General features: G+C 52.6%; 4 protein-coding genes and 1 pseudogene across 5 annotated transcripts in view; all 5 read left to right on the forward strand.

The window, feature by feature from the left end:
- Window positions 1–6,660: 6,660 nt before the first annotated feature.
- On the forward strand, window positions 6,661–20,491 carry THEM4 (thioesterase superfamily member 4). Its single transcript, XM_079761906.1, has 6 exons — window positions 6,661–6,802; window positions 12,361–12,547; window positions 13,718–13,892; window positions 14,889–14,999; window positions 17,314–17,438; window positions 19,839–20,491. Exons 1-6 carry the CDS (start codon window positions 6,713–6,715, stop codon window positions 19,910–19,912), a joined length of 762 nt encoding a protein of 253 aa, XP_079618032.1. The 5' UTR covers window positions 6,661–6,712; the 3' UTR covers window positions 19,913–20,491.
- Window positions 20,492–25,316: 4,825 nt separating this feature from the next.
- Window positions 25,317–25,918, forward strand: LOC307093478 (male-enhanced antigen 1-like; annotated as a pseudogene). Its single transcript has one exon. The product of its transcript is annotated as a male-enhanced antigen 1-like (transcript).
- A 2,205-nt stretch (window positions 25,919–28,123) lies between these two features.
- Window positions 28,124–36,252, forward strand: THEM5 (thioesterase superfamily member 5). The gene is made up of 6 exons (XM_079761879.1): window positions 28,124–28,406; window positions 29,805–30,006; window positions 31,448–31,586; window positions 34,596–34,706; window positions 34,994–35,118; window positions 35,676–36,252. The coding sequence occupies exons 1-6, from the start codon at window positions 28,263–28,265 to the stop codon at window positions 35,708–35,710; spliced, it is 756 nt and encodes a 251-aa protein (XP_079618005.1). The 5' UTR covers window positions 28,124–28,262; the 3' UTR covers window positions 35,711–36,252.
- A 5,013-nt stretch (window positions 36,253–41,265) lies between these two features.
- On the forward strand, window positions 41,266–42,324 carry C2CD4D (C2 calcium dependent domain containing 4D; the record flags this gene model as incomplete). The annotated part of the gene is made up of 1 exon (XM_079762118.1): window positions 41,266–42,324. One exon carries the CDS (start codon window positions 41,266–41,268, stop codon window positions 42,322–42,324), a length of 1,059 nt encoding a protein of 352 aa, XP_079618244.1.
- A 5,270-nt stretch (window positions 42,325–47,594) lies between these two features.
- Window positions 47,595–68,750, forward strand: part of RORC (RAR related orphan receptor C) — a 23,530-nt gene continuing 2,374 nt past the window's right edge. Inside the window, exons 1-10 of the mRNA XM_079760617.1 lie at window positions 47,595–47,695; window positions 49,913–49,942; window positions 60,494–60,579; window positions 60,883–61,024; window positions 62,169–62,693; window positions 62,924–63,045; window positions 64,169–64,301; window positions 64,464–64,571; window positions 64,746–64,856; window positions 66,735–66,844. Coding sequence (XP_079616743.1) covers window positions 47,656–47,695; window positions 49,913–49,942; window positions 60,494–60,579; window positions 60,883–61,024; window positions 62,169–62,693; window positions 62,924–63,045; window positions 64,169–64,301; window positions 64,464–64,571; window positions 64,746–64,856; window positions 66,735–66,844 — 1,407 coding nt within the window. The 5' untranslated portion in view covers window positions 47,595–47,655. The remainder of the gene's footprint in view (window positions 47,696–49,912; window positions 49,943–60,493; window positions 60,580–60,882; window positions 61,025–62,168; window positions 62,694–62,923; window positions 63,046–64,168; window positions 64,302–64,463; window positions 64,572–64,745; window positions 64,857–66,734; window positions 66,845–68,750) is intronic.

Genomic DNA, 68,750 nt, shown 5'->3' on the forward strand with positions numbered 1-68,750 from the left:
GGAATTATCCAGGCATGCTAATGTAGACAGCAGAGTCCTTAGAAGTCAAAGCCAGGCAGAAGAGTGAGAGTTAGAGGAAAACGTGATTGTGAAAGAAAGGTACAGAGAGGTTCAGCATTGTTGGCTTTAAGGGGGCCATCCCTAGGAGCTAGAAAGGGCAAAGAAACAGATTCTCCCCTCAAGCCTCCAGGAAGGAAAACAATCCCGCTGACATGGAGATTCTAACCCAGCGGGACCTGGGTTAGACTTCTAATCTACAGATCTGTAAGATAACAATACATTCCTGTTATTTAAACTGCTACGTTTGTGGTGATTTATTAAAGCAGCAATAGAGAACCAATATAACTGAAAATACAAAATATTATTAAGTGATAAAATTCAGAATACAAGTACACACACACACACACACACACACACACACACACACACACACACTGCCCGCAGCTGGGTTTAAATTTCAATGGGAAATGAAGAGTGTGGTGCTGGTGCTTCAGTGATTCAACAGGAACCAGCCAGACCAGGGAACACAGGTCAGGGGCCTGGGCCCAGCCCGGCTCCACAACAGACTTGCTGAATGAAGTTCTTAAGATTCTTATGAATCAGTCCTTTCTCTGGGCCTCAGCTTTTCTCACTCAGATAAGAAATATTTACAGAACACCTGCCACTGGGCTGGGCTGGGCTTTAATGGAGTCAGAAAATGAGTCATTGTCCTTGGCCTCAAGGAGATTCTCGGTCACTCGGGAAGAGAAAGGCGGTGACCAGAGGCTGTCTGAGGTCTCCTCCTGCTTTGACAGTCTATGAATCCACGAGTCGAAAGATAATTCCATGCTTACTACCTTTTATGAATGTGTGTGAGGTTGCCTGAGTTCACAAATATTTTAGGTTGCAGGAAACAGTCACGTGAAATTGGAGCACTGAAAATGTTTCTCTAAAACAGCAAAGGAAATCACAATCTCTGTTTTCCTCAATTCAAAACATCAGTTACACATTCCTTTTTTTCCAGACTAAAGTGTAAGTATTTCTATTATGTTCAATTACATTTAATTCAGTGTCTCCCCCAACCCTAACCCCACCCCCCTCCAAAAAACCAGTGGGTACTTACTATTACTTTCTTCTCTTGATAGTAATTATTAGTTTATAATATCAGTACTGCGATGTTAGCTTTCATTTACATGTATAGAGGCAACTTTAAATGAGTACATTTAAAGACAAATTTTAAGTTCTTAAAAATAGGAGAAATAATCTAAAGGGAGAGAGAGAGAGATTAGGAAGGAGAGTGAATTATAAGGAATAAAGAAGCAAAAACTGAAAATGGAACTCCCATTTGACCCAGTAATCCCACTCCTAGGAATATATCCTAAGAAACTGGAAACACCAATAAGAAAGGATATATGCACCCCTATGTTCACAGCAGCACAATTTACAATAGCTAAGATCTGGAAACAGCCTAGGTGCCCATCAGCAGATGACTGGATCAGAAAACTATGGTACATCTACACAATGGAATACTATGCTGCCATAAAAAAGAAGGAATTCTTACCATTTGCAGCAACCTGGATGGAATTGGAGAACATTATGCTGAGTGAAATAAGCCAGTCAATGAAAGAAAAATACAACATGATCTCACTCATTTATGGATAATAAAGAACATTATAAACTGTTGAACAAAAAGATAGATACAGAGGCAGTAACGCATCAAACAGTCTGTCAAATTACAGCAGGAAGGTTAGGGAGAGGTGGGGGAGATAAGAGATCAACCGAAGGACTTGTATGCATGCATATAAGCATAACCAATGGACACAAAACTCTGGGGGGTGAGGGCATATATGGGAGTGGGATGGGGGTGGGGCAATGGTAAGATATGTACACATATAATACCTTAATAAAAAAAGATTATAAAAAAAAGAAGCTACGTTAATGTAGGAAGCAAAATGTAATCGTGGTAGACAGGATTAGGAAGGAAGTTTAACGACGACACTAAAACAAAAACAAAAAAAATTTAAAGAAAGAGAAATGTGGTAGGAAAACAGCCAGGAGGAAAGTGAGACGGCTCTTCTTCCTGTCAGTAAGCCTCGCTCTGTTTTATTCCTGTCCCACATCCCCCATACAGAGAGACACCCTGTCCCAGTGCCCTTTGGCTTCTTTCTGAATTGTGCTCAAGACCCTTGAGAACCTGGTTCAATGGTTCTCTGATGCCCCCTGCAGGGTTCTCAAGGCAATTTGCTCTTTTTTTTTTTTTTTTTAATGTGCTTTACCAGACCATACTTAACCTTTGTATAGAAACCTGGGTCCAATAATGACTTAGAGCAACTACAGATTTCAACAAGTATGGTTCTGGGAATTACTTTCATATTAGGCTTTGGCATTCCCCATATTAATGAAATGAGAGATTTCATCATGATTTATAAAAGACTGGCAGTGTAGTTTGCTGTGACTTAGTCAAAATGCATGAACCTTGTCAGAAAGACCTGGCTTTGAATTCCTGCCCTATCACTTACTAGCTGTGTGGTCCTGGGAAAGTTCATTAATCTCTTGTTAATCCTTGCCTGAGGATATAGTTCCACTGATTTTTAGAGAGAGTGGAAGGGAGGGGGAGAGACAGAGAAACATCAAAGTGAGAGAGACACATGGATTGGTTGCCTCCTGCACATCACCCTGCAGGGGCCGGCGATCGTGCCTGCAACGGAGGTACATGCCCTTGACCGGAATTAAACTCAGGACCCTTCAGTCAGTGGGCCAACGCTCTATCCCCTGAGCCAAAACGGCTAGGGCTGTTTCCTTGTATTTAAAAGGGAGCTATCAAGATAGATCTTCCAGGCCTGCTGTGAGAGTTAAATGAGATATTGTGGGTATATAAAGTGCTTCATTCAGTATCTAGTACCTGGTAGCTCCTCAGTAAGTAGTAGCTTTTATTACTTTAGTCCAAAGAGAAAAGTATATTGTTAAGAGCTCTATGTCCCTTGTGAGACCAGAAGCCAACTCATAATAATAATTAGGTGTTACTCCTCTGCTAACAGTCCTTCAGTGCCTCCTCGTTGCCTAGAATAGATAGTAAACCCTAAGCTCATTAGTACAGATGGTAATAGTCTTTCAGGATACTGAAGGCCCTGCCTGTTTCCCCAGCCTCATTTCTCCCTACACCCCCGCTCCTAACAAATGCCCAAACCCCACACAAACTATTGGTAGTTCCATGAACTTTTCCACACTCTCCTTTGGCATGAAAATCACTCTTGGATACCCTGCCCCCCCCCCCTTTTTTTACTCCCACCTCATTTGCTCCTGCTGGCCCTCAAGGCTTAACTCAAACTTCATTTGCTCAGGGATTTAGCAACTTATACAAGAACAATTTCACTAGGAATCTATTGTAGCTTTCTTTTTCAAGTCTGTGAAGGCATTTGGATTAGTGTCTAATCCTAAACGGTTTTATACAACAGTAAAGGCAGTGTGTCTGACGGTAATGCCACAACTACAGAAGTGGATGTGTCTCTTGAGTCACATGCTGGTGCCTTAAAATCTGTATTGAACGTTTGTAAGTATTTGTAAATGGTGCTGTTATTACTCATGGCATACCAAAAGCAAAAAGAAGCTTTCTTAAATTAGAATTCTGTAAAGAATGCTGCTTATCCGGTTCAGCTGACCCCACTCACTACCAGAATCTTCACCTAACAGCTTGGTCGGGTCCATCAATCCAGCTGCCTTTACATAACAAACATGGGGATCCTTAACTCTGAGTTCAACAAACGCCATATTGAAAAAGGACAACCCAGCATTCTGTAATAAAACCAAGATAGCAGAATCTTCTTAGGAATGCATCATAACATCCATAAAACTCTACATTTGATGGTGTAGGCACCACAGCATATAATTTTCTCCATGCATTTCATGTGTATATAGAAATGATAATGGCTATTTCACACAATTAGCCTAGGGATGAAGTGCAGATAAGAAGTTGGGACTTACCAGCATCTAGATGGTGTTTGAATCCATTGAATTGATGAGATAACCTAGGGGTTTTGTTGAGGGGGGGGGGGGGGAAGGGCCCAACCTCCTTCCAAGTGTTTCCCATTCATTTGTTCATTCACCAAGCATTTTCTGAGTGTCTATGGTCTGTCTGCCAGTTACCATGCTAGACACTAGGGATGCAGAGACACGGAGAAAGCTTATCGTCTCCGGAGGAAAACAACACAAAAATATGTGCTTAATTACAAACAATGATAAGTGCTTTAAAGGAAAAGTTCCAGCTACTATGAGAGAATTTACTGAGGACCAAATTCAGATGAAATAAAATATTGTATGTAAAGCAATTTAGCACAGAGGCGGACACATAGTAAACACTTTGGTCAAGGACGGTCCCACTAAGAAAGTGACAATTATGCTGAGACCAAAGGATTAGCAGGAGTTAGCCAGGTTGGGGGGTGGGGGGTGGGGGATGGGGAGTGCACTGCCAGCTGAGGAACAACACACAAGAAGGCCCTGGGGCTGCTAAGAGCCTAGGGTATTCCAGGACCTGAAAAGGGACGTGTGTGGCTAGAGCATGACAGTTAAGAAATCCCAACAGCCTCTACCTGGCTCCCCAACGTAGAAATCTCCCTACCACATGTGATTAAAATGACTTGAAGAACCATACAACAATGCTACATACTAAACCAAGATGGAAACGATACAAATGAATTGTACCTGCCTGAAAATGAGACTGAAGTCTACAGGTTCTCTTTCCAACCTCCGTTTTCCATCATCCTTCTCCTGCTACACAGAGGAAAGGCAAACTCTTCATCCAGAATCTCACTTGGGGTTGCCAGTACATTCTTCCTGAGGAAAAGTCCAATGACAACAAACCTGAGAGAGATTCACCAAGAAAGATTAAGTGGGGCAGCAACTTATTATCATCCAGGCTATGTATAAATGCAACTTAAAATGTATAAATTTAACTTAAAATTCAGAGGTAAAATGGTTACCAGAGAGATACCTATTGACATCATTATTTGAGTCGAAAAAAAGACAGACTTTTTCTAATAGAAACTCCAATCTGGCTGTTTTTCCAGTGAGGATTAATTTTGCCAAAGAATTCATATGGTGAGCATTTTCCAAAACTTGAATGAGCTAAATCTGCAGCCCCAACATTTTTATGAAAATAAATTGCAAATGTGTATTCATTATACAAGTCACAAAAGATGATGAACCTTACAACTACTTAAGTTTATGAAGAAAATCTTAGATATCAACTTTAATATGTATAAGGATATAAAATTTTTCAAAATTATTTTGAGGGTATGCTAGCAAAAACAAAATGTGGAGACCACTGGCTTACATGAAAAACTTAAGAGTATCTGCTACCTAGATGGGGTGGGTGGGGTGTGGAACAAGGAGACATCCAAGAGGAATCCCTAGATTTCTAACCAGGAAATATAAGTTTGAAAGCCACTCAAAATTATTGTATGTTCATGGTTCATTGAGGCACATTAAAACCAAATAGGGGAAAAAATGATAAAAATAAAATTGTAAAAGCATCCAGAGAAAGAAGGTAGATCATGTATAGATAAAGATAAGAGTGACATCAGATTTATTATCAGAAATAATGCAAGAGATAATATAGTAGAGGAATATCTTTAAAATACTGAAAGAAATACTGTCAACACAGAATCCTACACTTAGCAATAATCTTTCAAAAGTGACAGCAAAATAATGACATATTCAAACACATGAAAGCTGAGAAGAATACATTACCACACTACAGACTACAAGAACCCACAGAAAACTACACTGTAAGAAACATAAAGGAAGGCTCAGGCAGAAAAAAATGAGACCAGAAGAACCCTGGCTGGGTGGTTCAGCTGGTTGGAGCGTCATCCCATACGCCCTAAGGTTGTCAGTTCAATTCTGAGTCAGGGCACAAGCCAGCTTCTGGGGGACACCTTCTTTGTAAAGGACATAGTGTAAGGCCAGGTCACTTCTAACTTCGTGATTCCCACTGAAAGAGAAGGTCCTGGCAATAGTAAAAGCGGATATACATGCTTTTTCGTTCTCACAACCAACAAAAGAGTAAACAGAGGCCAGGTGCAGCTGAGGTATCTGTACAAGGTGTTAAGGGGTGGAGGGGAAGTTTGAACTCAGGTTTGTCTCCAAAGCCAGAGGCCACACATCCTTCAGATGTTCCTACGATTTCTATTTCTATTTGGAACAGCCTGACTTAAGGACTTTTGGCTCTGCGGATAGGTTTAAGGATGTGTGTATGGGAGGGCTGGGGTAGACAAGGGCATTTTAAGCAAATACTCTTTGCACCCAAGAAAGCTCTCGGTAAGCCAATACCAGCCCGACCCCAGGGTCTTGCCCACGGCCGCCTGCAAGGAAACACTTTATTCCCGCCATGCACTGGGTGTGCGCCTACCCGTCCAAGGGCCTTAAGTCTTCTGCCGGAGGGACCATCGCTTGGGAACAAAACTGCGCGGAGTTCGGCGGCGCGGGAGCGGGCGGAAAGTCGGCGACTCCTGCACTCGCAGCGCGCAGGCGCCAGGGGTCGCTGTGCTGCAGCGGCGGGGCGGGCCAATCCCGCCCCTCCCGCCGCTCCCTCCCCAGCGTCCCTCGCGAGCACGTGATCTCCGCGCCAGGCTCCGCCCCCCCCTCTCTCAAGGCTTTAAGAGGAAGAGCGGGCGTACAGCCGGGAGAGTCGGCGGTCGCCGCGGGCCGGGCCGAGTCCTCGCGCGCCCTCGGAGCCATGCTGGGGCGCGGCGCCGCGCGCGCGCTCGGGGCCCTGCGCGGCCTGCGGGGAGGCGCGCCGCCGGCGAGGAGCCTAGGACTCTCGCGGGTGAGTTCCCGGGGCGGAGAAGTGGGCGCTGCTGCGAGACTTTCTGCCAAGAACGCGCCCTGAGCTGTGTACGTGTTATCCCGGCCACTTGACCTCAGAATCAAGGCGCGCACACCAGCTGCGAAAGGCGTCCGCGTTCGCGGCCACGGGACCTTGCAGCCCCGGGAGAGGCTGCGTAGGAAGGTGACTCCGTTTTGAGAGCGTGCGGGGCGCTTGACTCTGGTGTGTAAGTGAAGGAGTTCCCCGACCACTAATCTGAATAAAGGAAGGTTAAGTTATTCACACAAGGTCACACCGGGAACACGTGGCAGGCTGGCTCCTAACCACTCTCTCTTCCCCAGGTTTAATCCTAATTTTCTCTGCTGGTCAGATAATCAGACCCTCGCTAAGCCAGCTTCCTCAGAGGAGTTAAAGGAGATTATACAAGCAAAGTGCTTCACACAGTGCCTGGCATTAATAATAAATAAATATTGCCTTATATCACTGTTCCTTATACCACCAAGTTTTATTTCATTTGGTGTATTCAGTGTTCACTTAACTTGGAAGAAATGTGACATTTCAAAAAATTAAAAAATATGTGTACTGCCTGGCCTGTGTGGCTCAATGGTTGAATATCGACCTTTGAGCCAGGAGGTCACAGTTCGATTCCTGGTCAGAGCGCGTGCCTGGGTTGCGGGCTCGATACCCAGTGTGGGGCGTGCAGGAGGCAGCCGCTCAATGATTTTCTCTCATTGATGTTTCTCTCTCTCTCTTCTTCCTCTCTGAAATCAATAAAATATAGATATAGATATTGTTTAAAATGTACTATGTGCTATAATGAAGTACTAGATCGAGGAGAGAACAGCTCTGTATTGAGCAAGAACTGGAAGCTACTGTAGCTTTCTTTTAAAGAATAATAAAATGCAGATTGTTAATCCTGTATCATCTTGCACTTAGAAAAGAAAATGTCCTGGGCTGATTTCACAACAAAGATAAATTCTTTTCCTTAATTATATATTGGTGCCTTGTAATCTGTGTTGAAAATATTTAACAGTATTTACAGGCTTTTTTCTTTTTTAATCCTCACCTGAGGATATTTTTCTATTGATTTTTAGAGAGAATGGGAGAGACAGAGAGAAATACCGATGTCAGAAAAACACATGGATTGGTTGCCTCCTGCACTCGCCCTGACCAGGGACCGGGCCGGACAGAAGCCCGCAACCAATATACATACCTTTGGCCAGAATCGAACCCAGGACCCTTCGGGTCTGCAAGCCGATGCTCTATCCACTGAGCCAAACCGGCTAGGGCTACACGCTTTATAAGTCATCCTTCTTCCTGGTCAGTAACTTAATCTTAAAAGAAGATGCATTTTTTAAAGTCATAATTTTACTCAGCAAGTTGCACTTGAAAATATATAACCAAAAGTCAAAAAAAACTTTTCCTCTACTCCAGACAACAAAAGGTAGTGATTATCCCTAACATTTATCCCTCATCTGCAGTCTATGCTCTGAATTTACAAGTGCCTTTACTTCAAGTACTGTATGTCTTAGTTCTCACCTCCTTGAACTGAAACTTCTATTATTTTTACTTCTCACAACATCTGGGATCCTAAACTCAACATGCCCCAAACTAAAATTAATAGTTTCATTCCCACTCGTTGACTCCTGACACACACAGGATCACTAACAAAACCTCCTCTTTCTTTTCTCTCTACCCACTGCAATCTCCACAGGGAGTTTTCTAAAACCTAAATTTGTTACAGAACCCAAGTTCACGTGCACGCTTCAAAAGGCCAAAACTAAAAATGTCGGAGTTTGGAGTAAGGAAAGGTTAATTGATCAAGAAAGCACCAACTGAGAAGATAAGAGACTTAATGGTGCCTCAAATCCATCTTGCTCATTGAATTAGGGTAAGGGTCTTGTCAACCAATGGTGGTTTGGCCTGGCACCAATTCAAAGCCAACAGGAATTCCTGAACTGGGAAACTGTTGTGTGAGACAGCTCAATTGTGATAGAGCGCAGCTAGCTGTGAGGCCGCCCTGGGGCCAGGCCCCCCTCCTCCCCAGCCCCTCTGGCTGCATAGCTCTACTCTGCTCCTGTCTGGTCTGCTCCACTCTGTTCCAGGGAGACATCTTTGCTGTTTCAGCTCAAACAGCAGTCTTCGGTGGAAAGGGAAAGTGGGCTCCCAGAGCCAGAGTAGGATCTAACGTATATAGACAGAAATCCCTGCAGGATGGTTCTCAGGCAAATGAGGACTCCAAATCCTTGAAGTTTGATTGATCCAAAAGGCACTGTCCTGACTGGTCAGAATGGAGCTACTTTGGTCAGTGAAGTTGATGGGAATTAGCTATATGGCTCCTACTGGATGAGGAAAGCCTCAGTCCTATGGGTTGAAATAGGATTCCAGGAACTCCTCTTTCAGATGGCAGAAGACAGTGCAGGCAGGCAGTTCAATGCAAGCAGGCTCTCCCCTCCACCTGCACCACCCCACACTTTAGGAGGAAAGAGGGGGCGCTAATGGGCTGCTACTCAGAAAAAAAGTTGAGGACTCAGAAATCTTCTGGACTTGATTGGGCTCTGACATAAGGGCATGACTGTGCACTTGCCTAGATAGAGTCAGTGATCTCAAAACCATCTTGCATATGAATGAACAGGAACCAGTAAAGTACTTCTTAAGACCACTTTGAAATCTTACTAAAAGCAATTTTTTTTCCTGTGTCATTTCCACCTTTCTCTCCCATACTATGTGGCTAGGAAGCCCAACCTTTGACCTCTGTTCCTCAAAATACATGTGATTGATTCTACCTGCTTCATTTTGCAAGTCCAATAAAGCTGACTCAAACTACATTTTTTTTTCAAACTACATTTTTAAATCATAGCAGACTTTCTTCTCTTTTTCTGGCACCAATCCAATCAGGTAATCTATTTTTTTTCCCCCAATACTCCTAGGATATTTGGTCTGTGTTACCAAACCTTTGGTAAAATTTCTAAAATCAAAGCTGCTAATAGAATATTTCTTTATATCAATGAGACTCTTTGAAGAGATGTGTCATATAATTTTTTTTTCTTAGCCTTCAGAGAAGGAAAGAAGTGGGAGTCTTATTCAAACTGCTCATAGATAAAACCAGTAATTCTTTCCATATAACCTCAAGCATATATCTTTATACCATTGGCCATAGACTGACCCCGAGTCCCATAGCCAAACCTTTGCCCCTCAGTCTTGCTTGTCTTCTAGAAAAGAGATCCCTCTCTTCTATCCCACATCACCTCCACTGGAAACCATGAGCCCACTTGCTTGTCTTCCTTAGTGACAGTGGTACCACCTGTCTGATGGGAATCTTGCTGTTCAGGGAACTGCTGGGGTGCCATTCCCATTTCCCATCATGAGTTCCCTCTGGCTGGGAGTGCTCCAGAAAGGGTACTCCTTGGGTGGAAGCTGGGCGGTTGCCTGGGAGAAGCTTATATGTGGTTACTAGATGCTGAAACCCAATGGAGCAACGAAGCTGTACTTAGAAAACAGTGCCACCCAAACCCACGGTAGACTCCCAGCCTGGAGCAAGGCTACTTGGACCGGACAGGCAATTTTCTACCACTAACCCATTTGTTATATTTCTTACTTTATATAAGCCCTTAATTTCTTTAAGTCAAATAAGCTGAGCTCTTTTTATCCAGTTCTGAAGAATGCACTCCAGGAGGCTGCGTGTGGGTAATCGAGTTTGAGTTCTTTCCCATAGCTGACACACACATTTACATATAAGACAAAAGGCAAAGGAAAATGTACCCACAAAGAACAAAATTCAACTCCTGCAGGACAACCAGACCAGAGAGTCTCACCAGAGGATGTGTTGGATTGCCCAGCAGACATTCCTCAACCCCAGTTAGACAACCCAACCAGAGACTGTCACCTAAGAACGTCTTGGATTGCTAGCAGGCTAGCAGGCGTTTCTCAACCCTCTAGACCAGCAGTCGCCAACCAGTGGTCCGTGAGGTCCGAAAGGTTGGCGACCGCTGCTCTAGACTCTAGAGTTAGACAACCAGACCAGGGATCATCACCTGAGGACGGTTTAGATTGTCCCATAGGCATTTCTCAGCCCTCGAGAATGAAACATACGTTGTGCCCTGAATCTAACGTCCTGGACACTGTTCCTGTTTAACCAACCAGAAGCTCAGTGCACACCAGGACTGAAACAACCTTTCCTACAACACTATGCCCAAAATGAGAATAGAAACACTAATTAAAGCAGCCACAGGGGCTGACCTACCCACCTCCCTTTCGAAGCACTGAATGAAACAAGTTCAGGAGGCCACTCCACTGTTGAGGCAGGCTAGGCAGCCATTCCAGTGATCAGCACCCAGTGGGAATCTCCTATGAAATAGATCATCCAGTTGAGACACAGGTGAATAAGCCCCAGACAAGCTACCACTGCTGACTGCTTCACCAGTGTCTATACCAGGCCAAGAGAGTCCTTTTAACCTTTTGCACTTGGATGTCGAGTGTGACTCGACACGGCTAGCATCGGTAGCAGGAATCGAGAAAAAAGCAAGCGAGTGCAAAGGGTTAAGAGAGTTCCATCTGGCTTGGCTGGTGTGGCTCAGTGGTTGCGCATCGACCTGTGAACCAGGAGGTCATGGTTCAATTCTTGGTCACATGACTGGGTTTCTTAGGGCTTGATCCCCAGTAGGGGGTGTGCAGGAGGCAGCTGATCAATGATTCTCTCATCATTGATGTTTCTTTTTTTTTTTTTAATATATTTTATTGATTTTTCACAGAGAGGAAGGGAGAGGGATAGAGAGTTAGAAACATCGATGAGAGAGAGACATCGACCAGCTGCCTCCTGCACACCCCCCACCAGGGGATGCGCCCGCAACCAATGTACATGCCTTTGACCGGAATCGAACCTGGGACCTTCCAGTCCGCAGACCGACGCTCTATCCACTGAGCCAAACCGGTTTCGGCTCATCATTGATGTTTCTATCTCTCCCTCTCCCTTCTCTGAAATCAATAAAAATATATTTGCAAAAGTATCAGTAAAATGATGACTGTAAGTGACAAAAAGAACTGCAAAAGGCAAGGTTATAGATCTGATTATAATGCAATTGGTAAAGAAATTTGCTCTTCTCTGTAACATATTTCAATATACCAAATAGAACCCCTCCTTGAAGCCCCAATCTGAGATGAACACCTCTTCCCTGTGCTCTGGCTTCCTGTGCACATACCCCACTGGTAGCACTTTTTACATGGAAGAAACTGTCTATCCTTCATTTATCTTTATTTCCAGTGCCTGCCTCACCTGTGCTTGATTAAAGTTTGGGGCGGGGGGGAGGGGAAGGATCCACAGACCTGGGCTTGATGCTGACTCTTCCAGTAGCTAGTTGGGTGTCATTGAGCAAATCATTTACCCTCTCACAATCCCCATTTTTCCCAGGGAGGTTGGACCAGATAATCCTTGAAATTTGCTTCCACTCTGAAGTAAAGCTTCTGCAAAGAGGAAAAGCAGCAAAATAGTCTTAAAGAGAAGCGAATGTGTTATGACATAGAATGCACCTCCCATTACTCTTCTTTTTCTTCTCTTTTAGAGGTTGCTTTCTTTTGAGAAGGTCTTTGATAAGGACCATTCTCTCCCCAAACCCTGCTGGAGCAAGGACATGAGACTCCTCTTTGACCAGTTCATGAAGAAATGTGAAGATGGCTCCTGGATACTTTTGCCTTCATATGAGTATATATCAACTCAAAGGAGTCAAGACTTCTCACCCTTTATTCGTGGTAGGAACAGCAATTCTCCCATAAAGAATATTTAAATATTGTCCTGTCTGGTGTTGCTCAGTTGCTTAAGCATCCTCCCATGCACCAAAAGGTCATTGGTTTGATTCCTGGTCAGGGCACATGCCTAGGTTGCAGGCATGATCCCCAGTACAGGCTGTGCAGGGGGCAGCTGATGGCTGTTTTCCTCTCACATAAATATTTCTCGATATGTATCTCCCCCCCCCTCTCTTTTCCTCCCTCTCTAAAATCAATCCTACATAATAAAAAGGTAATATGTAAATTACCATCACTCCACTACGCCCATAATTGGGCCAGAGGGAGGCGCTGGGGGCGGGACTCGGGGTGGCCGGGGTGGTGATTGGGCCGGCAGGACGCTGAGCTTGTGTCGCCAGCGGCAGCGTGAGCTCAGTGTCTGCGCCATGGCTGTGCTGCAGCACAGAAGGGGCCTCTGGGGCAGCAAGCCGGGCGTTTGGAGGTCCCGGCTGATGAGGTGGCACGGGCGGGCGGGCGGCACGGCTCCCGGGGGAGGAGTCTGGCGGCAGTTGGGCCGCAGGAGCGCGGCGGTGTCCGCAGGGGACTCGGGTTTCCGCACAGCCCTGGCCGGCCGAGGGAGGGCTCATGAGGGAGACGGAAGACAGAGGAGGCGGCGGCGGTGGCGGCCCAAGCCTTCCTGGGCGGGAGGCAAAGGCAAGACCCAGGCCTGGGCTCCAGCCACCAGAGGACCACGCCCCTGCCCCACCTCGCCCTAGGGGCCCAGGGACTTCGGAGCTGCCGGCCACACTGGGTCCCGACCAGTGGACAGACAGCCTACACGTGCATGATTAAATCATGCACTGGGCCTCTAGTAAAAACATATTTTTAAAAAGAATATTTAAATATCAAATATAAAACTAAGAACAGATTGAAGCACTAGTTACCACTTGAAAAGGGGAAGAGTGTAATGCAGGGGTTTCTATATTCTCCAGTTTTCTAGACCAGAAACCTCAATGAATTTTGCAGTTTGTGGGAAGAAATAAGGCTTTGCCAAGAATAAGACTGCCTCCCACTGGCATCTTTATCACCATTAGCAGGAGTGAACAAAAGACCCCAGAGAGCCTCCACCCTCCCACAGCCTCAGCACTTCTCTGTGATGGCATCTTTCTCATACATGTTTCTCATGTGCCCATCCAGCTTATTTTCCTACAGCCTCCGAGCTTATAAACAAAGAAAAACTGTCGCAGGCCCAGCTCTTCACCAGAAGCTTTGAGGATGGCCTGGGCTTTGAATATGTGATGTTCTATAATGAGGCTGAGAAAAGGATAGTTTGTGTGTTTCAAGGAGGTCCTCACCTGCAAGGAATGCCTGGGTAAGAATGACAGCCTAAAAATGTGGGTCTAAAAGAGTGTTATTTTACACTATCCCTATGTATTCATGGACTAGAATGAAGGCATTAAAATGGTGATGTGGAGACATTTATTAACATGGAAAGATGTTTATAGTAAATCACAAAAGCATAGGAGACATAAAGCAATCTACACTAGTACAAGAGAAATATGCAAATTGACCATACCTTCACAATACCCACCAGCCAATCAGGATTGAGTATGCAAATTAACCCAACAAATATGGTGGGTTTATTTGCATAGGCAGATGCAGAGCAAAGACTGAAGGCTCTGGCCCAAGTGATGACGACAGAAGACTGAAGACTGAAGAGGCGTGGCTTCTCCGCAGCAGCCGGAGCAGAGAAGCCTCGAGGCTTGGCTTCTCCACTGCGGCAGGAGCGTAGAAGCCAAGCCTCACTGCTGCCGGAGCGGAGAAGCCTAGCCTTGAGGCTTGGCTTCTCCACTGCAGCCGCAGCGAAGGCCTGGGTCCCGGGTGCCAGAAGAAAACCGGTGCCAGCAGCCAGGAGAAGGAAGGTCTATTGCACGAATCTTCATGCAACGGGCCTCTAGTAGAGTATAATTTGAGAGAGTATCATTGGCATGTTAACAGGTGGCTTGTCAATAGAGGGCCTCATAACTTTTTATTTTTTTTTCATTTTCTTTTGTTTACCTACATCTCCTAAATTTTTACACAATGATGTGTATAGTTTAATGCAAATATGAATTTACTAAATGATATTTTAACTTTTTGCTTGCTTGTGATCTGATTACCTGGTTTATTATAAGTACTACACTCTTGTGGTATGAACACAGTAAAGTTGGGGACACGGATAGTTGACGTTCAATACACTGAACATGGACAAAGTGGACCTTTCTTAAGCAAATGATATGGAGATGCTTGGATAATCTTCCTCTCCCTTAAGAGGCTCTCTCTTTTCAGACTTTTTCGAACACTTCTCTTTCCCTCTTATTATAACTAGGTTTTTTCACGGAGGGGCCACTGCAACCATGATTGACTCTACTGTTGGTATGAATGCAATTGTATCTGGGGGAATTGTCATGACTGCCAATCTCAACATCAATTTTAAAAGGTAAATTCACAGGTATTCTCTACTTCTTAGGAGTCATAGGTCAGGTTTACTAGCAACCGACCCCGAGACGAAGATGTACGTGCAGATAAGTATTGAGGCGGTGCTCCCAGAAGAAAGCTAGCAAGGCAGTGGGAGAAGCAGGGCAGGGAAGGGGAAGAAGCCACCCAAGGTTGAGCTCACAGTCCCAAAAAGGGGAGCAGCAGCCTGATCACACATGGAACTTTGGCGTGAAACGTGTGCCTCAGAATTGCCCCTATCTCAGGCAAGGGAACTGGAGACTTCACATCTCTCACACATCAGTCATAGGCTAAGTCATAGGGAAATCCTACCCCGGGGACCATAAATTCCCAGGCATGTCTCATTGTGAGCAGTAAATGAATCAATCCATGTAAACTCCTAGGACAGTATCTGGCCACATAACAAGTACTCAGTAAATGTTAGCGGCTTATTATTATTATTAACATTATTGTTGTTATCATTACTTTTACTTCTAGCCACAAGGCACATCTGTGCCAGGCAGGGCAAGGAATAGCTACAAAGATCCCTGATTCCTATCCATGGAGAGTAGTGCTAAAGATCAGAAAAACATTAGACTGTTCCACATGTGCCAGGATGAGCGGGATGGCCTCACTGCTGTAGATCGCTTTGGGTACTGTGGACCTCTTCAAATTATTAAGTCTTTCAACCCATAAACACAGGATGTCTTTCCAATTATTTGTATTTTTAATTTCTTTTAGCATTGTTTTGCAGTTTTCAGTGTACAAGTTTTTGGCCTCCTTGGTTAAGTTGATTCCTAAGTATGTTAGTTTTGATGCTATTATAAATGAAATTGGTTTTTTTTTAATTCCCTTTTCAGATTGTTCGTTGTTAGTGTATAGAAATGCAGCTGATTTTTGTGTGTTGATTTTATATCCTGCAACTTTGTGAATTCATTTATTAGTTCTAACAGTTTTTCGTGGAATCTTTGGGGTTTTCTCTATACTAGATCATGTCATCTGTGAACAGAGTTAGTGTACTTCTTCCTTTTCAATTTGGATGCCTTTTTTTCCTTGCCTAATTGCTCTGGGTGGGACTTACAGTACTGTGCTGAATAGAAATAGCAAAAGTGGGCATACTTATCTTTTTCCTCATCTTAGAGGAAAAGCATTCAGTGTTTCACCATTGAGTGTGGTGATATTAGCTGTGGGCTTTTCATATATGGCCTTTAGTATCTTAATTTATTTCCTCATGCTTAGCACATTAAGATAAACTTATTAAGATAAATAGACAAAGCAGCTAATGATTAGTGGTGGCTAGCCAGCTGCAAGATCAATATCTCAGCATTTCTATAACCCATCCATGGCATATTGGTTGGGAAGCTCTGGATTAGGCTTTTTCATGCAACATGGCAGACAAGAAATTCCAAAAGACATTTCCCTTGCCTAACAATTAGATCCAGTGTCAAATTCACAAGGAAACAAACCACCATAAGTGAGAATCAGCAAGAAACAATGAACAACATATTTAGATCCTCAGGGACTTAAGATATGATAATCAGATACACAGTATAACAGAACTGTATATGAGATGTTTAAAGATATAAAAGATGAAATCACAAAAAGAGAAAGCAACAAGAAATTATAAAAATTATTAAGCAGATTTTCCACAGAAATTAAAATTTTTAGAAATGAAAATGCAATTGTTTAAAAACAAGCACCACCTCAGTTGATAGGTTAAAGGGCTATTTAAGCACATCTGAAAGTGAACAGAAATATAGAGCTGAAGAAATTACCCTGAATCCAGCACAAAGAAAAAAAAAGAGATGAAAAATATAAAATAGAGGTTAAGCTATAGAGAACAGATGAAAAATGATAATGTGATCTATTCAGAGTCCTTGAAGAAGAGTAGAGAGAATGGAAGGGATCCAGTATTTGGAGAGAGGATGGATGAACGTATTCTCGAACTAAAGAAAATCATGAGCCCACAGACACAAAAAGCACAACATATATCAAGCAAGATAAATAAAAATAAATTCATATCTAGATATATTACAGAGAAATAAAAGAATACTGAAGGCAAAGACATCTTTAAAAACAAGAGATACAAGGTTATCCGTAACAGAGCAGTCTTGTTTCTTAGAAGCAAGAGGGCACCATTGCACTGGCAGTAAGCTCATCAGTAGCAATAGCAAAAGTCAGAAGATCAGCCTCTTTAGGAATGTTTTATCTAGGACGGTCACCCCACTGACATCAGGTATCGTACACTTGATCATCTCTGAATGTTACAAAAATCTGATAAAAACTGATTCTTTTTCCTTTTTTTTTTTCTTCTACAGACCTATCCCCCTTTGTTCTACTGTTTTGATAAATAGCCAACTTGATAAAATGGAAGGAAGGAAACTGTTTGTGTCCTGTAATGTTCAAAGTGTTGATGAGAAGATCCTATACACAGAGGCAACAAGTAGGAAGCCGCCACTCCCTTTTTTTGGTTTGGTTTAGTTTGGTTTGGGTATTTTTCCTTTCGGGGGTTTGTTTGAGTGAGGAGTATTTTTCTGGGTCTATTTTTGTTGTTGTTGTTTTGTTGACTGTTGGTTTTGTTTTGTTTTTTGCTTTGGTTTTATGAGCCATACATGTCCAGAAAATTTTAATTTCCTGTCATTCAAAGAATAAGTTAAAGATATTCCATACACATGCCAGTAGGGAGCTATTTGCCAACATTTATCAAAATTACAGCATTATATATATACCCTTTGACCCATTTCCAGGACTTAATCCCACAAGTGTACTAACTTGTGCAAAATTACAATGTATGCGATTGCTCTAGTAAGTGTGTTGTTTATGCAACATTATTTGGAATAGCACGAGATTTGGCAAAAACACAGATATCCATAGATAGGGACTGATAAAAAAGATAACAGGTCATCCATAAACTATTATTGTGTGTGCCATGAAAAAGTACTGTGGGCCCTGGCTGGGTGGCTCAGTTGGATGGAGTGTCCTCCCATGCACCAGAAGGTTTTCTTATTTTACATGAGAAAAGAAATCGCAACATATTACTGGTGTCTTGGAGATGCAGGTCCCTTCCTTCTGGGATCTCGATAGCAGTTTGTTTAGAAATGCTCCCCAGCTGCATCCTTGAGCACTGCACAACTCCCCGCTCTCACCTTTGCAGGTGGGGGGCCCTTGAAGCCTCACTTTTATTCACTTCAGATGTAGACAGATTAATTTGGTTTGTATTTTTTGTTGTAAGGAATCTCAGACGCAGAGGTTTGGATTAATCATAATACTTGGTTTATGATACACAGTCATCATTGGCATATGAATGATCATCTCATTTATTCATTCACTAATGTATCTATTTTTTAATTGAATAATAAACACTCTGGAGCTTACCATCAAACAAGAAGCAGAATCTTAATAATAGTTTATCCCTGCCCAGTCACTTTCCTCATCTCATTCTCCTGCGTTTCCTCCAGAAGTAACGCTGGTCTAGAATTTTGGGGGTTTTATTTCTTTGTACCTTTTTTTTTTTTTTTTTTTTACCAAGAATATAGGTGTACCTAAGGAATATAGGTGTACCTAGGTAATATATTGTTTGCTTTTGAACTTTGTAGAAAAATTTTGTGCTGCATGTGCTTGTTTGGGATTTGATTTTTTGTCACTCAGCTTCATGGTCCTGAGGTTCACCCATGATTCTGGCTATGTAGTTTGCTCGTTTTTATGGCTGTGTAGTATCCCACTGTGTGACTGTGTCACAATGGATTTATCTCCTTTTCTGATGGTGGGCCTCTGACTATTATGAATGGGGCTGCTACAAACATTCTTGGTCAAGTCTGCTGGTGGTGTGCATGGGCCAGCTCTTGGCATGAACTGAGGAGTAGTATTTCTGGGTTGTAGAGTATGAGAGTGTTCACTTCTACAGGGGAATGTCAGATTGTTTTCTAAAGCTGTCCCAGTTTACTCTCCCACCAGCAATATATGAGATTCTGTTGATTCCCTATTTTCTCTAGCAGTTGGTAAAATCAGACTTCTGGATTTTTGCCAATCAAATGGTTATAAAAATGTATCTTAGTGTGATTTTGATTTGCATTTCTTTGATCACATATGGAGTTGAGCATCTCTTCATATATTTATTGACCATATTTGTTTCCCATTCTGTGGCATTCCTGTTTGTTCAGCCTCTTTTATTATGGTGTTTTTTTCTGATTTATATTTATTATTTTATATTAAACTAATCTTTTTATTGGATACATAAATTGCATATATCTCCTTTTAGTATGTAAGTTTTTTATTTTCTTTAAGAAGTATTTTTTCTGAACAAAAGTTTTTCATGTCAATATAGTCACATTTATTAACTTTTTTTTTTGATGGTTAATGCTTTTTGTGTCTTGTTTAAGAAATTCATTTTCCCCCTAAGCATCACCTATTTGCAGGAATGATGGATGAAAGAAGCAGGAGGAAGATCATAAATAATTTGAATTAATAATCAATTTAAAAACTCCATTCCAGGCTGTGGTTTATACTTCCTATCTTACTAAATCTTTCAGCAACCTAAAGGTACCAGATGGCCTGGTTGTAATTGTACTTCCTTTCACTTCCCTGACTCTCTCTAATGGAAGTGGTAATGAACCATGAAATGACCAAGTGGTAGAGGATCTGGTTACCTAGGGAAGATAATACGGTATTGATATAATCAAAAGTTGATTCTTAATTTGGCTGAAAAATAAGAGATAGGCTGAAGGTACAAATATGAATCTAAATGCCTTTCTTTAAATATATGTTTCTACTTAGAGAAGTCCCATCAGGTTGAAGTCAGTTGACTTACAATCAACTTCTGTTTTTTTGTTGTTTGTTCATTTAGGCTTATTTATAATGCTGGATGCTAAAAAAAAGTTTGACATAAAAGAGCTTCTGTCGAATTCTCCACCTGCTTGAGGCTCTCTGTCCTCCACAAGAGGCTGTGTTCCCCAGTCCTGCTCTGCTCGCCCACTACGAGCCCCCATACGGTGAAGCCTGCTGACACTGCCTTCCTGAACAGTCTTCTGAATACAATTCCAGGGCCTCTGTTCCACCTTCTAAACTTCCTAACACAGAAGCACTTCCTATGAGAGTATCAGCAATCTTAGAATTGCTGTGTCCTTAGAATAAGTGTTTTTCCTGCAATATGAATGGACTCCTTAAGGTGATAGCTGCAAACTTGGAAATTCCAGAAAACCAAAGGAAGGAGCAAATACGTGCATGCATATTTGCATGTGTGTCTAATGTGTGCGTTCATGATTTGTAAATTCCAAAGCTAATTTTATTGTGTCTAAAATCTTTTTGAGCCCAGCCACCATGGTTGAGCGTTGACCTATGAACCAGGAGGTCATGGTTCGAATCCGGTTAGGGCACATGCCCGGGTTGTGTGCTTGATCCCCAGTGTGGGGCATGCAGGAGGCAGCCGATCAATGATTCTCTCTCATCATTGATGTTTCTATCTCCCTCTCCCTTCCTCTCTGAAATCAATAAAAATATATTTAAAAATAAAAATAAAATAAAATCTTTTTTACTATAGTAGGAAACACAATTTGTTCCTATAGGAATAGATTCCTCAGTTCGGTTCTCTTGGATTCTAGGGATAACACCACTGTGCCATCTGTAACATAGGCGGTGCAGTTGTGTCTTTCCAACAGCATAGTTTCTCATCACTGGAAGGAGCCTGGTTTTGTTTCCTGTGTGTCTTAGTCTATTCAGCTGCTATAACAAAATACCACAGGGTGGGTAGCTTATAAACAACAGAAATCTAATGCTTCTGGTTCTGGAGGCGGGAAAGTCCGAGATCAAAGCGTCAGCATGGCCCCCTTCTGCTGAGGGCTTGCCTCCTGGTTCATAGCTGGCACCTGCTCACTGTGCCCTCACAGGAGAAAGGGGTGGGCTGGGGAGCTCTCTGGATCCTCTTTGATAAGGGCACTAATACCATTCATGGGGGCTCCATCCTCATTAGTAAGAATCTCCCAAAGGCCCCACCTGTTAGTACCATCACATTGGACATTAGGGTTTCAACGTAAGAATTGGGGGCAGGGGGGGAACACACACAAACATTCAGACCATAGCATTAGGGCTGCCATAACAAAGTACCACTAACAGGATGCTTCAAACAACAGAAACTCATGGTCTCACAGTTGTGGAGACCAGAAGTCCAAAATCAAGGCATCAGCGAGGCCACGCTCCTCTGGAGGCTCCAGGGAAGGAACTGTTCCGTGCCTCTCTCCCGTGTAGGGTAATTAATTGGCATAATTTCAGTATTGCTGGTAGCCTCAGGCATCCCTTCGCTTGAAGATACAGAATGCCTCATTTTATGGTGTTTCACATTATTGCGCTTTACAGGTACGTTTTTTACTCACTGAAGGTTTATGGCAATCCTGTGTCGAGCAATTCTCATAGGCACCATTTTTCTAACAGCATTTACTCAGCATTAGTCTCTTTTTTTTTAATCCTCACGTGAGGATATTTTCCCCCACTGATTGTTTTAGAGAGAATGGAGGGGAGGGGAGAGAGAGAGAGAGAAACATTGCTGTGAGAGAGACACATCAATTAGTTGCCTCCTGCACACACCCCAACTGGGGCCAGGGATCGAACCCCCCAACCCTTTGCTCCAAGGCTGACACTCTAACCACTGAGAAAAACTTGCCAGGGCTCTGTGTCACATTTTGATAATTCTCACACCATTTCAAACTTTTCATTATTATATTTTTATAGCAATCTTTTATGTTACTATTGTAATGGCTTTAGGGTGCTGTGAACCCTGGCTATATAAGATGGTGAACTTATCAATGTGTGTTCTGACTGCTCCACTGACTGGCCATTCCCCCATCTCTCTCCCTCTCCTCAGGCCTCCCTATTCCATGAGACAGCAATATTGAAATTATGCCAATTAATAACCCTACAATGGCCTTTAAGTGTTCAAATGAAGAGGCACGTCTCTTCAAAAGCTAGAAATTATTAAGCTTAGTGAGGAAGGCATGTTGAAAGCCAAGATACACTGAAAGCTGGTACCAAACAGCCAGGTTGTGAAAGCAGAGGAAGACTTCTTGAAGGAAATTAAAAGTGCTGCTCCAGTGAACACACGAATGATAAGAAAGCAAAATAGCCTTATCGCTGATAGGGAGAAAGTTTTAGTGGTCTGGATAGAAGATCAGACTGAAAGGGGAGTGTGGGCCCACACTCAGACAGTGTCTACTCCTTTGCAGACGCTGGTAACCAGGTGGTGAGGGCTGTTCCCTCCTGCTGTGTTCCAGGTGCCCACCCACACCTGCCAAGGTGCCTGCAGGCCAAGCCTTCAGCCACAACATTCCCTTAAGTCAAAACCAAATTTTAAAAAAAATTAAAAACAAAAACAAAAAAACTAATCCAGAACAAGGCCCCCTGCAACAAGACTCCCAAGAGCATAAGAACAACCAAGAAAGTGAATTTCTTTGTTTAGGGGATTAAAAGGTCCAAATTTCACACCCTTGCAGTGGCCATACCCATTCTGGCCAATGACCTATTCCCAGGTGTGACTGACAGACAAGAACCTTCCTGGGGTCACCCCAACATTACTGGGCATGCGTCTGTTCCCCCTGTCCGTCCCTTCCCCCAGTGATCTGCAAGGGAATAGATCGGTGGCTCCCTGGGGAGGGTAGTAAAGCTTTAGCTTCCTGGTGAAGCTGTCCAAATGACATGTCTATAATAATTGGCCTTCCCATTGCTCCTTTCCTGTTATTAATAACTAGGTTAATGGTATCACATTGTTTCTGAGTATGTACGTCCACATCAGGGTATGACTGTGGAGTGTGTCTGTGAGTATGTGATTGTGTGTGAATGCATATATGAGTGTGTGTGGCCATGCATAGTATATTTGTGAGTGTATGCATTGCACATGCCCGTGTGTGCACCTGTGCACCTGTGCATGCATTATAAAAGCCAGGTGACTCTAGAGCTGCAGCTGCCAGAGGTGGGGAGCAGGGAGCAAATCACTGGGGTCCGCAGTGTCCAGGAGCCAGGCCAGCTCAGCCTAACAGAGGGCACCGGGAGGGAGCAAGACTTTCTCTGCACCAAGGAACCTGAGCAGCTATGCCTTTGTTCTTCGCTGACAGGGTCACCAACGCACAGTGTGATGCCATGTGCCCAGGGCCCAGCCATGGACAGAAGACCTTACCTCCAAAGAGGCCACATCGCCCAGACTCCCCTGCCCAGCTAAAGGCCAGCAGCCAGAGCCTCAGGGAGGAAATGCCCTCCCAGTGGGTTCTTCCTCTGTCTTCATGGACAGAGCCTAAGGCAGAGCCCCCGAGCCAGATACCCCTGAACAGCTCGGGGCTTCCCACAAGGAATCCATGGTCAGGTAGTTTAACAGGAAACTTAATCTTGCCATGCCACTCAAAGAATGGAATGCTAAAATTGCCCTCATTCCCCAGAGGCATGAAGACACAGTCCTACCAGCTCCCAGGGAGGAAGAACTGGTTTTGCAGATGCTAACCATTCCGGCCTGTGTTTGGGGCTCTGGGAATTCTTGTGAAAGATAAGAAGAATTTTGAAAGAAAGGGATCCCTCCACCCCATCTCAGTGGAGGTCTGAGGATTGTCTAGGGAGACAGGAGGTAGAGAAGGGTGACTATAGGGCAGGTAGCAGGGAAATTTGCCCCCAAAAGGAGGGGGCTCCTTGCTTGGGAAGCACAGAGGTGGGGGCTGGAGGTGGAAGAGCCCTGGGTGGCTCCTCTGTGAGGAACAAGGTTCAGAAACTCCTCCAGGAGCCACCTGGGAGCTAAGCCATCACCTAGCGAGCATCTCCCTCCACCTGCTCCTAAGACCTGGTGGTGGTGCTCCCGGGGCCTGATGAGGACTTGCCCTCACAGGCCCTCACCCCACCTACCCCTCCTGTGACTCAGCAGCAAGATCGATGCACCTTCAGGGCCACAGGGCCTGGCTCTGTGCCCATCTGATTACCTTATGTGGACACACGCTCCACCCCCAGGATGCCCACGGCCCCGAAGAAAGGGAACAAGGGTCACCTTTCTGGGAGGGCTCGTGAGCTTGGTCCCTGACCTGGTTTACAGTTAGTAACACCTGGTTTCAGAGTTCTCAGGGGATAGAGGGGCTCAGGATATCATGGGGGCAGGTGGTCGTCATTTCATATGCTTTTAAAATGATTCGACCTAACTTTCTACTCCAGGTGGACATCTCATTGGTCTGGAGAAACCACCTCTCAAGTGATTGTCTGGGTTGAAGACAAGGGGATTTCAGGCCTGGCTAGGGCCTATGGAGACCCACCCTGAGTGTGTAAACACACACACACACACACACACACACACACACACACACACACACTTCAGCATTTGTCGCTCTCCGAGCTTAGAGGTCTTGCCTCTGCCTCTTAGTGTTTCACAAATAGGAACTCGGTTCCAGTTGAGCTGTGGTAGGGGATCTCCCATTTCCAGCGGAGCTCAGGGTCCCCTCGGTCCTGGCACATTCTCTACCCCTGTACTCTGCTGGGACCCCCTCCATTAGCCCAGTGATCACCCCTGCTTACCAGTCCTGTCCTCCCCGGGTGGGTACCCACCAGCCCAGCCGCCTGGGGCCCTCTGGGCAGAGCCCGTAGCAACCACATCCTTTACCTCCATCCTGTGCCCCAGGCTCGGTGAAGACAGCCTCTTCCCTATATTGCTAGTCTGAGGCTGGGCTTCTGCCCTGCCCCAAGGTTCCCCATTAACACTTCCCACCCATGACCAAGGCCCAAAACCTTCAAACCGGATGAAGCAGAAACCCCGAGGCAGCCCTGGCTTCTGTGGCTCGGTTGGTTGGAGGGTCATCCAGTACACCAAAAGGGTGCAGTTTTGATTCCCGGTCAAGGCACATACCCAGGTTGCGGGTTTGATCCCCGGTTGGGGTGCATAATATCTCAGCAAGGGAAGCCCCCAAACTCAACATTTGCCTCTAGTCAGGCACCAAGAGAGGGAGATCCCACCGGGATGTACGATTTGCAAAGGAAGTCTGGTCGTGCAAGGGCCATGAGGCAGCTCCCACGTGGCTCTGAGGCAATGAACCGGAATTCCCTTTCCCAGCTGCAGCTACTGACTCTTGGAAGAACAGCCCTTGCATCCCCCCTGGGCAACCTTTCTGGGATCAGCTCCCCGCCTTCAGGGGCCCCTGTGGAGCCCCAACCGTCCCCACTCTTTTCCTCAGACCCCTCTCTGTCCATCTACCCTTTCTAAGACCTCCCCCCCCCCCTTTCTCTCCTGTCTCTTCCTTGAGTCCCGTCTTCCAAATCAAGAATCACACACAGCTGCCCCGCCGGAAGTGAAGGTGTAGGTTCGAACGGGGGCTCTGAGCGGCCCCTGCCCGGATGGCAGCAGTAGTTCTAAGGGGAAACACCATGGGCCCCAATCAGACTGAGGAACTGGGGCTGCACCAGGGCCCCACAGAAGGCACTGGGGATTGGAGCAGTGAGGAGCCTGAGGAAGAGCAGGAGGAAACCGGGGCAGGCCCAGCTGGCAACTCCTCCCAGCCCCTGAACCAAGATCCTGAACTGGCCCCGGTGGGGGATGGAGAAGATGTAGATGCCGATATCCAGGATCGGATCCAGGCCCTGGGCTTCATGTGCCACAACCACCATTGGAGAGTGAGGATGAAGATGAGGGAGAGCTATAGCGTTGAGCAAGCACAGCCCTTTCCCCATGGAGCCGGAACAGGTAGAGCTGGTGAAAAGGACATTGGCTGGAGTAAGCCCTCTTGCCTCAGGGGTTCCTGCCTGGGCTCGCAGATGTCACATGTCCAGTGGGAACACGTGGGAGCGAAGGGTCTCCAAGCCCGGCAGGCATCCCCTACCTGGAAGGAACCACCTTGAGAGCCGCCTTATCTCCCTGCATTCCACTGGAGCCAGCACAGGACTAAGCCCGTCTCCCTTCCCACATCCAGGAAAATCAGACTTCTTCTCAGAGACCCACAGTATTCCGTTCTGTACATATGGGGACATAGGCCCACGCCCAACGCACCGTAGCAGTATCACTCTAGAGCCAGCATGTCAAACTCCCAGCCCACGGGCCGCATGCGGCCCACAGCAAATATTTTTGCAGCCCAGCCAATATCATGGTGTGAGCAGTTATTTACAATTATGAAAGGAAATAAGTCTCCTGTCAGATCCAGAATTATTGACATTCACCTTGGGTCAGTTTTGAAAGTAATCACTGCGAACGAGATTTCCCCTGAAGTAGGAAAGAGAGGAGCAGAGAAGAGATGCCAAGTGTCAGGAAGAAAACATTAATTTTATCATTGCTCTTGGTCTTTTTTTTATACTATACTTTTCTAAATAAACCTACATTTCCATGAAAATTGAAACTTTTGGTTTTTTTGCGGCCCACATAAACCTTGTTTATTTGGCCCATGTTAGCCTTTGAGTTTGACATGTTTGCTCTGGAGGATAAAGTACCCTATGTACATAGCATATATATATCCACATAGAGGCTGGCAGAGGGGATGAAGGAATACTCAGTACTGGGGGCGGGGGGCCTGGGGTGAACCAGAGGGCCCAGGGCGTCAGCTCCAGTCAGCTGCTGTCACACAGGAATGAAGATGTACCCTTGCCAGACCTTCCCACTTATCTGGAGATCTTTGACCTTCTGCTTTGTATGAAACGCTCTGTTTTTCAATGTTGATGACTAATGCACATATTTTTGGTTAGACCCAGAACCCAAATCTATCAAAAAACTGGTTCCTGCCCTAGCCAGTTTGGTTCAGTGGATAGAGCATTGGCTGCAGACTGAAGGTTACTGATTTGATTGTGGTCAGGGCATGTACCTGGGTTGCATGCTCCGATCCCTGGCCCTGGTCCAGACACGAGTGGAGGGTAACCAATTGATGTCTCTCTTTCACAATGAGATTTTTCTCTCCTTTCCTCTGTGTCTCTCTTCCTCCCTTCCATTATCTCTAAAAATCAATGGGAAAATGTCATTGGGTGAGGATGAACAACAAGAAAAACCTGTTTCCTCCAGTCCTTCACAAAGTTTCATTAGAGGCTCATAAGAGGTGAGGGAAATCTATCCTAGTCTTCTAGGGACAAAACCTTTAAAGGTCCACATTATATCAGTTTAGCCTTTCAGATACCAAAATATCATCATTATTATTATAATTCCACCTTTGCACAGTTCTGATCTCTAGAATTTGCTTTATTCTAGTGAACTAGAAACTGGCCGTTTTAACTCAAAAGAAGCACCACCAAAAAAGTCCACAGCCTTGCAGATGCTGGCTGAGCACTCCTCCCCGCTCCTCCACTCCAAGCCGCCTCTTTTCCAAGCTTAGCAATGGCTAAACTTCCACTGCCCTGCTCTCCCCCCTCCACCCCCCCACCCAGCGCTGTCTGCTGCCACCATCGCCTCCCTGGGGTTCACAAAGCACCAGAGTGGCCTTGCTAAGCTGCTTCCTCCCACGTGGTGTTTTGTCCTCGCCTCCACCCCACCTACCCCTGCCTGGGCCAGCAGGTGGAGGCCTCCTGTGCCAACCCTTGTCTGGGATAAAAGAAGGGCGTGGCTAAGGCCTGTGCATTGGTTTTCTGAGTCCCAGACTGATAGCAGAGCTTCTGGTGCACAGGCCATAGAAACACACCCTCATACACAGACGTGCCACCAAAACCCTACACTCAAGAGACACCATCCCAGCCTGGCTGGCCTGGCTCAGTAGTTGCCCGTTGATCTGTGAACCAGGAGGTCACAGTTCAATTCCCAGTCGGAGCACGTGCCCGGGTTGTGGACTTGATCCCCACTGTAGGGTGTGCAGGAGGCAGCCGATCAATGATTTTTTCTCTTATCATTGATGTTTCTATTGTTCTCTCCCTCTCCCTTCCTCTCTGAAATCAATAAAAAAATTTTTAAAAAAGAGACACCCTCCCATATCTTTCTGGGAATTCTCTTGGGTTCTCTCCCCAAACTCCGGGGCAGCTCTCCAAGTCTCCATGTACCCTACATTATTTTTGATGCACTGTTTTTGCTTCTTTAACAAATATTTCTTTCTGAACTCAAGCCTGTCCTGCTTTGCATTCGTGCCCAGGCAGCACCTGCCCTCCCCAAGCACTGGGTGGGGCTTGGGGCCAGCTGAGGCCTCAAACACAGATGGGTGTTGACTCAAACCAGCTTGGTCTTGTCCAATCCCCTGCCCTGGAAGCTTGCTGATGAAAGCTTGGGACAGAAAGGAGAGAGGCCTGCCTGAGAGCGGGCTGCACCCACAGCCCAAGGTGCAGGAGAGCTCCCAGCAGCCCTGAGACCAGATCCCAGTGCTCAGCCATGATGAGGCGAGGCTTCCAAGCGGCAGCCACACTCAGCCGCCTCAGAGCCCTTCCTGGTGCGCCCTGCATCCTGCCCGTACTCAACCCCATCCTGCCCAGACTCAACCCCGCCGCGGCGTTTGGATCCTCCATGGACTCCCGGGTGAGTTCCCAGCTCAGCTAGATGGACAGCCTTTCTCCTGGGGTCCTCAGCAAATCTTTTCCCAGATTGTGGCTGGGGCAGGTGGGCAGTGTGCTGGGGAGCTATTTGATTTGGCAAAGGGAAAATGCTCTTGGAATACAAAGTAGCCTACATCCAAAACTTTTGTCCTGGTCAGAATTTGATGTGGCCACCAATGAAATCACTTTCCTCCTATGAGACTCAGGCTGCAGCTGAGGTGGGGCATCCCCAGACGGAGGACCCTGTGAGTGGTCTTAGCAAACCCCGGGTTTACTACCCCCAGTTGTGCTTGGTGCATGAGCATTTGATGCCATGGGAGACCCCTCGTCCCACAGACCAACCTCTCCGGGCACCCAAAACATGTTTCAAAGGAGCCACCCTGCCGGGGCAGGCCCACAGCTGTGGGCAGAGCTCGAGTGGCCCCTGACTGTCTCTCAGAATGGGCTCTAGTCTGACCATTAGCTCTCACACTCACAAGCTTGGCAGCCTTAGCCATATTTCCTCAGTTTCCCCATCTCTACTAGCAATTCAGTCTCAAAGAACAGCTCACAGGTTTGTACCCTTTTATTTTTTAATTTCAAACTCTCATTTATTAGTGTACCACTCACACCCCAATTTCAAAACGTATCATTTTATTGTCTTGGTCATGGATATTTCCAATATGAGATTTTCTATTTCACTCCCATCGCTTCCGGTTATCGCTTTCCTTTATTAAAGGAGTCGGTCCCGCTGAGGTTAGAGTTCCCCTTCCATTCTTCATCCTCATCTTTGCTTCTGGAGACACTCCCTCTGCCTCGCTCTTTCCATCTTCATTAAAAGCTGCTGCTACCAGAAGGGTTTTTGGAGCGAGAGCTGGAACAGTTTCTCTAGGCTTACTTGCTCTAAGTTGGAGGGAGATGGCTCAGGTTTTCTTTGCCGTCTGACTACTATGGCAAATCCAAACCTGGAGATCTTGTAGGCTTTGTTGGGAGGTCTGCAGCTTCTTCACCCATCGCTTCTCGGAGATGTGACTGGGACTTTCCCCTCCATTGCTCTGGCGGCTCCAGCTTGCTGCAGCTTCTCCTGCTTTTTTTTTTCTTTTTTTTTTTTTCAGCTCCCGGGTTTTAAACCAGGACAATTGTAATGCACAAACCACGAGCAGCACGCCCTTCCTTACTGTCAGCCCCAATTCCTTTCCTTCCCTTGCCCGGTCACCCCAGGGGTCCCCAAACCCTCCTCAAGGAAGATGGCCGTTTCCCTCGAGCCAACACTGGTAGAGGGATTAAGGAACCCAAGAACGCAGAGGAGCACCCTGCCTAGAAGTCCTGCCGCCCAGGCAACAGTCCCCCCCACCTCCACCCCCCAGAAAGCTGTCTAGTCTCCCTGATTTTTCTTACCCAGATCTCAAGATTCTGCCCAGAGAAGACAGACTTTAAGGATTATGCCCTTCCCAATGCCAGCTGGTGTCCCGACATGCTGAGCCTGTACCAGGAATTTCTGGAGAAGACCAAGACGGATGGCTGGATCAAACTGCCCTCCTTCGAGTCCAACAGAGAGCACATCCAGGGGCTCAAACTCCCAACCGGATTAGCAGTCACCCCGGGTAAGGCCTGGCCTGAGTGGTCACAGCAGCACAGGTGTCCCAGCCCACCGGAGTCGGTTCAGCCAGCCCCTTTCCCTGCGTTCAAAGATTCTGGGGAAGGGATCCAAAAAGCTCCCATCCGATTCTCAGCCGGAAGTTCTTTCAGCTAATCTCACCCCTCTTGCTGCCGCCCCAGGCTGGCCGTGACAGTATCCTCTCCTCCCATCTGGAAAGAGAGCGCACCCTAGCGGCCGCACTGGAGAACTGCCTGCTCAGCCTCTGCCCTGCCTCATCCCAAATCCTCCTCCTCCTCCAACTCAAAAGGTTTTTGGGCCCCGTCTCCCACCGCAGGCCTGGCCCACCGTCCATGCTCTGCTAGGCCCGGGCCGGCTCTCCTGAAACACCCACCGGTCAGATTGATAGAGCTTCCCACCTCCATCTTCCTTGTACGTGTGTGTGTCCGTATTTTCTTGTCTTGTTCATCCTATATCCTATATAATAAAAGCCTAATATGCTAAGTGTCCAGTCGACCAGTTGGCTGTTCAACCAATCAAAGCATAATATGCTAATGCTGCTCAACCACTCACTATGATGTGCACTGACCACCAAGGGGCAGACACACTCCGACAGGTAGGTTAGCTTGCTGCTGGGGTCCAGCTGATCGAGACTGAACGAGATGGGCCAGACATGCCCTGGAGCCCTCCCACAATCCCTCTCTGGCTGGCCAACCTCCTGCATCTCTCCCCTGCCCATGCACCAGTGAGGTTCCTCGGCCTGGTCTGCACCCTCTGGCAATCTGGGACCTGTCAGGGGATGAGAGCTGGTTCCCGCCTGATCCCACAGGCCAGGCTGAGGGACCCCACTGGTGCATGAATTCATGCACTGGGCCTCTAGTTCATAAATATGATTTTCCTGCCCAGTGATGAATGTACACAGTACAATACAAAGACTACCTGTTTGGGTTTATGGCACACAAAAAGCAGGGACGCCAAAATAATTTTTAAAAGAATTTGGTATCCATCCAAAAAGGATATAGTTGTAGTTGTCCTGAGGAGGGAAAATATCAGAATTTTGGTGGACTTTTCTGCACTTATTTTGCTGTTTAGCATTGTTGTTATTTTGAATTACTATATGTGAATTACATGAGCTCTGTTTTTTTTATTTTTACTGTTTAAAGTCTGTTAAAGTCTTGACTTGACCTTGATCCTATCCCTACCCTCTTCAGGGAATTCCTGAGTGTTTCTCCCTCCAGACCAAGGGCTCCCTGGGGACAGGGCTGTGCCTCTGGTCTCGGATGGAAGGCTCTCGGATGGTGGAGCCTGGGTGTCCTCTGGTTCTCTCCTGGACCCTGTGTCTGACTCGGGACAACCCTGGTGCTGCATGACCAGCGCTGCATCCTGAGCGGGCCCCATGCCCTCACGCACTCCCTTCTGCAGCTGCCACACTGCTCATCTCTCCCCAGACCAAAGTGACTGCCGCATAATCACCAGGAGCATCCAAGAGGAAGGACAAGGCTACGAACATGTCATCTTTTTTAACCCGTCCGAGAAGAAGTCCGTCTGTCTTTTCCAGCCAGGCCCCTACTTGGAGGGACCCCCAGGGTAAGACCATCAGGAGGGCCGAGGTGGACGTCCTTGGCTGCCTCCTAGCCTTGGCTCGGCAGGTGGATCGGGGATTGTTCCTCTCCCTAAGGAGCTGGGTGGGGGGTGCCCTGGACTGGAAGGACATCCGGGTCACCTGGTCCAGTCCCGTTGTGAAGATAAGAGAGAGCCTCCTTACCGAGTCGGGGAATTTTCCAGTAAGGGATTTTAGAGGCCGCTCTGAGAGGGATGTGGTGAACTTCGAAGTGGACAAGATCCGGAATCAGGAGCCCGGCTTCCAGTCCTGCTCTGCCACTGCTGGCGTTGGGACCGCAAGCTGGCAATTTAACCTCTGGCTTTCTGTCTCCTTACCTAAAACCGGGGGCAAGGATATCTACCTGCCAGAGAGGTACAATATGATGGGTCTGTGTGCATGTGCTCATGAACCATAAAGCACAATCTAGCTGTCACACACCATCTATCCACGCTCCATGTTTTACCCACGAGCAAGCTGAGACAACTTGCCCAACGTAGCACAGGCAGCCAAGGTCAGATGCAGAACTCCAGTCCAGGCACTGGGGCTCCCAGGCCACTGCTCTCTCCATTGTACTCTGCTGCCTCCAAACTTGGAAGAAAGCCAGGAAAGAACTCACTCTGGACATGACTATGTCTTGCCTAAGGCCACGGGACCACCAAGTCCACAGTTGTCTGCCTTCTCCGTCCCTGCTCCCGCTTTGGACAGTCCCTAGAGGCTATTGGTGGGGCTGGAGTTCCTGCAAGGAGAGAGAGAAAGGAGGGATAAGGAGCAGCTGTAGGGTCCCAAGACCTGAGAAGGACGCAATTGTAGTTAAAAAGAATTCAGAGAGTTTAGTAGATGCCAGGACCTGCATAGGTGGTGGGTTCAGACTGCAGCCCTCGGTCCCCTGGGCCATCCCAAAGGCATCTTCCGTGGAGACACTGGTTCCCACACTAGTGCGTGCAGACCCTGGAGGACTAGGTCAGGATCCCCTCCCTTCTGAAGAGGAAACCTCAAGAAGGCAGGGATGCGGGGGCGGGGGGGTGACTGGCTTTTATTTAGGGGCTCATGGAGGTGGGGCAGGAGAGGCCAAGGAGGACCATCCAACACTGAGGGGGTACAGAGAAGAGATTACTACTGAATTAGAAAAGCCCAGTTCAGTCTACCTCCTGTGCAGGAAAACACCCAGCTCTTCTCTACTGTGTCTTTCTTTCTTTCTTCCTTTCTTCCTTCCTTCCTTCTTTCCTTCCTTCCTTCCTTCCTTCCTTCCTTCCTTCCTTCCTTCCTTCCTTCCTTCCTTCCTTTCTTTCCTATGTGCTACTCACACAGAACACTTCACTTCTTTTTTTTTTTAATTTCTTTATTGATTAAGGTGTCACATATTTGTCCTCATCCCCCCATTCCCATCCCACACCCCTCCCCACGGATGCCCCAACCCCCTGTTGAACTTAACCATTGGTTAGGCTCATATGCATGCACACAAGTCCTTTGGTTGATCTCTCCCCCCTCCCCCCACCCTCCCCTATCCTCCCTCTGAGGCCCGATAGTCCGATCGATGCCTCCTTGTTTCTGGTTCTGCAGAACACTTCACTTCTGATACTTCTGGTCACCAAATGTGTGACCACACCAAGCACTTCTCTGGGACACCAGCTGGGCATCCTACAGCTTTACCCAATTCTGACCTGGAGATAGCGTCAGACCCCACAGGTAGAGGACTCAGTCCCACAAGACTGTCCCCCCCACTTCACACCCCAATCCCAAATCGTAGGTCCCCAGGTTCCTCACAACTTCTGCCTGATTTGGCTACAAATCTGAGGTTCTCACAACCCCTTCCTCGGGGTTAATTAATTTGCTAGACCAGCTCCGCGAACTCAGGGAAACAGGTTTGCCAGTTCAGTAAAGGAGAGGATAAAGAATCCAGGTGAGCATCCAGATGAAGAGGTGTGTGGAGCCCTGAGCACAGGGGCTTCTGTCTCGGGGGAAGTGGGTGCGCCACCCTCCCCCCGGGTGTGAGTGTGTTTGCCAACCTGGAAGCCCTCTGAACTCCACACGTTTGTGATTTTATGGAGGCTTCCTCACGTAGGCGAGATTGATCATTAACTCCATTTTCAGTCCTTCTCCCTTCTCAAGAGCATGGGGGCAGTGCTGAAAACTGCAAGCGTCCAGTCCTGGCCTGCTCTTTCTGGTGCCCAGCCCCCATCCAGGAGCCATCTGTCTAACAAAGGATTCCCCTCCCCTGGAATTACAAGGGTTTCAGGAGCTCTGTGCCAGGAATTGGGGGCAGAGACCAAATCTATATATTTTCTATTGTCTCACAAGCACCCACCCAGCCCCTAGGCCAGTGGTTCTCAACCTTCCTAATGCCGCGACCCTTTAATACAGTTCCTCATGTTGTGGTGACCCCCAACCATAAAATTATTTTCGTTGCTACTTCATAACTGTAATTTTGCTACTGTTAATGAATCGTCATGTAAATATCTGTGTTTTCCGATGGTCTTAGGCTCTACAGGTTGAGAACCGCTGCTGTAGAGCCGAAGACCATCAGAAAACACAGATATTTACATTACGATTCATTAACAGTAGCAAAATTACAGTTATGAAGTAGCAACGAAAATAATTTTATGGTTGGGGGGTCACCACAACATGAGGAACTGTATTAAAGGGTCGCGGCATTAGGAAGGTTGAGAACCACTGCCCTAGACAATGGGGAGAGATAGGTTACAGCAATTAGGTGATGAATCGGAAAAACGATTTTCGATTAACTCTATTAGAGAGAGAAAAAAAAAAACACAAAACCTTTTTTCCTGGCGAAATAAAATAATTGTACAGTGGTTGCTAATACCTGCAGAAGCAACAGTTGATTCAGAAGGATTTGATCAGATGGGGTCCAGCTCTGTCCCCTTTCCTTTCCTGGGAAAGGCAGAGGTGGTGGTTCCACCTCAGGGTCCGGGGAAGGCCCAGGGAGCCAGTCTGCCCAGCCCGCAGCCCTGCCTTGCTTCCCACCCCCACCCCAGGTTTGCCCACGGAGGGTCCCTGGCCACCATGATGGACGAGACCTTTTCTAAAACTGCCTACCTGGCTGGAGAGGGGCTGTTAACACTAAGCCTCAGCATCAGGTTCAAAAAGTAAGTACAGAGCCTCACGGTGTTGGCCAAAGTCATGGCCCTCTTCTTCACTGAGGGGTGGCCATCCTCGGCAGTTGGGGTACGGGAGTCCTGCCTCAGTCTCCTTCCCCTCCCGCTGCCCGAAAACCACCCCTGCCATCTGCTCTGGGAGCTGACAGGCCAGCCCTGAGCCCAGAGCCACCCGCTTGAGGCAGGGTGGGGTGAAGAGAAGGATGGGGGACAGAAGGGTGAAGGGGTGAGGGCCGGGGGTCCAGGGGAGGGCTGGGCTAAGCCACCTCCTCTCCCAGCTTGATCCCCGTGGGCTCACTGGCTGTACTAAACGTCAACGTGGACAAGATTGAGGACCAGAAGCTTTACATGTCCTGCATCACCCAGACCAGAGACCAGCAGACCGTCTATGCCAAGTCCTCAGGTAAAGGGGTCCTTCAGCCCCAGGTCCTGTCCTGCCACGGCCGGCTCCCGGGGCCAAATGGAAGAAAGAATGCTCGGGATCCAGTCCCAAGCGGGGCTCCAGCGTCTCCGCCTGGGATTGGGCGCCTGCTGTAGACACAGGGCAAAGGAGGGAAAGATCAACTAGGATTTTTTAAAATTTTTTAATTAATTAATTAATTTGTAGAGAGAGTGGAAAGGAGGGAGGAGGGAGAGAGAGAAAGCAATGTGAGAGAGACACAGCAATTGGTTGCCTCCCGCACATGGGGCCAGGGATCGAGCCCACAACCGAGGTACTGCCCTTGACTGGAATCGAAGGCGGGACCCTTCAGTCTGTGGGCTGATGCTCTAATGACTAAGCAAAACCAGTTAGGGCATAGGATTTTTTATTTTATTTTATTTTATTTGTGTGTGAGTTGCCCAACCTGTACCACAGGACAGGATTCCAGGCAACTGGATGCAAATGCTCAGAGCACCCCACCAAGCTCCTCCATCCCGGCCCTCACTCCTGCCGCCCACTCGCCCTTCTTTCTCTTCCAGGTGTTTTCCTTCAGCTGCAGCTGGAACAGGAGTAACCGTAACCGGAGAGCCTACCTCTGACTGTTCTGCCGGCTTGGGACCCCCCACAGGGCAGGGAGGGCTCCCCATGGAATCCACTGATGAGGTGAAGGAGGGGGCACTTTCCTCTGAGCAAATAAAGTCTCTCGGCCCCATTTCAGCTCAAGACCCTTCTTGTGGTTGGAAATCAAAATCCTTCCAGGGCCTCCCCCACACCCAACTTCCCATCAATACCCACGGAAGAGATTTACTGAGCCCCTGCCAAGCATCAGGTGCTACAGGAGGCACCTGGCACACAGCAATGAAGACAGGACCCCTGGCCTGGAGATGCACAACCCCGGGCCAGGAGCTGAATACACAGAGTGGGGGAGGCGCTGAGGGGAAGAGAAGGGGGCAGGGACAAAGGCAGGCCACAGAGGCTCCATAAACCCTGCTGGGAGCTTGAACTCTGTCTGGTAGGCAACAGGATGCCTTAACAGGGTTTGGGCCATAACCAAAACCCGTGTGGCAAAAAACTATCCCCCACCACCCACCCACCCGCCATATACTCAATAAAAACCGCTTTCTCTTTGTGTGCTTTCACAGTTGCCCTTGATAATCTGTTAAACCCAGAGTCTAAATCATTGCATACCAAATACCTGATTAACCTTGATTCGTGGACAAGAAGTGCCTAATCTTCATTTTTTTAAAAATTTTTTTTATTGATTTCAGAGAGGAAGGAAAGGGATCGAGAGATAGAAACATCAACGATGAGAGAGAATCATTGATTGGCTGCCTCCTGCACGCCCCCCCCCCCACACACACACTGGGGATCAAGCCACAACCCAGGCATGTGCCCTTGACCAGAATCGAACCTGGGACCCTTTAGTCCGAAGGTGGATGCTCTATCCACTGAACCAAACCGGCTAGGGCCCTAATCTTCATTTTAACACTCCCAAGAGAAGAAGGGAAATATATTCCACCCTTCTTGTGCAGCGAAGAAGAAACAAAACAGTTATACTTCAGTTTCCATATTAACGTAGGTTGAGTGGGTCCTGGCACGTCTCTGCTGGGGTCATTTTCTAAGAGGAACAGACACGAGCTGGAAATCTACAGAGGCTCACAGCCAGGCGGGGGCCAGCCATCACTGAACAAGGCCAGGGGGGGCAGGCAGGCAGGGATCTTGGTAAGGGAAGTACGTTCATCGGCCTCTGAAACACTTCGTAGTGTCCGGGGCTTTGACAGCTGCCTCTTCTCTCCCAAGGGGCCACGTACTGCAGCTTTCTAGGCTGAAACAACGGGAGCTGCTGCCTCCACCCTCCAAACACCCATTCCCGTGCACAGCGCGCTCATCTGGAAGGCCACTGCTGCCGAGGCAGGTGGGGTGGGACCCAGTGGGCCATCCAGGCAAAGGTGGCAGCTTCTCCTGCTGGAAGCAGAGGCTGTGTTCTTCAGGTGAGGCAAGTACCAGGAGCAAGCAGAGGGAATAAGGCAACTGGGGGAAAAACCAGTTCACGCAAGCAGGGGTGTCTGGCCTCATCTCCCCCTCACGCATCCCGTTCCAGCTACCCTGGCCCCTTTGCCTCCTGGCGCACTCCAGCACGCTTCTGCCTCAGGGCCTCTGCACTTGCAATTTTCCCTTCGTAGAATGCTTGTCCCTCACCTCGCCTCCCTCCTTCCTTCATGTCATCACTGAAACAGGACATTCTCCAGGGGGCCGCCCTGACCACTCTATTTAAAATTGTATACTCTCCTGATACCCGCTATGAGCCTTCCCTGCTTTAATTTTCTCCTTGACACTGATTTGCATCTAATTAATGATTTTTCACTATTTTATTTTTGTCTATTGTCTTTTTTTTTTCAATTTTTTTATTAAGGTATTATATGTGTACATATCTTACCATTGCCCCCCCCACCCCACTCCCATATATGCCCTCACCCCCCAGAGTTTTGCATCCATTGGTTATGCTTATATGCATGCATACAAGTCCTTTTGTCTATTGTCTTTCTTTCCCCCACTAAAGTATAAACTCCATCTGGACAGGAGATTTCTCTGTTTTCTCACTGCTATGTCTCCAGAGTCTAGCACAGTGCCTGGCCCAAAAAGGTAGTAGAGAACTATGGATGAATGAATGAATGAATGAATGAAGCAAGCCACAGAATCAAACTCCCCTGAATCCTGTCCTACCTCTGGACTTACCATAGAAGCAAAAAATGTCCTGTTGTCAGGTCAGATGGAGTCGGGGCTTCTGTTTTCTTATACTTTTGCAGAAGTCAGCCTAACTGATGCCCATGTGATCTCATGTAACCCTCATGCCAGCTCTGCGAGTGAGGTACATTTCTCTCCATTTTCCAGATGGGTAAGGTGAGCCCTAGAGAGATGAAGTTACCTATCAGAAGCCACACAGCACAGACAGCATATCACACAGCCCACAGCCCAGCCTGTCTGACTGATGCCAAAGCCATGAGTTCTTGGCCATAGCACTGCATGTAGACCGCCCTTCCCAGACACGACACCCAAGCTGAGCTGTGTCAGGAGCCACAGGAATGGAGGGCCGGGGGAGGGGGAGGCGCTCACCACGAATCTCCAATCTCCACAAAAGAAATGCTTGCTTCCTCTAAACTCTCAAGTACCAGATGTTAAAATAATCATCTTGTTTATCTCCTGCATCTCACCATCTTTTTTGTTACTGTTGTTTGCACATTTATTGAATGTCTCTCCCCTTAGGCTCCTCCCCTTTCTATCTATCCCCAGCATCTAGTCCAGTGAATGAAGGAATGAACTGATTCAGGTACAAATCTGCTTAATATCATGAATTCATTCAACAAATCCTGACTGAATATCTGTCTTGTCCTCGTGATGCTTACAGTCTAGTAAGACATTAAATAATTGCATACATAAATCACAGGGAAAAAATGTGATCAGTGCCCTAAAGGAAACGTATGGGGCGCTGTTAAACTGTACAGCAGAAGCCCCTAATTTATATGACAGGGTGTCAGAGAGGGCCTCCATAGCTGAAGGATGAAGGGTAATGATGGTCCAAGGAGAGGAGAGAGCCCATACAAAGGTCCTTAGGAGGAAATGAGCTTGATGCCTTTGAGAGGCTGAAGGATGGTGGGTATGCCTGGGGTGTAAGTTGAGGGTCTCATTTTGCCAGTGGTGGGCTGTGCTTCCTAGGACCTGCCTATGGGGATAGGAGGGAAGGAGGGGACATCCTCCATGTTTATGTTTAACTGCCTTTTGCCAAGGATGGGGGAAGGGGACGCACAGATAAGCCTGCCCTGGACTACTGATGGAACCCGCTCTGTCCTCAGTGTCTATGTCCATAAATCTTGAGCCTGGTCACTTTTCCTTGGGCCAATGTAATTCAGAGAACTAGTCACTACAAGTCACTCTGTCTGGGAGAACAAGACAATAGAAGCCAAGGCAAGATTCCAGCAAGGAGGGTTTTGCAGATGTGATGTGCCAGGATCCTTGTCCCAGCATTAACAAGGGGGTGCTGCAATCTGGAGAAGGGAGCTGATGCGTAGATTAAGAAGGAGTCCAAGGACGAAAGATAATTTTGAAAGGCATTGGGGGTCCGAGGAGCTTCAACTAAAGGAACTAAAGACTACCCCTTGTCTAAGGACCCCTTGCTATTTATTAACACAATTTGTCCTAAGACAAGGTGGAGATAATACACTTCAAAGGGTAAGGTTTACAGAAGCCTTGTCAGTTTGGGGAAATAGCCTACAGCTGTTCAGGTGTTTGGCCAACAGGAGGCAATAACATGCAGATTTAAGATGCTCTGAGCTGTCTGGCAGTTCACAATCCTATATACAAATCTTTAGGTTTGGGGGAATGTCCTATTCAGGTTTGGGAGAGATGCCCTCCAGCCGTCCCAACAGGTAATTACATATGTGGCTCGGCCCTTGTAATTATTACCTGCTGGAATTGGTTTCCGGCAGTGATGTGTGTGGCCATGGCTATGGGCTTCACCTCCCTGCACCCTGGTGGCCACCTCCCTCTTCCCTGAAGCCCTCCCCAACTCCCAAGGAGCCCAGGCCCAGCAACTGCACCCCAGACATACCCACCATCCTTCTGTCTCTCAAAGGCTTCCAATCAAGCTCATTTCCTCCTTAGGATCTTTGTATGAGCTCTCTCCTCTCCTTGGACCATTATTACCCCTCATCCTGCAGATCTGGAGGCCCTCCCTGACACCCCATCATATAAATGAGGGGCTTCGGCCGTACAGTTTCACAGCACCCCATACTTTTCCTTTATGGTCTTGGTCACATTTTTTTCCCCCTGTGATTTAAGTATGCAGTTATTAACAGGGCTGGCTCGCTGTTACAAACCTGGCTGGAGGAAGGAGTTAAGAAGGCCAGGCTGATGGTCACAGAGACAGGGCGCTGTTTATCCAGGAAAAAAAGGTCGTACGTAGGCAACGGCGGCCCCTGCCAGCTCCTCCCAGAAGGCCTGGGCTGGGGGAGCAAGCTGAAGAGGAAGCTGCTCCCCCGGGGCTCTGAGCGCCTCCCGGCCTGAGGCCCAGACCCAGCGGCGGCCCAAAGGTGAGGCCTGCACTCCGCCGGGCACCCGACCGAGCCCGCGGTGGGCTCAGTCTGCCAGGCAGACAGTGGGCAAACGCGCTCGCGAGGGTGCGGCGCGGGGGTGCGGGGAGCGCGAGGTGGCGGGGCCTCCGGGAGCCCGCTGGGGGTGGCGGGGAATCAATACCGCCTTTGTGCTCCGTGGTTTCCCGGGGAGAAAGGAGAGGAGAGTGGGAGGGGCGGCCCAGCGGTCGGGCCCGCCCTGCAGACTCTGGATGCCGTGGGGCTGGGAGGCGGGGAGCCGGACCTCATGGCTTCAGGCGGGTGGGATTCTGTGCCCACGGGCGGGGACGGGGGTGCGTCTCCTAGGACAGGCCCCGGGTGCTCGCAGGGCAGCAGCCAGGTGTGCAGCGACTCGGGAAGGCGAGGGGGGAGCCCGAGGAGGCTGGTGGGGCTGCGGCCAAAGGATGGCTCCGCCTGGAGAAGCCTTCGGTGGGGCCTGGGACGGCAGCTGTGGGCTCCCGAAGGCCTCCAGATTCGACCTTGCAGCAGGCCCGGCATGGGAATGGGCCGGGGAGAGGAGGTGGGTGCGCCCTTTCAGGGGGAGTGCGTACATGAATGGGGTTCAGGGCCTGGGCCCCTGTTTAGGACGACAGCGCTCTGGATAAACGGGTGTTACTCCAGTCTCCTAATAGGAGTCGGGAGCTGTAGTGGATGTGTGGGGCCTCCTAACTCTGAAGTGGGGGACATCGTTAGTGCCCAGGGGGGAGCCCAAGGCCTGCATCTGAAAATGTGTCTAGCCCAGGGCTCCCTCCATTTCTCCCCGGGTCCCAGACTTTGCCATCCTTGGTTTTTCCTGCTCAGATAGGGGGGGGCCCCGTGCGCGCCTTGGGCGCCGGGAGAGGTCGCGGAGGGGGGGGGGGCGGGGGGACGGTGTGCTTTCCAGCATCACCCACCTCGGCTCCTCTTCTCCCCGCGCCCAGCCCAGCTCCCCAGCCTCCGCCGAGACGCTGCACCGGGAACCGTTGGGCCTCCGGATCCGCACTTCCATCCCCCCGCCCGCCGCATGTGGCTCTTGGAGAAGGCTGGCTACCGGGTGGGGGCCGCGGAGCCCGGGGCCCGGTGGGCGCCCCGCAGCCTGCTCCCTAAGCGCCGCGCCCCGGGCCCCGCGGAGCGCGCCTGCCCCAACGTCCTCACGCCCGACCGCATCCCGCAGTTCTTCATCCCGCCGCGGCTCCCGGACCCCGGCGGCGCCGAGCCCCAGGCCGGGCGCGCGGCGGGCGGGCGCGGCCTCCCGGCGGCCTGCTCGCTGCCGCACCTGGCGGGCCGCGAGGGCTGGCCCTTCCTGCCCGAGAGCCCGCACACGCGCCGGCGCGAGTCCCTGTTCCACGCGCGGCCGCCCGCGCCCGGGACGCGGCCCCCGGCGCCCGCCCGGCTGAACGTCTCCGCCCCGGACCTGCGCCTCTGCTGGGCCCCCGACAGCGACACGGCCTCGTCGCCCGACTCGTCGCCCTTCGGCTCCCCGCGGCCACCTCTGGGCCGGGCCCGGGCGCCCCGGCCGCACTCGCGGTCCCCGGAGGAGGCGAGCTCGGCCGACACCAGCCCGCACGCGCCGCGCCGCGCCGAGCCGGCCCCGCCGCCGCTCTTCCACCTGGACGTGCTGTGCTGCCAGCTGCGGCCCACGCGGGACAGCGTGCTGCGCCTCGGGCCGCGCGGCGGGCAGCTGCGCCTCTCCGCCGAGTACCAGGCCGGGCCCGGGCGCCTGCGGCTGCGCCTGGTCAGCGCCGAGGGCCTGCCCCGCTGCAGAGCCGGGCCCGGCGGCGGCGGCGGCGGCTGCTTCGTGGTGCTGGGGCTGCGGCCCCGCCTCAGGCCGCGGGGCCAGCGGAGCCGCGTGGTCAGGTGCTGCGCTAACCCCATCTTCAACGAGGACTTCTTCTTCGACGGGCTCAGCCCGCCAGACCTGGCTGCCCGCAGCCTGAGGGCCAAGGTGCTGGACCGGGGCGCGGGGCTGCGCCGGGATGTGCTGCTGGGGGCGTGTGAGACGCCCCTGGTGGCCCTGCTGCCCCCCTTGGGTGGGGGGCTAGGTCTAGGGGGCTCCCTGGCGCCTGCCCACCTCACCCTGTAGACGGAGACCGTCTCTCTCTTCCTCGGGAGCTCTCCGCTGGGCCTGCAGCCTCCGTTTCTTCCCTCTGCCTGGCATGTATTTATTTTTGGTAATAAAAGGCCTGTTGGTCTCCAGTGGGATATCGCCGCTGTGGGCACCCTGCACGCGCTCAGGTCTGCAGCTACCCTCCTCCCTCTGCCCTGGAAGAAGCTCATTCAGATTGTCTTAGTTGGGGCAGACCTGAAACTTGGAAGAGCATCAGCATAACCAGACATCAGAAACCCGGGGGGGTCGCTTGTTAAACATGCAGCGTCCCAGGCTCCATCCCCAAGAAACACGGGTGCTAGTTTCAGCAGGTGTGAGCCTGGGAGGAACTAGGGTCCCTGTCCAACAAGGCCCTCACCCTGTCAGGGGCCGCTCTAATCACGGAGTCCCTCCAGAAAACGTCCTGTGACTGAAACCAACATAAGTCACCTTCCCCTAGGGGCTCCTTGGGGCTGCACAGGGGGAAATCAACCCACCCGCCTCCCTGCTCCAGCCACATCTGACCTGAAGAGAGAGGGAATGTCTGTCTTGGGAGTGCCTGTAGGAGCCCTCTCTCTTGCCTTTCCCTTCCACACGCTGGGTACCGAATGACCAAAACATGATGTCTCAGGAACTAAGATCTTGGGAGAGCGGGGAGTCCTACTGGAGTGTGAGAGCTGGGGGATGCCCGGAGAAGGGCACCCCAGTGAGCAGGGGAGGGTGTGGCAGATGGATGACTGAATGTAGGTCAGATTGTGTTTACCTCCTACCTGAATGTCTCTGACGTCAGCAGTGACCTTCTTCTCTCTCTTCCCCCCCCCCCCCCCCCCCCACTTTTCCTAGAGCTGGTTCCTCTTGGCTCAGGCCAGACTTGGAGGAGGGAAGGAGGGAGGTACTCGCCTAACTTAGCTTCTTTTGCCCTCACCGTGGGCCCTTTCTCATTTTTCATAGAGTCCTGAACCAGGGCGGAGCCTGCTGGATCCTGATAAACCTCAGCATGTGTAATGCTAACTCAGCACATCTCTCCATTCAGATGGCTCCCCAGTTCTTTCTTCCTCCCCTGAGTACCCGCCCCCCCCCCCACCCCCGCCGCCATCCCCAGCCCTAGGCCTCCTAGGCCAGGGACATGGCTTGCTCCAGGTGTCCACCAGGTGGTAGCATTAACCAACAAGATTATATCACCCTTCGAAGAACTACTGTTCCAACTTGTAAAGTCATCAAAGTCATTTCTTTCTCCCGGCAACTCCCTTGAGGGTTAAGTACTATTGTGTTCAATGTGACCTTGGACTTGACTCATCTAATGAGAAGTAGAATTAGGATCGAACCCAGAGTCGCTTCACTGTAGTGCCAGCTACCACTTCCCCCACCAGGTCACTCGGAAAGGGGTCTCCTTCCAACCTTCCAACTGGCTCAGCCTGAGAAGGCCACCCCTCAGCCTCACTCTATCCCTAGTCCTGCCTCTGCTTCAGCCCCAAATCTCCCTGTAACAACCATTGGAAAATAACTGGAAAGAAATGTCCAAGTCATTTAACCTTCGTCCACGCATTTCTCCAACAAATACTTAGGGAGGGCCTAGGAGGTAATAGGCATAGGGTACAGCTGTGGTCAAATCAGACGAGGGGGTCAGACAAGATACAAAATAAATTAAACGTAAAAAAATGTCACTGGGTGATATGTCACGGAGAAAAATAAAGGGGGAAAGGGGCATAGGAAAGGGGTGTCAGATCAAGAGAAGAAGGGATGATTATAGGAATGGAGGGGGGTCCTGTATTTTACCTGTTATCCCAGTTGTCATACCCACTCGGTGACTAGGTAGGTGTATCCCCATGTTACGGAGGAGCTGGATCAGAGAGGGGACGTAAACTTGCCTAGGGACCCGCCTGGCTGCGGGGGAGATTTAGCACTGCAGCCCCACCCAGGCCCCCCACAGCCCCTTCCCCCTCCCACTCAGAGCAGGCTATGAGGTAGAATTCAAGTCCACCCCATTGAGGAGCAGTCCACTCAGTATTCACTGCGGCGAACTCCCCTGTGATGGGAGCCACAATGTTCCTGGAGAAACTTCCTGGCCAGCTCACCCGCAGAAACATGCCCTGGGGCAGATGAGGCCCTAAGAACCCCTCCTGCCTCCAAACACAAGCAAGTCAGACCCCTTTTGTAACTGAGGACTACTGAGTGGCAGGACACATTCTTTTTTTTTTTTTTAATATATTTTATTGATTTTTTTTACAGAGAGGAAGGGAGAGGGAGAGAGAGTTAGAAACATCAACGAGAAAGAAACATCGATTAGCTGCCTCCTGCACACCCCCTACTGGGGATGCGCCTGCAACCAAGGTACATGCCCTTGACCGGAATTGAACCTGGGACCCTTGAGTCAGAAGGCTGACGCTCTATCCACTGAGCCAAACCGGGTAGGGCAGGACACATTCTTATTCTCTTCTGGCTCCTGCTTGTCAACCCTCCTTGCTGTGTCCAAGCCTAAGTGACCACACATGTTAATGGAAAGATGAGTGGTCTAGTCAGGTCACCATGGGAAGTTCAGGGCCAGGAGCTGGGGTCAAACTCCAGCTGCTCCCTCCACCCGCAGTGGCCTTTGTGACGGAGGGGGGAGGAGTGGAGGCTGTGAGATCTATAGATGTTTGCAGGGACTGGGTTGTCCTTTTTGTAATGGATGAGCGGGGAGGGGTACCACCCCCTCCTTGAGTCGTTCTAGTTGGTTGAGGCCTCCCCAGGCATGGACCTCCTAGAGAGGACCCCGAGAAAGCTGGTCCCTCACCGCTGGATCAGGCTTCCCGGAGAGGGTGGGCCTCAAAGGATGGCTGTCCAGGACCACACACTTTCCACCTTCGCGGCCCCAGGCCCTCCCTAGAAGGCCAGGCTTGCACTAGGCTTCAAGTGGTTTCTGTGGTTTAGGGGTGGGGAGGAAGGGAAAGAGAAGTTGGTGACTGCTCCCCAGTTCCAAGCCGCCACCACCACCCTCCACCCCCTCCCAGGCTGCTTGCCCCTTGGTTGAGATGCCAGCTTGATAAGGGAACTTGGGCACGTGGGGGGGGTGAAATGATTCTCTCGAATGTATTTGAGGAGGAAATACCCACTGCCCTGCTCTGAAAGGTCTGATTCATCTAGAAAAGGGGCTGTGATTGGAGCAGGAGGGAGGAAGGGTAGGCATGAGCGGGGACTTCCCGAAAGGATGACCGAGGTGCCTTCTTACCTTGGGAAGGAAGAACCCCAGTCATTCATGCTTAGGGCAGGAAAGGGGTAGAGACATGAGAATGTCTAAGAAGCATGTGACTCACTTAGGCCTAGAGGCCAGGACCCTGTCTTCCAACCCCCTGCCCTCCCCTTACTGCCTCCCCATCCCACACAGTGGTACCAAGTGGCACAGCCGTGAGAGGCAGCCATGCCTGTGGTATCTGGGGTGGGCAGGGCTGCCTGGCATAGTTCCCGAGCCAAGTGCCCATCCCCAGGCCCTCGGCATGCTCTCGCCCAGTGTCCACAGTTGGGAAGTCGGGAAGCGCCCGGGAGACCCGGAGTGACAGAGGAAGAGGGGCTTAAAGAGGAGGATAGACAGAGAAGGAAGAGCTGGAGAGGACAGAAAACGGAAGTGCCGTGGACAGGGAGGGCCTGCAGGGAGAGACAGACAGAGGAGACTGCGTGGATGGAAGCAACGCCAGGCATCAGAGGGAAGGGAGAGCAGGGCATCATGCCCGCACCCAGCCCTCTGCCTCGCGCTGGCTCTCCTTGTCTACCAGAAGGCGCTGGGGAGGGGGGGGCAGGGGGGGGAGGCGTATTTTGGAGAATTTTGCTTCTTACTCCAAGCCTGCCCAAGGACAGAGCCCCAAAGCAGACCAACATCCTGTTCTGTGCGGAGAAGTGCACATAGACGCGTGGGTTATGCATTTACCAAAAGGACATGGGGACAGTGAGAGGCACAAACACACACCCTCAGACTCTTCGTATGAGAAGGTCCCCAAAAGTTTCCACTTCGCTCTTCCTCATTCCCCATCTCCTTGTCAACTCTCTGGGGAGTCGGAAAGTCCTCCTCTACGTCTAACCTAGGTCTAACCTTTGTCCCTCCGGCTGCAGCCTTGGGGAGACGCTGGGAGCTGCCCCGGAACAGAGGTGCTGATGGCAGCAGAGCCTGAAGCTCCAGGGCCGGGCAGGAGTGGAGGATGGCGAGATGGGAGGGCCCAGGAGGAAGGGACAGCTGCCTGCCCGCTCCACGCCAGGTGCCACGTGCGCCAGGTGGGGGGCGGGGGGGGGGGGGCGGCGGGCGAGTCACGAGGCTGTGGCGTGGCCGGCTTCTGCTCTGCTGTTTACCAGCTGGGAGGGAAAGCAGGAGGAGGTGCCAGGGAGCCTCCGTGCTGCAGCCTGGCCTCTAGCCAGCTGGCCTGCTGGGTAACCAGGAGAGCCAGGCCCAGCTAATCAAACTCTGGCCCAGGCTGCGCCGGAGGGAAGCGGCATCCAGAGCCTGCTGAAACCTCCCCCTGCACAGAGCCCTTCCCCGGGCTGGCCCAGTGTGGGCCCGCTCAGCTTGGGCTCCTCATCCCCCAACCAGTAAGGGTAGCATCGCTCCTCTCCCCTCCCATTGGTCCTCTGCCTCCACACACTCCTCCAGGCCTGCCCCCACCCCAGCCCCAACCGACCAGGCGGATGTGGGGGCATCGAGGAGTCAGGGAATTCCAGGGAAGGGCGGAGTGAGGGTCAGGGGCTAAGCAGACAGAGGCCTCAAGGAACCCAGGACCCACTGGGATGTCTGATCACATCCTGGAGAAAAGGCACAAACCCCCCTCTCCCCCCCCCCCCAAATAAACCTACCTCTCCCTCCCTTTGCCCGTCTCCTGTCAGGGAGAAAGCACGTGATTTTGAAGTCACAAAGAGCTGGGTTCAAAACCACAGTTCAACCGACCACTTACTGTCTCTGTACGAGGCCGTGCGTCATGAGTACCTTTGAGCATCACTTAGCTTATGTGCAAACCTGGAATAATTCTGTTTGCCTCATGGTGGATGTTGCGAGGATGGAAGAAAATCGTGAATTTACATAAAGTGCCTGGCAAAGGGCCCAGCACACAGTAGGTGGTCAGTAAATTCCAGGCCCCTTCCCTTGCCTTCACCCATCCTACTTCTCCTCAAGGCTCCAAAATCCGTTCCTTGGGTCCCTCCCCTTGTCCCCTCCTGGTGCCAGGACGCTCTGCCAGCCACTCCTTTCCCCTGCCTGCTGACGGGCCAGGTGCTCCCTCCCTCCACACACTCCTCCCCCCTCCCCTGGGCCCTGCTCCCTGCCCTCCTGGGCAGCCTGGGCAGCAAGGACGGCACCCAGGGAGTTGCCCCATGGACAGGGCCCCACAGAGACACCACCGAGCCTCCCAGGGTAAGAGGCCCTGGGCCCTGCAGGCAGGTGGAAGGCACTGCCAGGAGGTTCAGAGGCGAGGGAGAGGCAGGATTGGTCAAGAACCGAGGAGGGGAGGAGGGACAGGAGAAGCCAAAAGGAGAGATGGATGGTCAGGGGGCCGCAGACAGGTGAGACAGGGCCAGCCCCGCTAGAAACTGAAGGAGAAGCGGGGGGAGGGGCTGGGGACACGAGAGGAGGAGACGAGGAAAGGGGGAGACACGAGAAATGCATGGAGGGAGAAGAAAGGGAGAAGTCAGGAAGGAGGAGACAGGTGCGGTGGAGGGAGGAGAGAGGGGCGCAGGCAGGGAAGCTAGAGCCAGGGGAGGATTAGAATGTGGGCAGGCCCCCCAAGAGTCTGCACCCCTGGGAGCAGCGGGGACACTGCTGTTCTGCCTCTGCGGGCTAGAACCCCGCACAGCAGTGGCTGGGAAGCTGGCCACTTCCATTCTGTCCACTCGCCACTGGAGAAACCTGTCCTGCCTTTGAGGGTGACAGACAAGGGGGGGGGGGGGAGGAGGCAAGCTGCCCATGCCCACGAGCCTGGCACCTGCCTCCCCCTGGCTCTGGGGCACGGGGCTTCGTTTCTGCAGAGAATGTGGGGTGCTGAGCCCAGGGCAGCAGGGGACAGAGAGGCAGGCAGGCCTGGGCCCCACCCATGACCTAATCAGAGACCCTCTCAAAGCAGACCCCACGGCCACATGCTTGGTCAGCTGTGAGCTCGGAGAGGGAAGCCTGAGGGCCAGGGCTGCCAGCTCCAGGGCCATCTGGTGGAGGAAGGACGCCACTGCCAGGCACGCAGGGGACCACCCCCCACCCCCACCCCAGGACTGCTCTCAGGCGCAAGGCTGGAGGCCAGAGAGCAGTGTGGGGTGCCACGTCAGGGAGTCAGGGAGGAAGCCGGGTGGGGCTAGGCAGGATCGGCGGCGGGTAGGCGGGAGGGGCCGGATGGAGCCACGCCCTCTCGGGGAGTCCTCCCCGCCCTTAACCCCACCCCAGCAGAGGCCAGGCCTTCACGTCCACTCACCCGCACTGGGCAGAGCGGAGGAAGCCTGCCAGAGGGACAGTGTGGGGCTGGGAGACGCATTGCCCAGGATTGAAGGAAAAGTAACAGGAGAGCAGATTCAGGGGGTGGGGAAATTATAGGGGACGTAAGGCAGGGCCGCAGGGTTTCCTGGGACAACACACCGGCCCTGTGCCCTCTGAGGAGCTGCTGTGTGGATGTAGAAAACGGACCAGGCCTGGCGGGGGAAGCGCCTTCAGGGGCTCCCTGGGGAAGGGTTTAAGACATGCTAACCACATGAGTGAACAGCCCCAGAGATGCTCTGGCTGAGGCTTCCCCTCAGCAGCTGCCCCCCTGGAGGCCTGCGCCTCCCGGCTCACCCACGTCCACCCACCTGCGCTCTCTGCTGCCCGCTCTCCACCGGGACACCACGCAGCTGGCGGGCAGGGCCTCCTTCCAGTGCGGGCTGGAGCGTGGGAGCCGGGGCCTAGGAAGGCAGAGCAGGCTCCCTGCTTGCAGCTCTCCCATCCTCTGCCTCCAAACATCCTCACCACCCCACTTCAACCCCCACACGTCTGGGGTCCCCAGGTGCCTAAAGGAACACATAAACAGCCGAGAGATTGAACCCCCACAGAGAGTTAACTGTGGCTGCAGGATGTGTACTGTGTCCCTAACGGGCCAGGCCTCCGGACGGACAGACGGCTCTGGGAAGGTCAGCGTGAACAGGGCAGACACAGTCCCTGCCTCCAGAGGGCTTGCCGTCTAGTGGAAAGCCCTGGTTCAGGGCTAATGACACGAGGCTATCAGCTAGGCGATGCGGCACCAGGAAGCCAGCTGCGAGGTGCTGAGTGTAAGCCCCGGGGGCATGGGAGGTACAGCTTTGGAATGGGAAACTCCAGGGCTGAGGAAGCTGGCTCCACGGAGGGGTGTGAGAGAAGGGCCTTCTGGGCAGAAGGGACAGCTTGGGCATCCCAGAGCTGGTGAGCCTGGCACTCCCGAGGACCTGGGAGAGGGCCAGGAAGACTGCAGGGCAGAGAAGGGAGAAGAGGAGGTGCAGAGGGTGGTCCCACCTTCCCCTCAGACACCAGGTTCCGCTGGGAAGCAATGGGATGGGGATGGAGACCAGTGCGGGGGGGGGGGGGGGCAGGGAGACATCTTCAACTGTCAGCCCTGACTCCCCTCTCTTCTCTTTCCAGAGCTGCTGGCTGCAAAGAAGACCCACACCTGTGAGTAGAGGATTGGGGTGAGCCCTGGTGCTGGGGTGTGGAGAGATGGCACAGAATCCAGCAAGGGCTGTGGGAGGTTCTCGGAAAAGAAAGACATGGTAGGTTCCAGAGATGAGGGGCCATACTGTGCAGAGGTGGCCCGGCCTGGAGAGAGGTGGAGCCTTAGAAAAGCAGGGGAGATGGGGAGACAGACAGGGGTGTGAGGAAAGGAGGGGGAGGGATGAAGAAACCTCGAGATAAGGAAGAAGCCTGAAGAGGGGCGGGGTGGGGGGGGACGAACATTGTAAAGAAACAAAGAGTAAAAAGTAAAAGGGCGCTGCGGGGCGAGGAGGGAGGGATGCTGGACAGAGACACGGCGGGGAAGGGGTGGGGCAGGGAGGCAGGTGGCCTGCGCCAGGCTTTGCGGCAGCCCAGCCAGGTTTGGTGTTCGTCTCTGTGGCTCACACATCCTGAGGTGTGAACAAGCTTGGGGCCAGGCCGTGCAGGGCTGGAGAGCAGGGAAGTGTTCATCGCTGCAGGAGACACACGGGCAGGGACCCTCGGGGTCCCAGGGCCCTGGAAGACGGAGGCTCCAGCATGCGAGAAGGGGCTAGAGCTCAGGAAGGACTTCCCAGTGGATGTGAGGGAGGAAGTGCATCAGATCTACCCTCCCGGTTTGTGGGAGAAGCTACTCCCCCAGAAAATGCACCCACTCCACCTCAGTCCCAGAGCTGGGGTCACACCAGAGCCGGGCGTGCCCTTCCCAGCCTGAGGGCGCTCTGGGGAAGGCCTCCAAGAGCCGGGGTCCCCCACGTGATGGGGACAACTCTGGGGCAGGAGCGGTTACCGCGCTGGCCCTGCCTCGAATGGCCTACCAGTCCCTCCTGAGAGCTCGCCGCCACCCCTCCCGCCGCCATCGGTGCCTGGGACCTTCCCGTTCCAGGCGGAGGCTCAGCCACTCCCTCCCTGAGCCGGGCAGACTGGGGCTGGGGGCCATCCAGGATGCTTCAACTTCCTGGGTGGGGGCTTGCTTTGCTCAGCACAATCCTGGTGGGGCCTCGCCTGCCCCTAGCCACAGGCCCCGCGGAAATGCTGAGCAGGGCCCGGGGAGGAAAGCGGGTCAAGGAGTGACGTGAGCTCGGGGAAGGGAGCCAGGGACCATATGTGGGTGGGGGGTAAAGGGGGAGTTTCAGAGCCGCTAGAACTGGAAGTGGCTAAACTCCATTCCTACCCTTAACCCCTAACCACAGAAACCTCGGCCAGGGCCGCCCCCACCCCCCACCCTCCACCCCCGATGCCCTTCCCAACCCACTGGCCCTGTGCAACCGCACCCCCACCCCCACCCCCGTGAGTGTCCTCCCAAACCTTTACCCAATCCACTGCCCAGCTCCTGGGAGCTGAGGAAGGCCAGCAGGGAGAGGCCTGTACCAGGCTGAGGAGCTACTGGGGTTCCGGTAAGAACGGAGACCTGCGGGGATCTGGCCCAGAGAAGCCAGGAAAGATACACCTACCTCCTCCAGGCGGAGAGGCCCCGATAAATGGGCTCCGAACTGAGACAACTCCAAGAAGGGAGGAACCCAGGAGGGAACCCCCCAGGCTGAGGTACCCATAGAGCAGATATGAGGCTGAGAGGGTCTCTCAGATGGATTGGCCCCTCAGAAGGACCCCTAGGCCAAGAAACTCTACAGAGAGACTCACACACGAGGAGCCCTCTCCCAAGCGGAGGCGCCCTTAAGAGCAGACTTGAACCAGAGAAACCCTGGTTCGGTGGGATCCGGGACCAAACGGCCTGAGTTTGAATCCTGACGTCACCACTTACTGGCTGTGTGATCTTGGGCAAGTTACTTAACCTCTCTGTGTCTCACTTTCCTCAACTCTGAAATGGGGAGAATGGTACCGACCTCCTGAAGTATTTTGTGAGGACTAGATAATCCACATAAAACATTGAAAAAACATTTCTGGCACACAGTATCATCATCGTCATCATCACCATCATCATCATTCAAATTGCAGCACTTTTGTTCCCAAGGAAATTTCTGACAGACTGACCCTTCCTTCAGAGAGTGGGCATTTGTCTGATGGTTATTGCTGCTACTGTTATCACTTACTCCCTACCCCAGGGCATACATGGTGTCCGTAGGGAGGGCATGAGTGTGGGGGGGGGGGCGGGGGGGGAGGTGGAGGGCAGCCTCCCAGACTGCGACTCAGTGGGCACGGCTCTTGGCAGTCCACGGGGTCTCAGGTGGAACACGCCACCACCCCAGGCAGGCGTATCTGTGACTTACCTCTAGAAACATCCCTGTCCCTGGCGTCACCTGGCAAAGAGGGTCAGGCTTGGGAGTCCTCAGAGGGAGGGGGAGGGGGAAACTGGCCCCAGGCTCATGTGAGCTCCATTCTGGCTCCCCAGCCAGAGCCACCCTGTCAGGTGGAAACAGCTTTTACCGCGTGTGGCTGTCGATTGTGGTTTTGGAATTTTCCAACGCCCCCTGCCACTGGCTGCCCCGCCCCTCACACCCTGCCCCAGGCCCAGATTGGCCACGTGGGGCGCCTGTCATCCTACCCGCTGCACCCTAGGGAGGGGTGGGGGGTGGCGGAGTGGAGTTGGGGGGTTGTCACTCGGCCACCTGTGTGGTGCTAGCTTAAACCCCCCAGCCCAGAAGCACTGGGGGAGAGCTGGGTGCAGAGCTGCGGGCTGAGGCTCTGCTGAGAGGCCTCGCCCCCAACCCTGCTGCCAGCTGAGCCCCATCTCTGGACCACTCCGGGCTGAGAAGGACAGGGAGCCGAGGGGGCCAAGCCCACAGCTCAGCCATGAGAAGTAAGTGAATGGGGCCGCCTGGGAGCGGGGAGGCCTGGACCCCGCGTCCTCCCCAGGCCTTCTGGAAAGGAGAGGTGTCTGGGGAACAAAGTGAGCAAAGCTGAGCCCTCTCCCCTGGCAGGGTGTGTCTCGGTCGAGGCCAAGGTCTGGAGGGAGGTGGGTGGAGTAGCTGGGAGTCTGAGAGCAGCGGCAGTGAAGGGCTCCTGGGCCCTGAGCACTGCAGAGGCTCTGCAAGAGGTGCCCTGCCCCTCGCCTTAGAAAGAGACTGAGCCCGGGAGGCGGGGGCTGCCCTCCAGCTCCCGCAGTTGAAGGAGATGGAGGTTGGTGAGTAGCCCGCATCCTGAACGCACTCACCGGCCCCGCTGCAGGGCTGCCCTCTGTGCCTTCAGCCTGCGAACGGGGTGGGAAAGGGGCCCCAGGAGCTGCTGGGCCCTGGAGCAGCCGGACGTGAGTGGCAGGTGAGGTCAGCAGGCGGAAAGGGTCAGAACCCCAGCATCATCCAGGCCTCGGACCCACCATGCTTTCTGCCCAGTCCAGGGGCGTGTGTGTGTGTGTGTGTGTGTGTGTGTGTGTGTGTGTCCCCAGATCCAGTCTCCCATTTGCTGAGGGGGATCAGGCAGAGGAGATGGGAGCAGAAAGCTTTCAGCTTCACCCCCTTTCTGGCTCGGGGTCACAGGCCAGCAGCTAGTGGGCAGATGTCTGGGGTCCCTATGCCGCCCAGCAGAGCAAGAGTGGGCAAACCTGCGAGTGCCCAGGTTCGTGTAAGAGAAGCCAGAGAGCCGCTCCGAGCCCTGGGCGCAGGAGAGCGAGGAAAGCCCGGCCCCTGTGGCCTGCACCGGAGGCAGCCCGGGCCCCACCTGGCGCCTTCCCACAGGACACAGGAGCAAGGCCATCTGGGGACCCGGAAAGGCCCATGGCTGAGAGTCTCATGACCAGGCTCTGCTGCCACCTGTCACCGACTAGCCACGCAGTCTTAGGCGAGTCACTGGGTCATGGTTTCCTCCTCTGCAACACAAGGGAGCCGAACCTAAAAACAAAACCAATTCTGGGGAGGCTCTGAGGGCCCAGGACCAAGGAGAGAGCCCTGGTCCCCGAGTTAGGCACCCCCAAGGGTAGCGAGGGACACTCAGCTTTCCCGGGGCGGGGGGGCAGACAGGAAAGAGCTCCACTCCCAAGCTTGGGATGGAGAATCCCGTCCAAGCAAGTGGATGAGCTGGGGTGGGCCAGGAGGGGTGAAAAGAGCCAAACACGTCCGCAGGAGAAAGGGCCCCTGGGAGTGTCAGTTTCCCTTCTAGCACCTTCCATTCGCAGCAAAGGTGAGCCCAGCCATCTTCCCAGAAATGGTCTCAAATCCGCCCCAGGAACCAATGACGGGGCGTGCTGCGGCGCTGGCAGGAGGGCAGCAGTCCCCGGGACCCAGTGAGGGAGACACGGGGGCACCCCTACGTGAGATCCCCCACAGCTCCATCCAGGCTGGGAGGAAGGAGAGGGGTCTCCTCTGTTTAGGGCTCTGGGCCACTGGTCCTTCTCACTAGGACATCTCTGGGTATCTCATAGCCCCAACTTACCTGCCTGCACCACCCCCCGATGAATGCCAGCTGCCACCATGCCCTCAGGTGACAGCTGGGGCGAGTCGGAGCACTGGGGGCTTGGGTTTGGGGGACACACACCCAAAGACCAAGGAGCAGAAACAGACGGAGAAATAGAGACGCAGAGGCCCAACTCACAAGACAGAGATTAATGCGTCCGGATGGAGATATAATGGAGAAACCCCAGGAGAGCCCAAACACGGCAGTGTGAGGGCCGAGACAGGACTGGCGTGCGGAACTCAGAGAGGCCCGCAGACTCGGAGAGAGGAAGCGGAAAGCGTGGAGGGAGACACTGATGCCCATGGCGTCTAGGAAGGTGGGGAGGAGGAGGCATGGGTTTCCGGAGTTTCTGGAAGGGTGGTACAGGCTCCCTGCTCCTACGTAGGGAGGAAATGTCCATGAGCCAAAACGTCACAGCCAGCCAGAGGGCGGGCGTGGAGCCAATGGTCCAAGGCCCTGGCGAGAGGCCTGGATGGATGGGGAGGTAGGAGGACGAGCGGTCCAGGTGCCTGCTGGCTGCGCTGTACCTGGTCTCTCTCAGGCCTGGTCCTGCTGATGAGGAGCAATGCGCCAGGGAGAAGCCCACTCCCCAGGGTGCCACCGGTCTCCCCCTGAGAGCCAGGCCATCGGAGACTTTACCAAGGGGCCCCTCCTTCCTGGCATCACCCCTGCGCCTTCCCTTTTCCTCTCCTCCCGTTCCTCACGGGGATCCCAAACACCCCTGATTTACCCTACCCCAGCCCAGGGCTCTGGAGGCTGGAGCGCCCCAGCCTGTCTCATCACAGGGAGACCTGGGTGCTGGTGTGGCCGTCCCTCCCAGGGGCTCCCTCCCCTGCCCTGCCTCTGTGCCCCTGACTTTCCCCTGCGGAAGGGCTCTCCAAAGGAGGCAGCCCCGGGGTCTCCTCCAGCCTCCATGGCTGCTCCTCTCCTGCTGCTGCCGCAACACTGCCCCTTCCCTCAGACCCTGGGCTCAGAAAGGATGGAGCCGGCTATGTGGGGGGGAGGGGTGGTAACGGGGCAGGGCCTGGGGCCAGAGCCAGGGTCCAGCTGACTCCTCGGGCCTCCTGGAGCAGAAGGGATACGGGGCCGGAGGCAGGGAAGGCGGCTGAGGGTGCCCTCTGGGCTCCCACTCCTCAGAGCTTCCTCCTGGTGATTCATCCCCTCCCCCACTCGCTGGTTGTTTTCACTCAATTCTTTTTGTTTCCCCTCCTTTCTCCAGTCCCAGACTGCGGGGGTGGCGGGGGCACCACGAGGGGGTTTCAGGTGGCTGGCTGGCTTTCATGGCTTTTCAAAACCCCAGACTCTCCCTCGCCCACCTGAGTTTTAGCTTCGCTACTTTCTCAGCCCTGGGATCTGGGTGCATCAGCAGAAATTTCTCGGCATGGGCTGGGAGGGGTGCTCACCAGGTACACTGCTTCGCTCCCGACCCCCGCCTCGCCCTCCCCTCCAGCTCCCCTGCGGTGGTACCCGCCACCGTGGTTTCCAGCTTTGCAGAAGCTGCAGGAACTGAGAGCTGAGGAAGGAGGGAGGGAGGCTGGCGGCCGGCTGGGCACACTTGTGGTCTCCCTGGGCAAAGGGACTCAGAGTCTGGGCTGTGGCGGGGGGAGGGGGCCTAAGCTAAGAAAAGAGACACGTTCGTTCCCCTTTCCCATTACTTATTCGAACCTGCAGAGAGGTCTGCCGAGCTATGTGAAAGCCAGCCCACCCCCAGCGGAGCTGTGTTCTGCCAGAGGAGTCCCGATCGGGAGCTCTGCTGGGCTGGGCGAGCTGCCCACCTTCCCCTGGCATCACTCCTTTACCCATGGGCAATGGGTAAAGGCGGGAGGAAGAGCTGGGACAGAGGGAATATCGTCTCTCTGGATCTCGACATTACACACGAGGCCTGACGGTAGTTCCACGGGTGTCCTCCCTGAATTCGGTTCCTAGCCTGCCCCCTCACTTCACACTTGCCCCTGCAGCCAGTAAGTGACCCGTCCCCTGTCCCATCCTCCTCAGTGCATTTGGGCAGCTCATTCTTGTAGGGTCTATTGCTAAGGGTCTATTGGTTGAGGACACTGGCTCTTGTAGGGTCTATTCTTGTAGGGTCTATTCTTGTAGGGTCTATTGGTTGAGGACACTGGCTCTCAAGATAGAGACCCAACTTCCAAAGCCGGATCTGCCATTTGTGGCTGTGTAACCTTAGTCAAGCCGTTTACTCTCCCCCGGACGCCGTTATTTCTCATCGGTGCAATGGGGACAGTCAAGTCGTGCCTACTCCACGGGGTTGTTGTGCTCATTAAGGGAAAAATGTCTACCAAACCTGGCGGAGAGGTGGAATTCAGCCCACCATCATTATTCCTCCTTAATCGACGCCCACTGGAGAAAGGGAGAAAGAGGAGACAGGGCAGGCCCAGAGTGACAGAGCACCAAGAGGAGACGAGGGCCCCAGGTTCCTCTGTCAGCATCCATTCTCCACCAGGCCCGGGGGGTGGTTCTGGGGTTTGAGGGGAGAGATCCCCCACAATGGAAGCCCCCACTTTGCACCTACCATTTCCTCTCTGTGGCATAGGGCACCTGGACAGGGCCCAGGGCGGCTTCCTAGGGTGGCACAGAGCCAGCTCGGGATGTGTTCAAAGCGCGCTATCAGTGAATCTCACAGCTGTGAGGAGGGTGAGATTAGAGGAGGCCAGAGCGAGGGGAGCACAGGCTACTTGCTCTCTACCGTATTTCCCCCCAGGACGCTCCCTGCTGATCCTTCACTGTGCAAAGCAGTCCAGGAGAGATGCATTTTCTTTTCTGGGTACCGCACCAGAGTGACGTTGTTCGAGGTCACACTGGATGGTGGAGAAGATACCAGAATGAGCTGGGAGAGAGACCACCAACACCACACACCCCCCTCTCCCCGCATAGGAGCAGCCTGGCACAAAAGCAGGAAGAGGGAGGAAGTTCTCGCTGCTCAAAAGTGTAGACTGAGGCCCAGCCAGCCTGGGCGCCAACCAAGAGCTTGTTTAAACGCAGAATCGAGGCCCCTCTCCGACCTCCCGAGTCAGGACCTGCCTTTTAATGAGATCCCTGGGCAATCTCATCTGAGACAAAAAGGGCCAGAGTCATCTAGTCACTGGGTGGTTTCAGGAGACAGCATGCACATGTGGCCGAGTCTCTGTCCTTGGGATGAGAGGATGTCCTTGGACGGGCCCTGGGAGAGAGGTGCCGATCTCCCCAGAGCAGCGTGCGGGCACACGGGGGCCCTTCGGGGCTGTGCTGCAGGGCTGGCCTCAGGGTTCCTGACCTTTGCTTGGTTCTAGTTCCTGGCACCGTTGGGCTCTTAGATGGTAAGTTCCTGGCAGGCCAGGCTCCCAGGCAACAGTTTGAGTAATCCTGTGATTACTCAGCCCCCCCTCCCCAATCTGGTTCCCAGCACCTGCCGCTTCAGGGCGGTAGCTCAGGGGTAGGTTCAGAAGGGGAGGTATCCGAGGTGTTTTTCAATTCCTGCTGCCCCCACTGCCACCTCTGCCCGGCCCCGTCCCCTTCTCGTCCTCTCCCTTCCCCTCCTCCACAGTCACACGCATGCGCACCGGGACTTTAACGTTGAGGTTTTTGGGTAGATGGCTTCGAAGGGGACACAGGTGTCAGGGGAAGGAGGGAGGAGTAGGAAAAAAGGGCCTGACAGGGCGGACAGGGCCAGGACAGACTGGGTTTTTCTGTGTTTCTTTGGCCATCTCTCCATCTCTGGGTCTAAGTCTCTATTAATCTGCCCCTCTAGTTTGGACCCTCTGACTCTGTGTCTGTCTCCCTGGGTACCTCTGTCTTGGCCTACGGCTGGGGACAGAGGGCCGTGGCTGGCCTCGTGGCTGGGGTCTGAACTTAGACACCACCCCCCCCCAAACCCGGTATTTGTGCTGGAGGCCTGTGGCTGGCCACATAGCCCCAGGAGAAGGGCGAGGTCGTGGTCACACTGTCGTGAGGTTCCTAGGGCCGCGCCAGCAGCGGGTCAGGCGTGGGACAGGGAGATGTGTCTGGGTCACCCGTGTGGTCAGCGCACACACGCATGCGGATGTGGCTCTGGGAGAAGGGAACAGGCTGGGAGGCCTGTGGTCGACGGCGGGGCTGGAGCCCGAGTTCCCACTGTGGCTTGGCCTAATCTCCCTGCCGCTTGCTTTTGTGGGTGACCCACGTTGGTTTCTCCCCTCTCTGGGCTCAGGTCCACTGAGGAGAGCGAGACCACAGGCAGTGTTGGGGGGAAGGTGTTGGGGCAAGGGCAGACTCCATGGGGCACAAGCATGTCCGGGGACCTCAGATGCCCACTGGCTTTCCTCGCCCTCAGCTCCTCGCAGCGGTACCTGGCGTAGCACATGCTCCCCACAGTGATACCATTTAACTGTACCCCCTACACCACCCCACGGACAGGCAATGTTACTTTTGTCCTGATTTTACCAACGAGGGACGTGAGGCCCAGAGAATCGAAGTGACTGGACGGGCAGGTGCCCCCACATTTCCTGCCCCTTTTCCAAGCACCCGAACCCCTCTTGTTCCCTCTTCCCTCCTTGCGTTCCAATCTGCTCTTAACGCCCTGGAAGGGACCTGCGCGGCTCACGTTCCCCCGGGGCTGGATGGCCACAGCTTTCTGTGTGTGTGACGCGCAGGCAAGTAGGGCTGGGGCTGGGGATCGCGTCCTCGTGGAGGGTGTCAGCCCCTTGTGCCCTGCCTCTTTGAGGAGGCAGCTTAGTCTGAGTCACCTCAGGGCTGATGGACACAATACCTCAGGGAGTGGCGGGCAAGTCATGGTCACCCTCCCACCTCACCTCAGCAGACCCTGCATGTGATCGGGGCCTAGGCCTGGGCCCGAAGGGGACTCAGAGGGGGAGGCAGCAGGTCAGCAATGGCAGAGAATAGACCTCTATGCCCTTGGGAGGGACGAAAACACCTGAAGTAGCAGGAATGCCAACTCGGCCCAGCTCCCTTCAAAGGTGGGCTGGAGGAATGCCAACTGCCGGGCCCTGGAACTCAGTAGAGAGCTGTGGGCACTGACAGGGACAGGGTGAAGCGGGCGGTGAGCCTGGGGCCAGCATCAGTGAAGGGAGGGGGCAGGCACCGCTTACAGTGAGTTCAGTGAACTAACACTAACACACAGGCATGCACGTGTGCACCCTGGCTCACGCAGACATGCATTGGCTTACAAATCACATGTACAAATCACATGTACCTTTCATGTGTACACACACACACACACACAAACACGCCCACTGACGTGTGCACTCCAAACCCCATGCACACAAAGCAGCTTAATGGAAAGCTCAGGGGAACTGGAGTGTAGACCCAGCTCTGGGTCAAAGTAGCCGCGTGAACCTGGGCCAACCGCCTTCCTCCTCTGGCCTTTCTTCATCGGTAAAGGAAAGAAAAGGTTGAACAAGATGGTCTCAAGCCCCAGGCAGCGTTAACACTCCTGATTTGTGTGCATGTAGCTGAACACGGAGGCCTTCGTGTGCACATAGGCATATCCACTGGGCCACCCGCCCTCCGCTCCGGGGCCAGGGCCCTGGAGCCCTGTCTGATGCTCTCCCTGGCTCCCAGGTGTCCAGCAGAACTGGCTTGCTAGCCCCACTCTCCCGTGCTTCCTCTGCTCTTCTCCCTACCCTCTCCGGGCCCCCCTCTGTGGCCCCTGGCCCTCCCTGAGCCTCCCCTGCCCGGCTGAGGATGGTTGGCATCTCTACCTGACCCAGGTGCCCCCGGCCTGGTGCGCCACATCTTCCCGCCAGGCCCCACGCTCTGCCCGTGGGAGCCCAGTGGGGGAGGGTGGCCCAGAGGAGGCCCCCGGGGCGGGAAGCAGGTGTTGAGAAGCAGCGAGGACTCCTCGGTCGCCAGGCGGGAGGGGGGCAAAGGGAGGGAGGCAACGGGGCCTTTTAAACTTGGAGCGCTGAGCAGGTGGCCTCCCTGCAGCTGCTGTCTCTGCCCCTCTGGAGCTGGAACAGCTCCCGGCCGCCCCACAAAACAAACAAGTACAAAAACGGCCCCCACGGCCCTGGGCTGGCAGCACCTCGCCCGGCACTCCCTCCAGTTTGCAGGGGGGAAAGAGCGCGCAGAGCCGGGCGGGGCGGGGTGGGGAGCATGGTGGCCCTGGATCCACAGGCCAGGCACCCGGGGAGTGCCCAGAGAAGGCCCCAGGCCCACCTCCTGCTCTTTCTTTTCCAGCACAAATCGAAGTGATTCCTTGCAAAATCTGTGGGGACAAGTCATCTGGGATCCATTACGGGGTTATTACCTGTGAGGGGTGCAAGGTGAGCGCACACGTGTACACAGTCTCCTAGCGATGAGGAGGGGCGGGTGGTGGCCATGGACCCCAGCGATGGGCTCCTGAGGCGGCTGGGGTGGTGCCTGGCCTGGAGGGCGCTGCACCCAGGGGCCTTGTCTTAAGCTGGGGAAGCGATTGCAGGGCGAATGGCTGTCACCCCAAGAAATGGAGGAGAGGAAACTGGCCGCAGGACCTGGGAACGCTGGGGCCGGAGCTCGTGGGCTGGAGGCGCTGGGGGCTGAGCCGGCCTGGCCACGACCAGCAGCCCCGTCTCCCCCTGCCTCCCCAGGGTTTCTTCCGCCGGAGCCAGCACTGCAGCGTGGCCTACGCCTGCACCCGCCAGCAGAACTGCCCCATCGACCGCACCAGCCGGAACCGATGCCAGCACTGCCGCCTGCAGAAATGCCTGGCCCTGGGCATGTCCCGAGACGGTGAGGCCCAGTGGGCAGCCCCCGGCTTTCCCTGCAGCCTCAAGGGGCCTCCTGGCCTGTGCATACGCCCTTCCTGGGGTCCCCTCTCCATCCCTCCCAACAGGCCCTGTCTCCGCCGCTGCCCACTGTGGGGTGGGCAGGCCACCCTCATCGGAGCTCTTCCCAGCCCCCAATTTCAGGCTCGGCTAGAACAACCCTCCTTTCCTTGCGGTCCCCAACTCCTCCTTTTCTTCTTCTCTGGATGGGTCCTCCTCACTCCACTCCCCTCTTTCCCTCCTGCCCCATCGCTCTAGCCCTGGCCCCGTCTCTCTTGCCAGCCCCTCACCCCCATCCTTGAACACTGTGTCAGGAATGGTGGCCTGAGGGTAACCCAGAGGCCGGGAGGGTGGGGGGGCTGCTGTTTCTGGTGCCTTTCTCCACCTCCCTCCCCCACCCACTCCCCACCCCACCACAGAGGGAACCCAGGCCGGGCTGGTGGGGGGGCATGAGCTGAGGGGGAGCCAGAGGAGCCTGTCAGCACTTTTCAGCGCCCAAAATAACAAAGTGAAAGGAAACAGGCAGGGGTGCGAGGGGCAGGCGGGGCGAGGGGCTGTGCCCCCACACCTGGGAGGGTGGGGGGGGGAGCGAAAAGGCAGGAAAGAGAGAGCAGAAGAGGATGTTCAGACACCAGCCGTGGAGCCTGGGTTGGGCTGTGGTGAGTATCTAGGTCACCAGGGAGCCTGCAGCCTGACCACAGGGAGACCTGTGTTCTCAGCCTCCTCTTCCTCCGACCCTCCTCGAAAGGCGAGATGACCCCGATACAGCCTGAGGCCCCCTCCTCGGCCACCCCCAGCCCCGCCATCGGGAGGCCAGAATTCTCAGTCCGGACTCATGGCTTAGACTCAGCCACATTGAGAAGCTGGGTTCACGCTGGGAGAGTTTTCTCAGACGAAATGTCTGGGCCCCCGAAGCCAGCAAGAGAGAGCGGTGGGAGGGTCCTGAACAGAGTCCCCCCACCCCGCAAGGCAGGCTCTCAGGCAAGACCTGGAGTCGGCTATTCAGGGAGCAGCAAGTTAAGCCCGCAATAATCAAAATGCTGTGGGCTCTGCCCAGGGCCTGTCCTCCCGCCTCAAAAGCTCCCCGCCCCCCCCCCCCCCCCTTCCAGCTGTCAAGTTTGGCCGCATGTCCAAGAAGCAAAGGGACAGCCTCCACGCTGAGGTGCAGAAGCAGCTACAGCAGCAGCAGCAGCAGCAGCAGCGGGAGCAGCGGGAGCTGGTGGCCAGAACCCCTCCTGCGGGGGGCCAGGGGGCAGCTGCCCTCTCCTGCACCCTGGGGCTCCCAGATGGGCAGCTGCCCCTGGGCTCCTCGCCTGACCTGCCCGAGGCCTCCGCCTGTCCCCCTGGCCTCCTGAGAGCCCCAGGCTCCAGGCCCTCCTACTCCAACAGCTTGGCCAAGGCCGGGCTCAACGGGGCCTCGTACCCCCTCGAATACAGCCCGGAGCGGGGCAAGGCTGAGGGCAGAGAGAGCTTCTACAGCCCCGGCGGCCAGCTGACCCCTGACAGATACGGACTTCATTTGGAGGACCCCAGGCATCCCGGGCTGGGGGACCCAGGACAAGGCCCGGACAGCTACCGCAGCCCCAGTTTTCGCAGCACCCCCGAGGCACCCTATGCCTCCCTAACGGAGATCGGTGAGCAGCTGAGGAGGCAGACGGGGGGTGGGGAGGATGAGGGAGGGGATTCCGAGAGAGAGGTCCTAGTCGGCACCCCATGTAAACCAAATGCAAGCCCGAGAGAGCTGAGGGGGCCTGGACAAGGGGTGGAGGGGTCGGCAGAGCAGGGGTGGGCCAGGCAGAGGGGTGCCCTCGTAGGTGTGGGGAGGCGCTGGCTGAGACGGAGCCCGTGCCTTCTCTGGCCCCAGAGCACTTGGTGCAGAACGTGTGCAAGTCCTACCGAGAGACGTGTCAGCTGCGGCTGGAGGACCTGCTGCGGCAGCGCCCCAACCTCTTCTCCCGGGAGGAGGTGGCGGGCTACCAGCGGAAGGTGAGGCCAGGGGACCTGCCCGAAGCGGGACATCCCACCACTGGGGAGCCCCGAGGTGGCCGCCTGCACACCATGTGGGCTGGGGCCGGGCAGCGCATCCCAGATAGACACAGGTGTGCGCCCACGTTGAAGTGGGGGTGTCTACCTCCCAGCAGATGGACCAGAGCTTTCCCCGAGCCTCTGCCTGGTAACACTTGGCTGGGCCTCCCCGCCCCCACCTTGGCGCACTGTCCCTCCTCTGTCAACCAGAACACCAGGCAGAGCCCTGACCGCCACCTGTTGAGCACCCGCCCCTGCCGGGCACTGTGCGAAATGCTCTTTGACATCCACTATCCTTGACCCATGACAACCAACCTGTGAGGCTGGGATGTACTTCTATTTTTTATATATATATATTATTGATTTTTTTTTTTTTTTACAGAGAGGAAGGGAGAGGGATAGAGAGCTAGAAACATCGATCAGCTGCCTCCTGCACACCCCCTACTGGGGATGCGCCCACAACCAAGGTACATGCCCTTGACCGGAATCGAACCTGGGACCTTTCAGTCCGCAGGCCGACGCTCTGTCCACTGAGCCAAACCGGTTGGGCTGTACTTCTATTTTGAACAGACCTGGAAACTGAGCGCGGAGTGGTTAACAGACTCACTCCAGGGCCCAGAGCGATGGAGCCAAAGGCAAATTCAGGCCCACTGGGCTCCAGAGTGTCTGTTCTCTCCTCTGTCCCACTTGCCGGCTCTGAAAACACTCGTTTGGCACTGACCTGTTGCCTCTCTAGACTACGAAGGCCTTTGGGTGTGTCTTTTGGGGGAGGGGGTCAGTAGGTGCTTTTCACTTCAACAAGATGCCAACTCTTTGAGGGCAGAGCTGTGTCTTAGACTTCTTTATTCTCCCACACGAGCTCAGTCCATGCCAGCAGCTGGTGGGTGCCCAGAAAGTGGGACCCAACCCCAGGAATGGACCCCGCGTGTGCATCTGTGCTGAGACTAGGCTAACACGGCCGTGTCGAGAGCATGTGGGAGTTCATAAACTCTCCCCTGCAACTTGTCCGTGCGGGCTCCCAGGGGCTTGGGGAGGTCACCGGGTCATCAAGGGGCTACAGTGGGACCCTCCTCCTTCCCTGCAGTCCATGTGGGAGATGTGGGAACGCTGTGCCCACCGCCTCACCGAGGCCATTCAGTACGTGGTGGAGTTCGCCAAGAGGCTCTCGGGCTTTATGGAGCTCTGCCAGAACGACCAGATTGTGCTCCTCAAAGCAGGTGCCCAGGGAGGGTGGGCAGGTCTGGGGGGCAGGGGGCCGGGTGTGGAACGGGGCAGGGCTGAGTGGAGGGAGGAGGTCAAGGAACCAGGACGCCCAGGGGGACAGAGACGCGGGCCTGGCTCTGTGTGACGCTCCACCTGCCCTTTTCCTCCCCGCCCAGGAGCCATGGAAGTGGTGCTGGTGAGGATGTGCCGGGCCTACAATGCCAGCAACCACACAGTCTTTTTCGAAGGCAAATACGGTGGTGTGGAGCTGTTCCGAGCCTTGGGTGAGAAGCAGGGGGAACGAGAGAGAGGACTCGAGTGGGTCTGAAGCTTCAAGCCCCAGGGCGCCCTCTTTTCAGGGCAGATTGCCCCCTCTGCTCCAAACACCAGGAGGGTGGGCGTCCCTGGGCCCCGGGGCCTCACGCGGCTGGCCCACTCTTCCGCTCCCTCCCCATCAGGCTGCAGTGAGCTCATCAGCTCCATCTTCGACTTCTCCCGCTCCCTGAGTGCCTTGCGCCTTTCCGAGGACGAGATTGCCCTCTACACAGCCCTGGTCCTCATCAATGCCAGTGAGTGTCGCTGGGAGAGGGTAAGGGACATTCAGCTGGCAGGGGTGTGCCAGATATTGAAGAGTCCAGACCTTCGGATGTGGTTTAGTCTGGGAAATTGCTTTAAAGAGCATATAAGCCCAGCCAGTGTTGCTCAGTGGTTGAGCATCGGGCTATGAGCCAGGAGGTCACGGTTCGATTCCTCATAGGGGCACATGCCCGGGTTACAGGCTCAATCCCTGGTAGGGGGCGTGCAAGAAGCAGCCAACTGATGGTTCCCTCTCATCATTGATGTTCTATCTCTCTTTCCCTCTCCCTTCCTATCTCTGAAATCAATTAAATAAGTATTTAAAGAGCATAGGAGCCCATTAAAGCCCAGTATTGCTATAAAATAAAATGAGTTAAAATGAAGATTCAGCCCTGTCCGGTTTGGCTCAGTAGATAGAGCGTCGGCCTGCGGACTGAAGGGTCCCAGGTTCGATTCCAGTCAAGGGCATGTACCTTGGTTGCGGGCACATCCCCAGTAGGAGGTGTGCAGGAGGCAGCTGATCGATGTTTCTCTCCCATCAATGTTTCTAACTCTCTATCCCTCTTCCTTCCTCTCTGTAAAAAAATCAATAAAATATATATTTTTTAAAAATGAAGATTGAGAGGGAAAAGCGCAGCACAGGTAGGGTTGGAGAAGCGGGCGATGTGAGGATGAGGGGAAGCGAGCCAGTTCCCTGGTTGTGCATCCAAGCCAGTCCTGCCACTGTGACCACACATGGGAGTCACCTGGGAAGCTGTAAGCAGGATTGCGACCTGGGCCCACCTCCCAGAGACTCCAAGCTTCATCAATCTGGGTGCAGCCAGAGCACCAGAATTGTTAACAGCCTCCCCAGGTAGGTGGTCACCATGTGCCACCAAACTTGAGAACCTCTGCTCTGTGTGGCCTCACTGGAAGCCTGGACACCATCGTGGCAGCACTCCACTAGAAGGGCGTGGCCAGGGCTGGGCCTGGCCAGCAGAATGCTAATGCGCACTCAGAGAACCCGGGGAAGAGCGTCCAGCAACGAACCTGAGTTTACAGACCAAAATGACCAGTTTCGGGCCCTGCCAAGGAGTAGAGACCTACAAATATTCCTTAAACTGGAAATGACGATTGAAAAGATGACATGTGGCTATTTTATGGAGCCAGGGCGGTTTGTCTGCTGACGTTAGCTGCAGGCTGCTGCAGAGGCCTCGGTGCTGGCCTAGGTGGCTTCGTGAAGGCCATCTCCTATCTGAGGTCACCCTTGGCTAGCGGACAGGGGCTCTCTTCCAATCTCTTGGGGTGTTTTTTTTTCCCATGGCAGAAGCCTAGTGCCTAGCGTTGGATGGGCTATGAGAAATACCAGGGTACCGGGGAGAAGACAGCGTGGAGTAGGGGGATTGGAGGTTCCTATCTTTTTCATCTCTCCCCGCAGTTTTCCTTGTAGGCAGCCAAGCCCAAGGCCCTAGAGCTAACCATTGTCAAACCAACACACACACACACACACACACACACACACACACACACACACAGCTGAAAGGCCTCATCCAGAACAGATGTCCAAAATAGTACACCCTAACCCTAGTCGATTTGGCTCAGTAGATAGATCATTGGCCCACAGACTGAAGGGTCCTGGGTTCAATTCCGGTCAAGGACACATACCTGGGTTGCAGGCTCGATCCCTGGCCCGGGTCAGGGTGTGTGCTAGAGGCAACCAATCGATGGATCTCTCTCACATCAATGTCTCTCTCTCTGTGTCTCTACCCCCTCCCTTCCACTCTCTACAAAAAATAACCAACCAAACAAACAAAAAATAGTACACCCTTTTTGGTGGAAGCTAATGTCCATGTGTCTTCTTGTTCTCACTGTGGCCCCTTCCCCTCCTTCAGGCCGGCCAGGGCTCCAAGAGAAAAGGAAAGTGGAACAGCTTCAGTCCAATCTGGAGCTGGCCTTCCACCACCATCTCTGCAAGACGCATCGCCAAGGCATCCTGGCAGAGGTAGGAGCAGTCCCTGGGGCAGACGAGGCCAGGCCCAGCGCCAGAGCCGTGACATCAGGGCTGGGGGGGCCCAGGCTCCGAGGCTACAGAGAAGCATCTGCCACAGTGCATTAGAGAGCTTGCAACAGCACGGGAACTGAGGGAACAAGCAATCACTTCTATGTGCGCAAAGATGGAAAGTTAGAGAGCCTGGGATTGGGAGGGACCTCCAGGGAGCAATTCAGTTTAATATAGCCAACACTTACCCAGCACCCGCTCCTACCAGGCACTGTGGAATGGAAATATACAGGGATGTGTCCTTGTCCCCACCGCGAGTTTTTAATCTGCTACGGAGAAGAGACTCCTGCACAAATAGCTCTGATGTAGCGTAGAATGTGATATAATAATAATGCAATTAACAAAGTGCTGCCGGTGGCAGGTGTGATCGCTCATCCTCAGGGCAGCTCATTCAATAGGGCAGGTATTAATATCTTCTCCTGTAGGATTAAGGAGGCTTGCGTGACTTAGCCAATTTTACACGACAGGTAGGTGATCAATGCAAGATTTAATCCCAGCGCTCTTTCCACCATATCCCTGTGCCTGGATACATTACTTTGATAAGAGATTTTGGGGGAAAATGTTCGGAGAACATAAAACAGGATTAAAGATAATTTGGGGGGTAAAAGGAGTGAATCATGAATGCTTCCTGGAGGAGCATTTAAACTAGGCCATGAACTAGGTAAGGTTTTTAACAGACATTCACGGGGTGGGGCAGGCAGTTCAAGTTGAGAGAACAGTCTGAGTAAAACTATAGGAGACGAGCTAATGCCTACATGGAGAATATAGTTCATGGTACATTTTCACTGAAGTGTAAGATCAGGATAGATGGATGGAGGCAGGGAAGTAGCGGAAGACGCGCTTGAAAATTAGGTCAGGGAGCAAATCAGAGAGCACTTTAAATGACATATTAAAGAGTAAAGGCTTTATTTCTAGGCAATGGCGAGCCCCAAGGGCTAAAAGAATGATATCACCGGAGCTATTATTTAGGCAATTTAATTTGGAGCCAGTGTAAAGGAACCACTTATGTAAGTGTTCAAGCCACGGGCCCTTGCTATGTGCCAGGCACAGTGCCCGGTGCTGAGGATACAGCAATGACTTAAGCAACTGTCTGTCTCTGCCCTAAAGAACGTCAAGTCCGGTAGAATAGGTTAGGAGGAGAGACCGGAACCTGGGAGAGCAGCTGGGAAGCACATCTGGTTAGGTCCACCTTCAGAATATATCACCTCCCACTGTCACCGCACACACGGCGCCCCCCTCCCACCCCCACCCCCCCCCGCAGCTATCAGTTTTCACTTGGACTGTTAGAGAGGCCTCCTAACGGGACCCCAGTCCCACCCTTGCCTGTCCTGTGCCAGCCACACAGCACTGTTCCCAGCCCTCCGATAGCTGCCCTCCATGCCGAGAGGCAAATCCAGAGTCTGTGTCAGGGTCTACCGGCCTCATGACATGACCCCTGACTGCTTCTCTCACCTCTTCTCCTTCCGCTGCCCCCGCAACTACCCGTTCCAGCAACCCTGGCCTCCTTGCTAGTCCTTGAACACACCACACACCGTGGGATCTCTGAGCTTTCGTACTTGCTGTTCCGGCTGCTGGAATGTCCTTCCTCGAGTTTTCTAAATGGCCTGCTCCATCCCTTCATTCTGGAAAGGTTTTCCCAGAACACCTCGTACAAAAAGCCCCTCACCCTGCTTTATTGTTCTTTAAAGAAATTCTCGGGCATGTTATATATTTGTTTATTTTCTGGATCCTTCACTAGAATATTCATTTAGTAAAGGTAGATATTTTATCCACTGATGTATCCCCACAGCCCATCCCAGTGTCTACCTGAGTAAGTGCTCTACAACTACTTGCTGAATGAATGAATGAA

The sequence above is a fragment of the Cnephaeus nilssonii genome (assembly GCF_951640355.1).
Source record: "Cnephaeus nilssonii genome assembly, chromosome: 21".
NCBI lineage: Eukaryota > Metazoa > Chordata > Mammalia > Chiroptera > Vespertilionidae > Cnephaeus > Cnephaeus nilssonii.

What these genes read in the sequence shown, in the direction of transcription:
- THEM4 (XM_079761906.1), top strand. Translation starts at nt 6,713, where the DNA reads ATGCTGGGGCGCGGCGCCGCGCGCGCGCTCGGGGCCCTGCGCGGCCTG. An exon ending in CACCTGCAAGGAATGCCTGG is followed by an intron (nt 13,893 to 14,888) that starts GTAAGAATGACA and finishes TATTATAACTAG; the next exon opens with GTTTTTTCACGGAGGGGCCA. An exon ending in CTCAACATCAATTTTAAAAG is followed by an intron (nt 15,000 to 17,313) that starts GTAAATTCACAG and finishes TTTCTTCTACAG; the next exon opens with ACCTATCCCCCTTTGTTCTA.
- THEM5 (XM_079761879.1), top strand. Translation starts at nt 28,263, where the DNA reads ATGATGAGGCGAGGCTTCCAAGCGGCAGCCACACTCAGCCGCCTCAGA. An exon ending in GATCCTCCATGGACTCCCGG is followed by an intron (nt 28,407 to 29,804) that starts GTGAGTTCCCAG and finishes TTTCTTACCCAG; the next exon opens with ATCTCAAGATTCTGCCCAGA. An exon ending in CGTCTATGCCAAGTCCTCAG is followed by an intron (nt 35,119 to 35,675) that starts GTAAAGGGGTCC and finishes TTTCTCTTCCAG; the next exon opens with GTGTTTTCCTTCAGCTGCAG.